The sequence below is a fragment of the Ambystoma mexicanum genome, chromosome 3p, assembly GCF_040938575.1.
Source record: "Ambystoma mexicanum isolate Mex_15411 chromosome 3p, UKY_AmexF1_1, whole genome shotgun sequence".
Classification (NCBI taxonomy): Eukaryota; Metazoa; Chordata; class Amphibia; order Caudata; family Ambystomatidae; genus Ambystoma; species Ambystoma mexicanum.
In genome coordinates, this window is record NC_090925.1 from 392,163,390 (window position 1) to 392,235,478 (window position 72,089).

Consider the following 72,089-nt stretch of genomic DNA (forward strand, 5'->3'; position numbering starts at 1 on the left):
TTTGGACCTGGTACCCCCCAGGTGATTGATGTACCTCACCGCAGATATGTTGTCCATGCGGAGGAGAACACAACAATTCCCCTGATCCTTGAGGAGACTCCGAACAGCAAAAGACCCCGCTAACAACTCTAGGCAATTGATATGGAGCAGTTTCTCTGACTCCGACCATTTCCCTCCTGTGGAGACCTGACCCAATCTGGCTCCCCAACCCGATCTGCTCGCATCTGACTCCAGAACGACATCCGGCGACGGGCCAAATATTGCCTTGCCATTCCAGGCCTCCATGTGCCTGAGCCACCACAGAAGTTCCAACCTGGCCTCTGGCGGCAATTCCACCATTTGGGAGTAAGAGAGACACTTGCGCAAATGACTGGCCTTTAAGCGTTGCAGTGCTCTGTAATGTAGGGGAGCAGGGAAGATAGCCTGAATGGATGCCGACAACATCCCTACAACTCTGGCCAACTGCCTGAGGGAGATCCTCCCTCTCCTGAGGAGTAGACGAATTTCCTTCTTTATCTTGGACAGTCTGCTGTCTGGGAGAAGAAGGATGCAAAGCTTTGAATCTATATTGAAGCCCAGAAATTGGATACATTGCGTAGGCTTCAATATGGATTTTTTCACATTTATCACAAAACCTAGATCCTGTAAGAGGGTCAAGGTAAATTTCAGATGAGAACACAGAGTTTGACAATTCTGGGCCAGGAGCAACATGTCGTCTAGATAAACTATGATCCGAATCCCCCTGGACCTGAGAAGAGCCATCACAGGGCGCATGAGCTTGGTGAAACACCATGGGGCCGAGGACAGGCCAAACGGAAGGGATGCAAACTGCCACACTCGACCCCCCCACTGAAACTGAAGATACTCCTGATGTGGGGGAAAGACGGGAACCACTAGGTAAGCGTCTTAGAGGTCCAATTTGACCATCCAGTCTGCAGGGAGAAGAGTATCCCTGAGTAAATGAATTCCCTCCATCTTGAAGTGGTGATAAACCACAAAAGAGTTGAGAGCTTTCAGGTTGATTACTGGACGAAACCCCTGGTCCGGTTTCGGAACTAGAAAAATGGTACTCTGGAACTGAGAGGCCCTGTAAGAGGCCGGGACTACCGCCCCTTTGGAGATGAGATCCCGTACCTCCCCATCTATAAGGGATTGTTTGACTTCGTCGAACACCAAAGGAAGGGGAATGGACAACTGGCAAGGAGGGGCATAGAACTCTATCTGATAACCCTGAATCGTTTGTAGCACCCAAGGATCCGAAGTGAGAGCCTCCCACTGTGGAAGGAACCTGGCTAGTCTGCCACCTAAACTTTTGAGGGAAAAAACTTTTAGCACCTCGGAAATTACCTGCTGGCCCTCTTGATCTTCCGGCTCCCCTGCCGGCACGTCCTCTCCAACTGGAGTTTTGTTGCGGATAGAACTGATTATGTGCTCCTCGAGCAGAGGAGGTATGGTATGCGCCACAGGGCGCAAACTGTCGGGGGCGGGAGGAGCCCTGGGAAAAACGGCCGGAGGAGCGGGCCCTACCTCGTCCAGCCTTGTTAAAAAGCTTTGGGGCAAAAACCTTTTTTATATTAACCTGCGCTTTGTCCAGCGCTGTAAATGTGTGAACATAAGCTGACAAATCTTTCAGGAAAGAATCCCCAAACAAATTACCCTGAGCTGCAGGGCCACCTTCCCTCTCTGACATGTCTGCCAGTTTGGAATCCAACCTCATTAATAATGATTTCCTCCTCTCCCTACAAATGGAGGCATTAGCATTGCCGAGCAGGCATACTGTACGTTGGATCCAACCCCTTAATGCGTCAACATCTATCGGGGTATTAGAGGACGCCGCCTCTTCTGCCATTTCAAAAATCTGCGTGACTGGACCCAGGATGTCCAACAGTCTGTCTTGACAACTACGCCACGCTTTATCGACCCCCTTCTTGGGGTCCTTCCCTTTCTGGGAAAGAAAAGCCGCCATAGACTGGTCTATTTCTGGCGCTAGAGCTACCTTGTTGGCGAGCAACGGTCTAGGGCATTCCGCCCGTAACTTATTACGATCCTCTTTGGCCATAGGGCGCCGGATCCAGAACTGGAGGAAAGAGGAAACCTCCTCGGAGGGTTGCCACTCAGCAGACCTGGGGTGTTGTATCAGGGCAGGATCAAAGAAAGGAACACCACTACCATCCAGCAGGGGACCCCCTTGAGGGACTACCGAGGTCACCTTCCTTTTTTGCCTCTTAGGGGGCGAATCAGAATCATCTGCACTGTCAGAGGATGAGACATCAATAGGGGGCTCCACCGGCGCGAAAGGCGCGGGGGCCGGCCAGGGGGTGGAAGAGATAGGTCGAGATTCTTCCCACCCGCGCTTTAAATTACCCTTAGGGGAAGCAATAGGAGATATGGCCACTAGGGGACTAATTTGTCCCTGGGTATGTTTAGTTTTAACCTTACATTTTCTGGGTGCCTGGGACTCCACAGATGGGACAGCGTCCTGGGAGGGATGAAAATCCGCAATGCGGGTAATTAATCTGTCAAAGGCTGACGCCAAAGTATTATTCAAATTAGATAAAGCGGAGTCCAAAGAGGACTGAATAGCTTGAGCCACTAAAGGCTGGGAATGACAGGCTTGATCCCCAATGTTTTCAAGTACCTTCTCACTTTTTTTGGCAGTGCGCACTTGAGTGCTGGCATCTGTAGAGGAGGGAAGCACTCCTTTGTCCATGACAGCACCAATTACTTTGGTAAAATAGAGATATATATATATATATACCGTTATTTAAACACAGCCGGGTCAAAGCTGCACTCACACAAGCCGAGCAGGCTGTAAGGACTCAAGTTAATAGTGTGCCACAAACCACAGGTAAGGGCCACCAAGGCAGAACATGGGCAGTGTCTGAATTCCCACAGACAAACACGCGAGCAGCGTGTGAGGGCAAAGAAGCAAAATTTTTAAACCTACAACAACTGTAACACTATTACTGATTTATAAAAGAAAATGGAACATATTACGAAAAAATAAAAATATAAATTTTTTGTGGCGGAGAGCAGGCACGAACTGCTAAACCTGCCTTTCACAAGGCAGCACGCTTACTGCGTGAGCCACAGAGCTCCCTAGGCTACAAAGCAACAGCAATGTGAGTGAACTCCACGCTATAATAAATCACCTCAGGCGAACGCGGGCGAGATAAACAAACGCTCCGCTTGCCTGAGGAAAGTCACAACATATACAATGTATCAAGTAAAAGAAACGCGTTCTCCCAAACGCTGCTCCCTGAAACCAAGTGATATAATTAACACTTCAAAGCACACAGTCTAAGAGAAAACCAGAGGTGTGACTTAGCTTGTGGGTCAGCAGCAAAGAAAGAGGGGGAGTTACTAAAGGAATGGACCTATATTGGGACTGGCTCGCTCCCTATTGGCTACCCCCAGGGCATGACCTGCCCACCATATTGGACTGGGATGTTTCCCATTGCATTGTTATAACGTTGTGTTTTTTGAAAAAATTTCGTTTATAAAGTTTTTTATTCTTTGCTGCTGTGGTGCAGAGTAAAGATTGAAATGCATAATATGAGCCTCCTGTCTTGCCATAGAATTTACCCAGATAGTGGCAGTGTGTGCTGGGATCCGTGCAGGGCAGGCCGTAGAGGTCGCAGAGCTGGGGCAGCAAAACTAACATTTATCAATATGCGAAGGAGCGCCCTAGTTAGAGAGGCTCATGGTGCCCTGGGCGGCCGCCTGGTCGACCCTGCCCTAAAGCCAGCACTGGATCCGTGACACCACCAGTAGGCCCCTGTACCTTTAGAGGTCTGGAAATAATCCGTGTGCAAAAGGTGGCGTATCACTGTCGTGCCGTTGTGCGTTTGTCATATGGCTGTGGGGAACTGGGCAATGGTGCCAGGCTATTCAATTTCCGAAGGTTATTCTACTTAGCATATGGTTACGAATAATGACACCACGCAACGTATCTGGGGGCATTCTTGCTGTTGTCCTGTATTTTAGTAACTACTGAGATTAATTTCATATTACATCCCTACATTACACCATCCATCTTTGCTCTAATTCAATTGGGTTCTCTTAGTTTACTTTTGTCACCGAAAATGCTGGCCACGGTGACAGTTCACACAATGGCAGGGTACAACCTACACAACTTGGGTGTCAGGCTTTCAATGCACCCAGAAGAATGGGATGGACACCCGCCCGGACCCTCGCATCTTCCCACTATGCTCCCCTTCACATTCATCTTTCATACCGTCTATTCCTGACCTGGCCATTCTTGGCCTCCAAGCCTGGCAGTCCCAGTATTACTATCTGGGAGTTTGTCTGGTTGGTGAAACTGAATGAACTCTCTGACAAGAACCGGCCCCTACACTTCAAGGGGTTCACTTGAGCACATCTCAAGTTCTTCACACAAGCACACACTACAATTATTAATAGTTATGCATTTTTCTTCAAATCACGTTCAAATAAGTAGTCCCTGCTACTACACACACCTTTGTATTTACACTTAAATGTTCAGCCCCCCCCGGATGCATAATCCTTGTTGGCTGGATTAACATCACAAGCCTCATCACTTTCCCTTTGACCTGCCTCGCCCCTGGTGGAATCACTGTTTTATCTTTACTCTCTTTCTCCCTACCCCTCGACCCCTATGCACTTTTCTGTACGGTCTGGGGACCCCGCACAGAGGCACACTACGCTGACTCCTAGACAAGCCTTGGAGCTCTGTGACCAAAGCTGGGATGATTTGGAGAGAATGAAAACTTTGTAAGAAAACATAACAACATAATATAGCACAACATAGCATAACATAGCACAACATGGCATAACATGGCATAACATGGCATAACATGGCATAACATGGCATAACATGGCATAACATAGCACAACATGGCACAACACGGCACAACATGGCATAACATAGCATAACATAGCACAACATAGCACAACATGGCATAACATAGCATAACATAGCACAACATAGCATAACATAGCATAACATAGCATAACAAACGACATCCTATATTTAGTTGGTCTTTGAGGGAAAGTAGTTCTCCATCCGCAGTCCAGTCATTTCTTGGGGCTCCTTCCCTGCCACAAATGGGGCCACTAGTGCAATGGCCACACAATCACCCTATTTCCTCCCATGTACATATCTCTGAAACTGACAGCATCCGTCACCTAACCACACTACTGCATTATTTAATAAAATAAAAGAAAGAATCCTAGTTTGCACAATCCTGATATACTCTTAGTGGTCACAATAACCGCATATGTTACGTTGGCATAGTTTTAGCATACACCCATTGCAAAATGTTTGGTGTAACCGTACAGTACTATTATACGATTTCCTTATACTCCTGAAGGTGAGAGGCCCCCAGCCCTGCCGGCAATTACTCAACAGAGTCAATTAAGACACATCCCAGAAGGGAATGAGACCAAGACCAAGTGTGAGTGCGGTTAAAGGTTTCATCTAAGTTAGGGCAAACAGAATCTACTCTGCTCACGCCGAGAGCGCTCTGCCGAAAACATGTTACAATACACTTTTATACAATTTTTGTCATTCAAAAAGGGGGAAGGCCTACGGGGCACAAAATCAATTGGGATTGGTCACTAAGGGTTGGCACCTATAGGTGCTGTATGGTCGGAGACAGTGGTTTGGTCCGCAGGCACGTGATGAGATGACATGATGCTCAGGTCAAACGTTCAGCTGGGCTCACTGTCTTGGCATCCTGAAAGTGACGTGTAGACACCCTATCTGCACCATTTGCCCTTGTGGCCATTCATTCCCATCCATTCAGAACTTTACTTTGTTTGTCCGGTGGTAAGGCATGTATCATTACATTTGAGGAAACATGGGTCTGAGACAAGCTTGTTCATCGTGAATTATTTCCTGTCACTAGAGGAATTGTTTTCCTGCCAACACACATTTAGGATATACTAGACAAGGGGTGGAGGTTAAGGGGGTCCATTCTTCATTAACACGGGGAACTTCAAAGCACATGGCTAACATGACCGAGTTACAGGAAAACACATATCAGGATGAAGGGGCGTTACATTGTTGGGGTTCAGGGTTTAGGTGTCCAAACATCAATAATAAGTCTTCATTGGGGTCAAGGTAATAGGGTGAACTGGGGCCTCCTTTGCAATCTAGTCTTGCACTACACGACAGCTTAATTTCTCTCAAGAGTACGATTGGCATTCAGTCTTCTTCATGTGGCTGGCTGTTTCGCACTTAATTAACACACGTTAAAGATATGGCTTTTATTCTCATATGGATAAGTGTCTTTTCTACGAGAAGGACAATCCATTTATTCATAGGCAAACTTCTAATTCGCATTCATCTGGTTGTATTTAATTTTGTCAGAAGTGAGGTAGCAGTGTGTGAGCACATAAAGACATACATTTCGCTAACTGTTGTCATATAATGAGCCGTGTTACAAGAACTTCAACAATATAGGTCGGCATTGATTATATTTTCAATATAGCAGGTTAACATAAAAGCTTCCAATCATTCATGCATAGTATTTACACCGCCTACTCGTAGGCTTTCTCAGCTTGTCAACAAATTAGTATATGTTTCTATAAGACAAAAAGACATGCTTGCTTTTACTTAGGACAAGAGAAACTAGATTCACTGATTGAAGAACCCTTCTTTCAACTTTTTGACCTTGCATTCGGGTACACAGGGATTATATTTTTATGGCCTGGGTCTGTGGGGTGCAGGCAGGTTTATAGAGGCAGATAGCCCTGGCTCCGGACAGTATCTTGAGTTAGCAAGGGGAGGCGGAAGACAACTGATACAGTGTGGATGTTGTTGCGTTTTCGCAGTCAGTCTTCTCAAGGGAACCGAGCAGTTATGTGGAAGGCAAAAGCAAAAGGGAGGAGGTGGGTGGATAATTTTGCTTGCTATGTGTGCGTGCTTGGAGGAGCGGCTGTGAGCCAGGGAGTGCCACTGCTAGTCCATTACCACTACAAAATGGAGTCTGTGGTTTACAAAATGGGGTCTCGACTGCCCCCAGTATAAATGAGTGGTGTGTTTATGTGGGTCTCGTGGCCCCCAGGGATAGTTCCCAATGAAAGGCTTTGTGGTTCCTGAAGGTGTTCCCGCACAGGTGCCTCGAAGCCGGGGCCCTGGACCCAAAGCAGCCATGACTGGGCCTACCCAGGGAGCACAGGAATAAATGGGAGGGCTGCAATGCCCCCTCCTTCCACTCATTCTCCCCTTACGTTACTTAAGTAACGAATTCTGTAACCTCCTTAATCTCTTACGTTCCTCCTCCTCCGCCACTGCCTCATCCCACACGGGTGTCCCTTTTATTGGCATCCATGCCCTGAATACCGCTCTGAGACTATGTCCCCTCCTAGCATATTCATCCGGCATGAAGCTCAGGTATATGCACCCGCCATCAACGTCCAAATCTACTCATGCCTCCTTGTACCATTCTAGCTCTCTGGGTTCTTTTATGATGGTGTGATATAAACTATCTACTATGTGTCCTGTGCTGTATATGGCAGTCGTTCTATATTAGGGTTCTGGGCGGTTATCAGTTTGTACTTCAGCTTCATGTTTAATTTGTGCCACACCATTTGCACGTCCCATTGTCACCATCATTAGAACGGCGTTTGGTACTGCATTTGCACAGCATCAGAGTCCCAGCTGGCACACACAAAAAAATCAGGAGGAAAAAGACGACAAGTGGTACGAGGAGTTTTACCATCATTCCAAGCCAGGAAGGTACCCAAGAAAAAAGACTGTCGAACCAGGTGCTGGGCTGTGCACCCCCCTCGTCTTTCATACGTTCGCCAAGGTTGTGCACCGCAGCTATCACATGTGAAAGTGAGCCATTCTCAGCGTCTACAGAGGGTATAAATGTGCAGCATGCGCTCCCGATTTTTCGGCAAACACCTCCATCGATCGCCATCAGTAGGTTCTGCATCATCATCAACCGCAGGGCTCGAAGTTCCACCGTGATAACATTGAACCCCTCTTCAGTGTCGTTGGCCAGTTGGATGAGGTCCCACCTGGTGATCTGAAGCCACTTGGCGTTAGCTCTTGTTTGCACGCTGGGAACGAGGGATGCAAAACATGTCTCTGCAGTGCTGAATAGCCGATATCTGTCAGGAATTTGTGCCAGAAGTTCAGAGGATTTGGTGTAAATGTAATTGGATGACTGTTTATTTCTTTTTAATGGATTTTGGGCGTCTTCCTTAGTTATGGTGTCCACTGGAACCGTCTCCTGCGGTATCGGGGAGGGTTCGGCTGCGATTTCCTCGTGCTGGTTCTTTCCACTAACGTGGCTTTCAGGGATCACCATTCGAGCGGAATGCACTGTCGCCATGGAGCATGTTCCTCTCCAGGATTGCGGGAGATGCAGGTACTCCACGTTGCCGCAAACCCAATACGTGTCCATCAGCGCTGCTGTTCCTTTCTTCATATCAGGGATTATGAGTGTTTTGCTGCAGTTCTTGTTTCTCCCCATGTCCCCTTTCCCTTCTCCATGAAAGCATAGTTCGTATGAGATGTTTTTCTGTAACTTGAAGGGATTCTCGATGGTGGTGACCCATGTGAGTTTGCTTATATGTTCAGTCCAAATAGGGGTGCACATTTTCTGTACCCAGGAGAGCTTCTCCTCAGACAGGCCCCGCAACGCTTCAGCCTTGCACAATATTTCTTCTTTCTGCCATTTATTGTCTGCATGCAGTGTCCCTTTTATCACCAGAAAAGGTTCCAAAACACAGATTACCCCTTGCGGCCAGGAGTAACATGTTCGTTCATTCTGCAGTAGTTCATAAGAAACTGTGTGTGCTTGAAATGTGCTCTTAATTCGGCACAGCGTAAGATGTAGGAGACATTGGGCCTCTACAAATGGTATTTCTTGTGGCAATAGTACCTTAGGAGTGCCTGATGCATGGGGTATAAGAGATCAGACATAGCAGCTCTCATTAGTTGTTTGTTGTGCTGTGTGACTCATTTCGGCATACCACTTGTTTGCTTGATGGGGGTGCTGGGGATTATCAACTGTATCCACGCCAACATTATACTGTTCTCCCCAGTCATCTATCAGTGCCCCTCTCTGCTTCCTCCTGGGCCTGACCTCTTCAACCTCCTGCCTCTGCTTGTCATTCCCAAAATCGTATAAATTGTAGTAGGGGCCTAGCGTGGCCCTGCTCTTATTACCTCCTCCTTCTCAGGCAGTTAACTTAGTGGGCAAAGTTGCTGCTAATGTTGATATAGTTGTTGGGTATGGATGGTTCTGCACCCATGTGAGCTCTGAAAGAGTTCTGTCATTCATTGTGTATGCATCAAACTTAGAATTGTTCATTTTTAGGGGTGGAGGTGTGTTCTGTATCGTTGCACTAAGGGTGACACTTGTGTTATTTGTATTGTTATTATGTTGAAGTTCGGGGGTCCAATGGCCCCATATTAGCTTAGCACCATCCCAGATTAAGTGAGTACCTTTTTTAATTGTGTCCATGCCCGCACCCCCCTTGCCAGCATTTATTGAAATGTATACGATCACCCAATACAGGAACAAGCCAAACAGTACTGAGAAGAATATTACTGCACACACAAACAACATGCACTCATATGAATAGCTAGGGTATTCCTCTCTCCTCCATCTACTCCTATCTACTCTACCACTTGCTGTTGCCGGGGGCTGATCCATGCCCATTAACATTCCTAATAAATGAGATATAAGTGTTTGTTAATCACGCATATGTACATTGTTGACAAACACAACCTTTGATCATTTTAACACATTTTTTTTATTTTTTTTAATCTTGTCTTCTTCTACGCTTGATTCATTTTCAAGTCACTTTTACACTATATATAATGTCCATGCTGCATCCTTCCGTTTCCCTCCCCCACACTTTAAGTCTGGGGGAAGAAGACCGAGGGAGGCGAATATACAATCACATCACTTCATTACCTGAGGAGGGAAGATGTTATTTACAAGCAGTCATTTACACTGAGGAATAGACAGTGTTAAGACAAAAAAGGAGAGAGAGAGAGGGATATATATAAACTTCCACATATTATATCTTCAATGATCAATCTTCTTGCACTATACAAATATTTACACACTTCATTTCGGAATTTTCCACTGCGCTTCAGATTATCTAGTCTGCATACCCTCCCGTTTGCTATGGTTGTGTGCTATTTTGATCCTCACCGTCTTGGGCGCTTTGTTCATTTACTCCCCCAGGGGCTATGCGTACATCTGTTAGATGTACCCAGTATCTTAATCCTTGGACCTTAACGGCTGTGGGCGTGCAAAAGATTACTTTGTATGGGCCATGGAACCTTGGCCCGTTCCATCTTCGTACAAAACTTTGTATGTATACCATGTCACCTGTCAGCAGCTGGCAATCTGCGTTCTCTGTGGTGGGGCTACTGTGCCAGTGGAGGTGTCGTTGTGTGAAGGGGGGTGCCATTTGCTTTGCTATTGCACATGCTGCTTTCGTCAAATTTCTGAGATATTCGTGAAACTCCTCACCTAGAACAGTGGCACTTTGGTGTGCAACTGACTGTCTACGCAAAGGGGAGTGGGCTGTGTGCATTCTCCGACCTGTCACTATCTAGTGCGTTGACAAGTGGTGGTCCTTGCTAGGCTAGTTCCTCATTTCAAAGAGCGCCAAGGGTAGAAAATACATCCAATTTTTCTGGAGTGTATGGCATAATTTGGATAACCTGCTCTTAAGTAATCCGTTAATTTTCTCCACAACACTGTTCGATTGCAGATGATAAATCGTGCAGAGCTTATGGGTTATACCCAGCATTGCGGTAATATGTTTAAACATGTCATATACGAAATGCGTTCCGTTGTCGGAACGTATGATGTCACAAATGCCCCAATGGAGAAACACCTCTCTCACTAGGAATTTAGCAGCACATTGTGCATCGGGGTATGCGCAGGGTCCTGCTTCAACCTACCGGGAGAATGGACATACAACAACAATAAAGTATCAGGCCCCATTACATCACTCTTTCATGTCTGCATAGTCTATATGTAATTCTCTGAAAGGCCCTTCTGGTTTTGGCAAGGTTCCCCTGAGGGTTTGCAAAGTCATGCCTGAGTTTTACGTCTGGCAAGTGATGCACTCCACTATCAATTCGGTGACGTGTTCCTGTATCCGGGGGCAAACCAGTCTTCTTGAATGTCCGCGATAATGTGTTTCTTTGCATTGTGAGCTGGGAAATGTAACTGTTTGAATGCTACTTCTAGTAGTTTTGTTGGCATCACCACCTTGCCAGTAATTTGTTTTCTCCATAATAGATCAGTGGGTGAATGACTGCATCCCCTTTTTACCCACATTTCTTTCTCTTGGCTGGACGCATCGTGTTGGAGCCCAATTATCTGGGAGATTGGTAATGAGTTAAATCCCTCTGGCCTTGTTTCTGCTATCACTTTTTGCAATATGTACTCACCTGTAGATTCCCTCGGTAAATATGAGGCTTCTTTTGCGGCAGCATCCGCATCCGCTGCCGCATTCCCTAATGAGATGATATCATCATCTCGGGTGTGGGCTTGGCATTTTAAGACTGCGACGAGTGTGGGTTCCCCAATGGCATCAATCAACTCTTCTAGTAATGCTGCATGTTGTACTGGGGACCCATCTGCGCTCTGAAATCCCTGTCTCCCCCACCGTGCTAGTCCCCCATGTACCGTGGTCGCCATATAGGCAGAGTCTGTATAGATGGTGACCATACATCCTTTTGCTGCATGTAGCGCCTCGATGAGTGCTACGAGTTCTGCTGCTTGGGCTGAAAAGTGTGGTGACAACCTCACTTCAAACTCCCCATCTTCTACCTGCACTACTGCGGCGCCTACGTGCTTCTCTCCTGCTTCACAGTCTATGGAAGCAGACCCATCCACAAAGTAAATTTCTCCCTCTGATAATGCAACTTTATGTGCTTGGGGCATGTCATCATCACTCCCTGTGTACGTGGCGCAATCGAGCTGCCACATGTCTTCAACTGTACATGCTTCTGTGATGAAGGTGGCTGGGATTATGCTTTTACAATGCACGACATGGATGTTGGCACTGGAAATGATCATTTCATATGCTGTAGCCCTTTGAGTGGTCAGTGTACTCTTCGACCTTTCGAGGATGGCAAACAAGGAGTGTTCTACGTATAACATGATGGAGCATCCCATCACGATTGTGGAACTTTTTTCTATTGCGAATGCGGCGGCTGTGAGAGCCTGTTCGCACGCGAAATGTCCTGCATGACTGCATCAAGTGTTCCGCTGTAGAACGCCAAGGGCTTCTGGCCCAAGGATGTCTTTTGTGTCAGTACAGCTGTCATGAGCGTGCCATTGCAATGTGAGAGCAAGTAGAATTCCTGCTCATAATTAGGAGTTGCGAGGACTGGGGCAGTGGATATTAGCTCCTTAAGTGTATTGAAAGCTGTGTGCATTTCCTGTGTCCATTTCAATTTAGTGTTATCTTTCTGAGCCTCTTTCAGTGCTTGCAATAGGGGCCTGGTGTAAGCTGCCTAGTCAAGAATCCAGGCACTGCAATACTTGCCCATGCCGAGGAATCTCTGCATCTCCTTGACAGTATTGGGCTCTTTTACTGCTTTTATTGCTGCTGCTCTGTCTGGTATGATTCTTTTACCATCCTTGGAAATGAGCTGTCCCAAGTATAAAACCTCTGGTAGGCAGTACTTCAATTTTTGTCTGTCTACTTTGTAGCCTTTCTATGCCAAATGTGTCAATAGGGTGATAGAATCTCTACTGCACTAATTTTCACCTCTTCCGCAGACCAATAGATCGTCTACATACTGAATTATGGGGCTTGTCATATGTATATTTCCAGGGTCTTCATGCAATATTCTGTTGAAAATGCTAGGGCTCTCGCAGTACCCTTGGGGCAATCTACAATGTTCATATCCTTTCCCCCCTAGAGTAAATGCTGTCACGTACCAGGAGTCTCGATCAAGTGGGATTGAGAAGAATGCATTCTTAAGGTCCACCACCGTGAAATGCTACACAGAATTGAGGTAGGATTTTGGACAAGAGGGAATTCCTTCTGTACCACATCATTAAGTGGGCGTAAGTCTTGGATCATCCTCCATGCCCCGCCCTTTGCCTTTTTTATTGGGTAAATGCAGGTGTTGCAAGGTGAGTAAGATGGAACTATTATGCCCTGTACCATTAGTGCATAAATTGTGTCTTTTATTCCTTCTTCCGCTTCCCTGGATAGGGGGTTTTGCTTTACTCGTCGTAGGATAGCTCCTTGTTTGAGTTTGATCTTTATGGGTATCACTTCATGTAATAACCCTACATCGTGTGGGCTGGTGGTGCACAGCTGTTGTGGTACTTGGGACATGTCTTCCTCGAAGTATGCTGGAGGGGCTTTGATCATTGCCACGAGAGGTAGCTGCAGCTCTCTCCTCTGGATCATGACGTCACAAGGAATTGCAATCTCCATTATTATTTCCCCGTCGTCTTCTGTATCACTGAAAAGTTCTTCATCAGTTAAATCCCGCAGGGCCTTATTTACGTCGATGCACAGCACTGTCCTCCACTGGCATCCCTGCATGTCAATTGCTATCACTACTATTCTCTGGGTCGGCACTTGTACTGCATGAATGTCCAGGGGCACGATGGACCCTGGCACTATTTCTGAGTCTGCTACAGGACGGAAAATGAATTCTGAGGGAACTCTCCATGTTTTGTTCATGGGATCTGGCACTACACGCGTTAGTACTCTCAGCCCTTGTATGAACATATCTGGATTTAGCAGTACTCCTCGTGTTTGGGGAAAGTCTGCCTGTGTGTGTATTACTAACATGGCGCAGAGTGTGAATATGCCTGGTGTAGAACACACTATTCCTCTCTCAATGAAAGAGACGCACATGTTAAGTTTGCTGAGTAGGTCCTTTCCCAGCAGGTTTACGGGTGAACCCACGTGATACAGAACAGGGGCACGTATGGTTTTTCCTCCGACCGTTATGTCCAACTCTTCAGTGTATGGAACCTCGACCACCGCCCCAGAGAACCACTGCCTCATCAAGGTCTGATTAGAAAGCGGGAACCTGCCTTTGCTGAGGCACGTTTTTTCCGCTCCCGAATCCACCATGAAAATAAATTGTTTATTACCTATCGCTGCCCCGACGAGTGGTTCCTCTGCTGCGTCACGGGTTATCGATAGTATTGGACACGCTAGTGCTCTCTGTGGGCTGTCCTATGCTGAGTGCCACGGGTGTTCATCTACATTGAAAACGTTTCTCATTACCATTGTTGTCCCCCTGCATGGCGCAGTTGGCGCCCCGTTTACTGTGGTGGCGTAAGCATGATTGCGCATGAAGGCAGTATGACTACGGCATTGTGGGTGTGGGGATATGTCTTGTGGGACAATGGGTGCTTGCTCGTGTATCTGGGGTCAGGTTGGTTATCCCATCTATTTCCGCCCATTGGCAGCACGTATGGGCTTCCTGGGTGGGGGTGTCCACCCTGGTGTTTGTTTGGGTATGAGCTGCTCGGCCTACTTCTACATTCTCTCATGAAATGGCCCCATCTCCCACAGTTCCAGCATTGTCCTTGGATCCCCCCTTTTGGCCCTCCGTACCCTGTACTCCCTCCCCTTGGTTCCCTAAATCTGCCTATGTTGCCTCGCCCCCCCTCTTGGTGGCCATTGTGGCCCTTCATACTGATTCTCCCCTGCCCATTGATCTTGGCCATTACCTGTCCGATTTGCCACCATCTGCATTGGGATCCCCATCTGTCCATCCTCTTCCTCCCGCTCCCTTCCTGCTGCGCTGGTAGCCGCTACAGCACTGACCTTCAACAGTTTGCTCTGCACTAATTTTGCCTCGTCTGCCAGCCGCCTCTGTGCTATCTCCTTTTCTTTCTCTTTGATCCTCTTGCAGAGGTGTACTATAATGCTTTGAATTTCAAGCCACCCCTTGGCTTCTATCCCAGCTATTTTGTCAAGGGCCTTCTGCACTTCCTTGGGGAGTCCCCTTTTAATAATGAAATAAAATAGGGATGTTGATTGATCCCAGGCCATACCCGTTTCTGCTCTCCACATATCTTGCACCCGAAGAATGAAGGACATTGCATCTTCCTCATCATTCATTGTACATTGCATCACTGACTGCAAATCAGGAGTGTCTGGGAATGTCTCCCTCAACGCATCCCACATGCTTGCTCGTACTGTGTTAAACGAGGCTCCATTATGCCAGTCACAATCTAATGTTATTCCCGGGAACCCCGCCTTTACCCAAACCCTGTTAGCTTGATCTCCCACCGCAGATACCAGCAGGCTTTTAACATCCCCCACTGCAAAGGGCACTCCCGCCGTATGTTTTTCAAATGCATATATCCACTTGCTTGCGCCTCCAGATAGTGGGGGTAGCTGCTTAAGCAAGTTGGCCTTGTCCATCTGATCCCAAGGTATGTAATTTGGCCTCCAAGCTCCTCCGCATATCAGGGGCAGCTGTAAATTTTCACCCCCCTTTTTGGTACTCACCTTCTTCCCTGCCTTTCCGACCACTGCCATACGTCCTGCCCTATTTCTTAACCTCCGCCTCCATTCTTCCGAGGGAGATGCACCCTCTCTAACCGAAATTCCACCAGTAGCTGATCCCAGCCTTCTCCCCTCTTCCTCTAGCTCGTCTATGTTGCTCCAACATTCTTCCTCCCCATCCGACACTGCCCCACCTTCCTCTGTCTCCTGCTCGCTGTCTGCTGGTTGTACTTCTATTATTCGTTTGGGGGTATCATTTATCCGAAACAGTATCTCACCTTTTTTCCATGCATCCTCTTCGGTTGCCACGCTTGGTTGGGGTGTCTCCATACGTTCCGCTCGGGGGGTGAGTGACCTCCCTTGCTCGCCCATTGCCCTTAGACAAAAAAAGCTCTGCCCGAGCAATCCTCAGCCGTGAGTCTAAATCTTGTGTGAGCTTTTCGATGTCAATCGACGGAGTACTTACCTGCCTGATTGTCCCCTGACTCTCGAATGGAGGTGGCGCTACACCAGATGGCTTAATTGTGGGGGGTACCATGGGTTGTGCTACATATTCAGGGTCGCTATATCCCTCAGCGGGCACAGGCTTTGACAGGAGGGGATAGACGCGTGTGATCTCTACTGGTGTTTCATCCTGCGTGGGTAGTTCTACACTGCCAGTTGTTGTCAGGGGAGATGTGTTGAGTTTGCCGCCCTTTTCCGGCGGTACCTCTTCAAATAGGTGCCACAACGCGCACAGGCAGTGCATGTGTATGTTGCATGATTATATGTTTGTGGGTCTGCTTTGTGTATATGTCTTGTTGAACACGCCAAAGTATTTCAGTACAAGTAACTTGTGATTAATGAATAATAGGCAAAGAAATAAATTGTGAGAGGTGACCAGGTAACACCTCTCAAGAAGAACAGCTAACGCGACATACCATAATTGCGAGCATTGATAAAGAACGTATTTTCACATATTGTAACTGACATACCAAGTGAGAGGTGGGAAGGGACTCAAGGGTACCAGAGCACACAAGAAAGGAAAAGAAGCATTGCCATGGGGGGAGTAACGCCACTGGCACAAGAGTTTAAGGAATACCTAGCACAGCTCACACAGGAGAGCTACTACTACTGTTTCCCAGAGAAAGTAAAGTGAAATTGACTTTACTAGTCTTTTCAAATTCCTAGACCCAGCAAACCTATCTTACTATAGAGTGCTGGAGGGGTTACCTAGTATCCCCTGTGTCAAGAAACTCATGTAGCAGTCAAATGCTACCCTTTCCTCTCGAAATGGCTGGTGGCAATGGTTTTACAACGGAGGACCATGATTTTTCCCGACCGCGAACACTGGTAGCGTTAAATCCCGGGAACCATGTTTTTCAAGATGGCGTCTGAGCCACCTTTGTTTAAATAGGTCCCGGTCTTCTTTTTTTGCCATTTCTTTTTGGAAAGGTCTTTCTAGAGTTTGTCTCTGCACGCCAAACCAGGTTTGGTCCCTTTGTTCCTTCGCCTTTGGTGGGCTTCAGGACTGAAGACCCCCTCTGGCGCCTGAGTGTCTGGGGTGGGCAGGAAGTGAGGGAGGTGCCCGAAACTCCCTGTGCTTAGTCTCCTGGGAGACCCAAATGCACTCTTGCGTGATTGGCTGGCTGACTGTCCGGCAAGGACAGCCACCCTGCTGGGTGAGTGGCAGCTAGACTGGAATGAATGGGAGGAAACTGGATAAAAGGTGAGTCTTTTTGCTTGGAAGGCAAAGTCGACTACTGGAACAAAAGAACCGAAGACGAGCTTGAAGAGGATGGCTGCTGCAACTCCTGGACTGTTGGTTTGCCCAGTGAAGCCCTGCTGCAGGTCCGAATCGCTAACTTCATCTCGACTGAGAAGCCCTGCAAGGACGACTTCTCCCTTTGAGTTGGCAGGACCAATCAATTCAAACCGGATACCATTCTCAGAGCTGGTTGTATTTTCCTCAGAGTGCTGCAGGAAACCGAATAACAAGGGAGAGGGACACCAGTTTGTGTGCTTGACTACAACTACCGGAATTGAAGATTTGCCAGTTGCCAGCTTTGCGACCAGTCTCACTGCAGTGCAGGAGTCCCCCGATGTCTTTCCTCTTGTCCCCGCGACTGAGGCTCGGGAACAGCGAGATCTGCAGGAACTGCCGGGAACAGAAGTCTTCAGCTGCATCTTTTTCTTCATTGTAAGGTACTGTGAAAACCCGACCGAGAGAACTTACCTCTCACTGCGAAAGTGCTTGGCACTTTGGCAACTTGCAGGCCTAGTCAGCTCGTGACCCAACATATGAATCTTTCTTTTACGAACTACTTCTGAGAACTTTGGCAAAGACTTTTCCGTTTAACTACCAGAACTGCTTTATACAATACTTTAGCCCATTGACTTTGGCCTAACCTATTCCATTGAATTGGCTCCTCTGGCAAACTCAAACTATTTGCACTGTCTAAGAGTAACTGTAATATTCTTTTTATTAACATATGCCTTTTTGCTACTACTTCAGAGTACTCTGAATGCCATTTTGCTCCTCCTTCAAAGTAGTTTAAATGCCTCAGACCTGTACCGTGTAAAGTACTGAAGTATATTTTTGTGTTATGTAGATTGCCTCCAGCTAGCAAATGTTTTATAACTGACTCTGAAATGAATTAATAAGTGTTTTACCAGGAAACCTTGAGTGTAAGAGTCTATTTGAATACTTGTGATTGTAGACCTCTGTGTAACATCATTACAGCTCACATTCCCCTCCTGAGATAAGCCTGGCTGCTCAGCAACGCTACCAAAACTGTGTAGTACGGACTTATACCAAAGGTTGGTTTTGCTTACACCTATAGTCCTAGTTGTGTGTAGTGGTCCCAAAGGATACTGCATACAAACTTTTCCCAACACCTGGTATACTCCCTTGCCAAGAACTTTATTCAGTCACAATGGCCTGGTTTACATGCCTGTCAGGACTTTTCTGTACGGGTTTTCAGACTACCTGGTGTACTCCTCTGCCAGGAGTCTTCCTTTCAAACTTCATCTGCCTGGTGTACTTGCCTGCCAGGACTTCTTATGTATTTCACAGTTCTCTGGTTATTTAAAATACAAACTTCTTCCCCACGCTACCATTTCATGCACTTGTATTCAAATGGGGTTTGCTTTTGCACTTTGCCTTGTCTGCATTCAAATATTCTTTTTATTGCGTGTTGAGTTGGTACTTTGCCTTAACCACATTCAAACAAACTTTGCTTTGGTACTTTATCTTGTTTGCATTCAATCAAGCTCTGCTTGTGTACTTTGCCTTGTCTGCATTTAAACAAATTGTATGTGTTTTCTGCATCAACAACAATGTACAGTTCAGTCACTTGCAGGCAAGGCTTTAAGAACTCCTGGGGGTCCCCATCTACTCTGAGAAGACTCACCGGTTCTTCTCTGCGTCTCCAATTCTGCTTGCATCTTTGTGCAGTGCTTCCTCCACCTGCTCTCCAGCTTTGAGCGTGTGCGAACATCCCTCAGCGGCCCGTAAGGGTCTGCGGTCCTAGGCTGGCTTGTCTCCCTGGTTCGTGTGGAAGAATACTGCTTCCCTCCCAGTTTCCTATATCTCAGCATGTTCTCAGTTTGTAAAATACAATTATATTACCAGCTGTAACACTCCAGTATATTTCCTTTTTCTGCAACCATATTATAGTCATAGTTTGATAAACCGGTAAACTACCAGTTTGACAACCCCAGCATACTGCCTGCTAGACTATCCCAGTATATCACTAGTTTGACATTTACATTGCGCCCTGATACCCTAGGGTCTGGCACACATTATAAATATTAACACAAACAAACAAATGTTCATAGTTTGGTAATCACAGCACATTACCAATTTCTCAGACCCAGTGTGCTCCCACTTCCTTCCACCCCTTAACAGGCCCAGTGAATTAATTAATTAATTTAAGAAAATTGAATAGCGCATTTCCCAAGGGAACCAAGTGGCAAGCAACATCTAGGTGCAGATTTTGTCAAAAAATTGAGTGTCATACAAGAAAGCAATTCATGTTACAAATTATTCAAATAGATGTGTTTTAAGCTGTGACACACTGTCTATACTCATAGCTTAACAACCCCAGCATATTCTAAATGTATAGAATCACATTATATCCACAGCCATTGTACTGGTCCATCACATTCATATTTTATTCTTGCACAATTTTTGCATGCCATCATTGTGCTATTTCAGAATGCCATGCTAATTCCCCCAGTGTTCTGTTCCTCAATTACAATACATCTTCGTTTTGCTTTTGTAAGGAAAGGCTATTGTCAACAGTGAAGCCCAGTGATTTGGCTGGATTTGACAGCTGAGGGGTAAACATTCCGAACAGATGTCATCAAGCCATTGTTGCACGAGGTGTTGTTTGGTGGGGGGAGCAATGAGGACAAATTCAGTCTTCGTTCGGTTCATATTAAGGTAAGTGTTTGACATCCATGTTTGGATAGTAGCCAGGCATAGGCGGAGGCGAGCAATGTCCTGGGTGCCACTAAGCTTGGGGTACAGCTGAGTGTCCTCAGATACTGATGTATGGCTATGTTGGGGTAATTTAGAAAATTTCCAAAGGTTCCATGTATAGATTGAGAGAATGGAACAGTGGGAGAGCCCACCGTGACCGACAATCGGTCGGATTTGAATGAGCCCATCTGTATGACCTAGTATCTACCAGATAAGTAGGATGCAAACCCTTTTAGGACAGTTCCAAAGAAGCCCATCGTTTGGCCAGGAGTGAAAGGAGTAGTTGATGATCAACTGTGTGAAAAGCAGTTGAGAGGTCTAGGAAGACTAGGAGATACGAGTCCCCAGTGTCAGTAATTCTGAGTGCATCGACTACCGCTTGAATAGTTGCAGCCACAATGCTGCAATTGGGGCAGGCAGCAGACTGATAATTGTGAAGGAAGTCAAGCTGATTAATTGTGACAAGTAGATGGGCCACAATATGAGCATATTACCAATTTCATAATTTCACTAAAATCCTAGTTTGACAAGACACAGTATACGCCAACATTTTCAGTTTGCACAATTCCAGTGTATCTACCATCATGTTGTCCAGTTTATGAAATCCGACTAACCTGGAACACAGTTCCAGTATGTTCAGAGTTTGCAAAATCCCAGTATATTTCCAGTCTTCACAATTCCTGATTTCGCTCAGATTTGCTTTGGCAGTACACTCCCTACTTGATATTTCCAGTCTGCACAACTTCAGTATATTGTGAGTTTAATTGGTCATCTTTGTGTATTACCAATTGGTAACTTCCCAGGATACTCCCAGTTTGCAGTATGTCAGTATTTTCCCAGTTTTACAGTTCCAGTATATTCCCAGTTTTCTAAATCCCAGAATCTTCCCAGTTTGATATATTGAGTTTGCAGAATCCCAGCCTACTCTTGCTTATGTAATCTCACTATATTTCCAATTTCCATGATACCCATTTATTTCTAGTTTGACAACACCAGTACACACAATTCATGTGCAGTCCCACTATTACAATCCTGTTTGCAGTATCCTGGTACCGTATTACGGTCACAGTTGGCTCGCACACAAAGTGCATTCGCACCCTGAGAAGGACACTGAGCCAATCAGGTGGCTGGAACAATGGGTGAGAAGACACATTCTCCACCCGCTGTTTCCAGCCACCTGAGGTCCTTCCCTGGGTGGCGCCATCTTTTTTTGTTCGAGCCCTTCTCCACCCCTCCCAAAACAAACCAAACTCCTTCACCACCTCCTCCTCCCCCCCACTTAACCACTGGACCAGAGCTTTGGGCTCTGCTCCCAGTGCTCCTCCTGCACCCGGCTACCACAGAAATAGAAAAGGGACTGGGTCCTTTTTCACCATTGTGGCAGCCTTCTTGTTTAAAAAAAAACATATTTTGTACACATTTTCTTAGGAGATTGCCGTTGCTTAAGCAGCCAATTTCCCAAGAAATAAAAGCAACCATTTTCACCCCGGATAAACCCTGGGGTGCGAATGTCTTTCACACCCGTTGTGGGTGGCGGACATGACCTTTAACGACCGACAGCCCTAACCGAGGGCCTCGCTTTTCTCCTGCCTATCTGGGCTCGGTCTGGCAGGCCATTAAAGACCATGGGCCTCATTACAAGTTGTGCGGAATGCGTTTAACAGCGTCGGTAATGGTGCCGGCACCATTAAACGCATTCCACATTATTACGAGGTTCCCTTGCGGGACCAGATGTGGATGCCTCGTTTATCCAGACGTCCATAGCGGGTCCCACAAGGGAACCAGGGAGCTAACAAAGGGCCCTCTTGTAATGGGCCCGTTGTTAGCTCCCTCCTCATTCCCATTGAGCCCTATCGGGGCTCAAATGGGAATGGGGAAGGTCCGGGTTCCCTGAATGGGGAAATACCGGGCACTCCATACTCGGAATGGCCCGGTATTTCCCCATTCAGGGAACCCGGACACGGTTTTGGAGGCAGCCATGGCGCCAATAGCTCCATGGCTACCTGCAAAGTCGTAATGAGGCCCCATGTCTGCCCCTACAGCGAGGGTGAAAGCCATATTAGAACTCAACGCCTCTGATTATGTATAGGCCATCCAGCATTCTATTATGCACAGTGCTCCATTTTGGAAGCACTGTCCTTTACAGAATAATTACCTACTGCTTGCACTCTCCTTGTGTCCTTCTAGGGGACTGTAAGGGATCCAGAGTAAGACTTGGACACAGTGGCATTATGGCGATTGTGAAAGACCTTTATTGATCAAATAAAAGAGAGGGTTGAGGAAATCCTACCTATCCCTAACTCTAGGAGGGGTTTCCCTGCCTCAACAAAACTAAGACTGTGTCAAAATGTTGAAAACAAAAAAGTTCTGTGTCCAAAATCCTAACCTGGTCCTCTACCATTAAACTCATTATAACGTAAAGGGGAACGTTGAACATGGCTAAACTAAATGCTTTAAAAAAGAAGAGAATGTTTTTGGCATTTGTCGATTTAAAACAAGCATTCGACAGTATTAACCGCCAACTCCTCTGGAAGAAATTGAAAAACTGGGGCTGTCCTGAGCAACTTTTGGCTCCACTAATAGCACTATATGCAAATTCCAGCATTCGAGTACGCCTAAACATGGAAGGGGACTTAACAGAGGAAATACAAACCACAAAGGGGGTGAAACAAGGCTGTCCCATTGATGCTCTCTTATTCAAACTGTTTATAGCCGACCTTCCAGCAGCCTTAAGGCAAACAAGGTGTTTCCCCCCAAAACTAAACGGAAACCAGATAAGCCACTTAATATATGCTGATGACGTAGTATTATTAGACAGCACGGAAATTGGACTTCAAAGATTGTTGTCTTCTCTGCAAATATATCTATCGGCAAATCAGATGACTATAAATGTTAAGAAATTGCAAGTCACTGCATTGGGTCCAAAAACAAATGCCTAGACCAAAAAATGTACGTGGAAAATAAACAACGAAGACCTCTGTAAAGCAGATACAATCCGTTACCTGGGAGTTGTGTTCAATATCTCGATAAGAGAGTGGAGCTGGACAAATGAAGTGTCTTCGCTAAGGAGAATTCTAGCTCTACAAGGAGCAAAACTACACGCTACGATATGGGAAGTTCTCATTACAGCCAATAATAACTTTCTACTCCCAAAAAGTGGTCCCAATAGTATGTTTTGGCAGTGAAACAAGCTGGAATATTGATGCAAAATTGTGTGCCCAATTGGTAGGCAAATGTTGCCGCAAACAGCTTAAATGACCACAGTGTGCCTCAATGGTAGGAATTCGTCACGAGCTGGGACTTAATTCCTTACACTCTATAGTTCTGTGGAAGTCAATAAGTTTGCTCCGTAAAATGAGGATAACACCTGGAGCAAAACCTTATTTGATTTTAAACAATAAAAGCTCAGATCCATCAGCGCTTTTGCTAAACAGCTGGGAAGAGAAACTGTTGTTAATTCTAGCAGCGGCAGACATAAACATGTCACTGGTAATGAATACTCCACAATTTGAGAAAGTTAAGTTTAACCAATGGAATTGGATCATTAATACCAATACAAGAGTTTTATTGTCGACAGCCATTGACTTGGGTATGTCTTTGCTAAAAGTAGGAGACTTACCTAAGTATCTTACCAGATTTCCATCACAATACCACAGAAACCAATTCCTAAGACTGCGACTTAATCTTTACCACACTCGCGCGATCCTGATGAAAAGGAAAGATCCAGCGACAAAGAGTGAAATCTGTCGATACTGCTTGACAGAGACTGAATCATTGAAACATTTGATAATTGAATGTCCAAACATTGCCAACCAGCGTTCATTGCACTTAGCGCGTTTTTGCGCCAAAGAATGGAAACATGGCTGAATGGTGGCGCTATGTAATATCGGGAACTAATACCAATTTAACATGCTCAATCATTAATTTTGTTGACATGAATCTGCCATGTTCAGTGAAGCTGAGTGAAATTGCTACGTGAAGCATCAAACTCAAATGAGAGGATAAGGTGAAGAGAAAGGAATAGAGGATTTGAGAATTCAGAACTAATCGACGATGTAGATATTGATGACTGGAAACGACAAACATCGGCAGAGAATTCAAGAGAGAATAATGGAGTCTTACTTTAACTTCCATTAGACATGCCTATTCTCACTCCTACTCTCCTTGTCTCTACGTCCACGTTCTTCTGTTCCTTTCCTTTTCTCTGCCTTTTCTCTTCCTTTCTCTGCTCCATTTTTTTTTCTCTCTCAGGAAATTGGAATGTAATGATGAAAAATTTGTGACAAAAAGTTTTGTTTATTTTTTCAAACTAAAATCAATAAAATAAATAAAGGGGAACATTTATTTTAGCTGATCATCTGCAGCTCCTTTCCAAAGTTCCAAAATAAAGTTCCAAAGTGTCAAAGAAACGAAAGTTCCACCAGTAAAAGTTGGTCTTCCCTTCCTCTGGATTTCTCTTTGTCGTTAATGTTATTTACTTTCACATTACCATACTCCACAATCTCAAGGGACATGACTCGTCCCCTGAGTTTCCTCCGGTTTACACAGTTCATCAACTCAAGATATACAATTTCTCTCTTGACCGCCTTTTGGGCTATACCATTCCACAATTTAAAGGGGTTTGACCCTCCCCTTGAGATTTTCACAGTTCTACAATTCACAGGCTCAGGGAGTATGCCTCTATACCTGAGCTTTCTTAGCTTTTACACAGATCACAGATTTCACAGTTTCACAATTAACAGCTTTCCGGAATATGCGTCTTCCCCTGAATTTCCTTAGCTTTTCCACAGTTTACAGGTATTACAGTTTTACATTTCGAAGGCTTGAGGGGTATGCTTCTTCCCCTGAGTTTCCTTGACTTTTCCACAGTATACAGACTTCACAGCAAAAGGGGAGGAAGACTCCCTTCACCTAGATTCAACACATTTGGGGAACTGCTTACCCCTTCTCCGAGTTCAGAAATCTTGATTGGGTGCAGGTCCCAGACATACAGTATGCCCATTTGCTCTCCTGCTAGGACTTTCTTGTTTGCTCAATTGGGTGCGAGTCCCAGACTTGCTGTATGTCTGGTTTACTCTCCTGCCAGGACTTTCTTATTCTTACTCCTGGTTTATTCTCCTGAAAGGAAAAAAGAAAACAGGCTACCCCTCCCTCTTTCGCAATGAGTTACAGTATCCACAATCAGGAGTCGATCAATATCAGCTCAAAAACAATAATATCTAATAGAAACAGAGTTTAATAATGCTTTTTCAAATTTTTTAATAAAATTCAATTCATACATAATTAATTGGTGAAAGAAACAATAAAAGTAACTCCAAGGGGTTAGTACACCGGAATACATGTGCGAAAACAATTTTAAACACAAGAACAAAATACTACAAACGTAAAATATCACACGTTACACTGTCTGTTCAGTTTGATGTATACTAGCGATTCATATGTCACAGTGAAAAGAGATGGCTAACTAGCTAGAATAATTATCACCCCTCTAGAACAGAAGTCTGGAATGCAACTAAATGATACGTTGTGGCCTAGGGATTAGTCCCTGCAGCTTACTCTCCTGCCAGGACTTTCTTGATTGGTTCAGTATTTAGGTGCGGATCCCAGACTTGCACTTCTCATCAGTATCCACCTTCTCTTTTATATAGTTCCATGATCTTTTAATTATACTTCTCATATATTGGGCCAGCGACCTCTTTTCATTTGTCTTAGTCTCGTTGCCCAATTCTCCCAGTGTCCCAGCTCCCCTGTTTGGGCTTACCAGGTTTATCAACAGTACATGGCATTTGCCATGTAGCGCCCCGGCATCCCAACCTAGCTCTCTGGGCCCACCAGTCTCTGTTGGATGCTTCGGCGTTCTTCACATCTCACCATTCTAACTGCTGCTTCCTTGCCGGCTGGGAGGGCATCCCGTCTGCTCTCCGGCTCCCGCTTTGCCTCCTTCTTCACCAGACAGCTCCTGCTATCCGTAGCACAAGCGTAGTGTACCGTCTGCTTCCAGACTTCCTCTGGGTGGCACCTCCAGCAGATTCTCCGCACTGCAGCCTGCTCTCTTTAGGTGCCCCGGCAGACATTGGGAGAAGTGGGTCTCCCTTTCTCTTCAGGAGTGCTGCATTTAAATGTCCCGGCATCTGTTAAGTGTTTTCCAACAACTAGAGTAAACCGTTTGCTTTCCGGTTCTAGTGATCTTCATTTCTCCAGTCCTCTTTCTCGTCTCAGTGTTATCAAGCAGAGGGGAATATAAATACAGTTGGTGATTGGTCATGACTGGAGGTTCTACAACCACACTACAGCATGCCATACAAGAATGGGGAGGTAAGTGGGTGCTGTCAGAGGCTAAAGAAACAGAGAAATGCCTGCCTTGACTTAGCGAGTTTACTCCGCCTCCCCGAGGGTTGTCTTCCCTCATGTGGTCCTCCCACATATAGCCATCCCACGGTCACAGTCAGGTAGCTTCTGCCTTTGCCTGGCCACATGAGGGGAGATTTCACCCCGGTGAAGTAGTGACGACCTCGCTAGATTTGTTGCAGGGACGTTCTAGAGGTGGTACTCTGGCAGGCCAGTGGCATTCAACTTCCCACCATGCTTCCTTCTGTTACTGGGTGGGCCCAATAAGAGGAGCAGAGCCGAGGGAGGATGAGGTGTGGGACCATTCTTTAAAACAGCAACACACTAATAATGTAATGAATTTTTTTTTATAACGCGCCTACTACCGCCTACTACCGTACCTGAATTTGGTTTCTAAGCGTGGATCCGGCATTTTAACCTCTATTGCTCCTCGTGGTCTTGCTTCCAAGACCAGCACGTTGCCCCTGTGCCATCCTCCGTTCACTCGATGCAGGGTGCAGGGATTAAACTTCAAATTATGGGTGAGGGACTCCTTCTAGAGGCTGTATGGGCATGGCAAATGTTATTTGGTGGGCCACTTTCCTGTTTTATCTCAAGAAATATTAATGGGAATTAGTGTCAAATGAACAGCAGATGGTGTCATTTGAAGGACATTGGGCCAGTGTCGGTTCCCAAAAACATGATGGGATTGAAAGACAAAAAGAGCATGTTTATTAATACCTGCCAGAAAGGCAATGCTTTGGCTGTGATTTTGTGTGTGGTTGGCTTGGTCCAATGGCAATGAATGTATTGCACCATAATCGCACAGAGGTCTGAGTGGCGCTATTATTGAAGTTTCCTTTGGGTTGCATTGGGTAATGAGGGGGGAGGCAACAGGCTAGCGACTGCAAATTGTGGGCCCTGAATTTGTACCCTGGAATGGCACAACATCACAAGAGTTAGTCTAACAGCAAATAATATAGCATACCAGGCAGGCAGGATGTGGAATGACTATTTTGCATGCTTATAAACAAAGTGAAACTAATATGCATTTGTTATTGGGTGGCCTGTTGGACTAGTATGGAAACATGAACCACCTCGAAATTATTCTACCACAAACCCGAACCAACAACACGTCTCGACGCACAGCTTCAGCCTCGAAACAACGAAGTTGAACACAATGAAACGAACATCACGCCAAGACGTGACTACATTAAGTTCCAGACTATCATTCAAGTCTATGTAAAAAGGACGAGTATACTCGTCCTTGGCAGTTCCTAAAACAACACACTGCAGATACACCAACCCAACCATCACACTCTCCGTAAACACCACTCTCTCAGACACCACAGACAACCGCACACAAGATGTTCATTACCAATTTAGAGCACACATTAACCACTGCTCCAGGCAACTCACAAACTAGTCCAAAATGTATTTATACATTACACAAAGCCCTACCTTTCCTTATCCGTGTATATTAACATTGCAACAAAACACTTGCCCTGTTCCTTCTACTCCTGCGTTACTCCCCTACAACATCTCCGGCTCCTACAGATCCAAAAGTGCCAGGCAACCATGAACATGGCAGAAGATGTGCTCTGTAAGACCAAGAAGCATAGCATAAGAGAGCCTAGAAAAGAATAGGGCTCATTTTCCCATGGGGCAAAGTTGTGGCCTGCCCAGGCTTCTCCAGTCACTGGCAGCAGCGGTGGAGGACAGTCTGCTATACTGGAACTGCTGGAGCCCCAGTGGCTGCTAACAATACGCATCTTCCTGTCAAAGCAAGTGACAGGGAACAGAGACAGAGCCAGTGATACACACATGTAGTTCTAGGCTAAATCCCCCGTTCTGTAGTGAAGGGCTTTTTCAGTAGCATGAACTGAATCAATTCTGGGGGCTCCCACTTTTTGCAGATGAGATCAATCTATTTGCCCAGTATCACGCATTTTGGTTAAGCAGTGAAGCTGGAATTTTAAACTATTCTGCAAATTAGAAACTTCACCAAATACCTTCCGAGCTCGAGTTCCTACAAATATGTAAACATGTTGGCCAGTGCTCCAGATAAGATTTTGAAGTGGGAGTATTTAACTCCCCAATTTGTTTTAAGTTGGGAGTAAAATTATTTTTTTAGGGATTAATGAGTAAACTCTATTCCCAATGGGAATGTATTTAATAAGCAAATAAAAAAAATGGTATCTGTACACTTCATTATCCATGCACATTAAAATATACATCTCCCGCTCCCCCTATTCAAATCAGGCAGTAACAATATAGTGTCCTCCTGTGGCACTACATTCACTACTGCTCCACACATATTAATGGAGCTGTGTGGATGAGAACATCAGGGCAGGATCCTGCGTCTGTTTCCTATTTTTGGTGGGAGTATTTTCACTCCCAATTCTTTTTGTGTGGAGCAGTTGCTTAATTTTAGGGTGTCAAAGTGGCCGATACACCCCTTATCTGCAGGGCTGGAGTTGACTTTCAAGAACTACAATACTGTCTTGAAGAATGTACTTTCAAAGTAGACAAATCACATAATAAAACAACCTGATACAACTAAGCCAGCTGACAATAGCTAAATCTTATAGAAACATGCCAAACCAAAAGAGTATCTTTGTAGATTTATTTTCACATCCTGAATGGAAGACTGCAATTCTAAGAATGAAAAGTAATGCACGCCTGTAAACCCCCTTCTACTTTACAGCACATACCAGAACTTCAAGACACACAATAAAATACATTGGCCCTCATTACGACCCTGGCGGAAAGCGACTGACCGGAGCGCCACAGCGTAAATAGCGTTTCCGCCATTGTACGAAGGAGCAAAGTGCGGCCCATTCCGACCCATCGGGCACGAGCACCACGCCACGGCGGAAGTGCAAAGTCCGCGATGGCGGAAATGACCCCAAAACGGCCCACACCGCCGCCGTACGGCGCCCTAGGTGCAATACCGCCACCCCTCTTAGCGGTCACCGCAGTGTGCGCCTACCGGAAAGTACGGTGCCCGGAAATATATGGAAACGGAAGTTAAAACATGGGCCCGGAACGGGAAACATCCCGGCGTACACCTATAAAAACACTAAAACCACACAACCACTAAAATCACTACCCTGAAACACACCCCAACCCGTCAACCACCCTAGCGAAACCAAGAAAAATGGGAAAAGTAGCGAAGAAAGCGTGCGACCGCAAGCGGCAGGTCCACTTCTCCCGTGAGGAACTCACCGTGCTAACAGAGACCCTCCAGGAGAATGCTGCCGTCGTCTTCTCCACGCAAATGACCAGGACGGCACTTGCAAACAAGAAGGCCATATGGGCTCTGGTGGCACAGCGGGTAAGTGCGGTGGGGACCGCACCCCGCACCCCACAGCAATGCCGCAAGCGATGGGACGACCTGCGGATACGCGTCCGCAGCATACTCTCTGCCAACCGCAACATTGCCACAGCCACCGGGGGAGGTCCTGAATCACCCATCAAGTTGACCCCCTGGGAAGAAATCTGTGCCTCCACCATCGGAATGGAGAGCATAGAGGGAGTCGGAGGGATGGAGAAAGGAGTGCAGACATCCGAAGATTCAGGTAGGTGGGCCAGATAAAACAATGCCAAATCCACACAGTCCATCCATGTGAAGTACCATGCGTCCACATAGTGCAACAGAAACACATGTCCAGGAGAACGTCCACACACATCGGCCTGAAAGCGCACGTCAAAACCCACAATAAATACATAAATAATTAAAAACCCCTAATACACGCACTACACGTGCAGCAGGCACACCCTAACTGCAGGCTGCCAAACAACTGCACCCTCACTCCACACACAAATCAAAGCACCTCCAAGACCCCGACCCAAATCACCCTCAGGTACCACCCCAATGCATGTGATACAATGCCATTCCAATTCCCACTGACCCATCAATAACCCTCGCCCTCCTTTACTCCACCACAGGGTCCGATCCAAACGACGAGCTACAGGACACCCCTACCAGCACACCTGCAAAGAGGGCCAAGACCAACGGCCAGAGACCCTCCACCTCAGCTGCACGCATCAAGACACGGCAGCAGCACAAATCAGGTGGCAGCACAGAGGAGGGAACATCAACAGGCACCCCAGCAGCCAGCATGCCCACAACACCACCACCACAGGTCCCCCCAATGGATGCCACAGAAGGCACTGCCTCTGGTGGCAGCAGCACCATAGGTGACACCCCATTGATGGCAGCATGCTCGGACACAGAAAACGGGGATGCCGAAGTCAGATCCATCCATGACCTGTCCCAATCCCCCTGTCTGTCCCATCCCGTACAACATGAGGATACCACGCAGGGGCACCCACAAGACGACGACTGGCCATCCCCCACAAGCCCTGTGGCAAGGCAACATGAGGACAACAGCCCCTCTGTGACACCCCCGCAAATGGCCATGGCCCAGCAGAGGCAACAGTCCCTCGACCAGTTGATCGAACAACAGCAGCAACTGGCCACACTCCTCAAGGACCATGCCGATGAATGTGGGGGCACTAAGGCAGACATAGAAACATCAACTGAGACACTTAGGGCAGAAATGGAGAGAGGTACAGAGACGCTAAGGGCACAAATTGAGAGAAGCACCGAGAGCCTGAGGGGGGAACTGCATGCAACGTCCAAAGACGTATGTGCCGAACTTGCCGCAGTGCGCCGTGTGCTCACTGAGCTCTCGCAAACCCTTAGGGACATGCATGGACGTGAGCAGGCAGACACATCATCCGTTGCAAGTTCCGTCCAGGGCAGCCCCCAACGTAGATCTGGAAGGAACCTGCGCTCCACAGGCAGGGGTGCCCCTGATACCCGCAGAGGGGGCATGCAATAGCGACAGCCCACTGACAATGAGCATCTTTGGACACTGGTGTTCGGGGGGGAGGTAGGAGGGTGGAGGGGGTGTGTTGGGCTCACTTGGGTGGCGGGTCGATAGGGTGTTCAACATGATATCACATATGCCATAAAAAGTGCACGATCAACCAATGAGAAGTGTGGACATTGATCTTTGTGTACTAGGCCATCATAGGCGTACAGTCCATATTGTGCATGTCCCAGACACACGCAGTGCCACGAGTCCCGTGTCCATGTATCAGCCACCAGGCGTGAGTGCTAGAAGCATACATCAATGAGATGCTGACGAATGTCACGGGCCTCCGGTGCCTCGCAGACTCCATGAGGTGCTGCCACATCCCCACCCTCATCATGACCATCATCAGGTGCTTGCAGTTCAGCGTCAGGGGGCATGGGCACATTTCTACGTACGCACATGTTGTGGAGCATGACACATGCCATCACCATCTTTGCAACCTTCTCATGGCGGTACAGGAGTGCCCCGCCAGACCTGCTGAGGCAGCGGAAACGGGTCTTCAGTAGGCCGAATGCCTGTTCAATGACTACACGGGTACGTGAGTGGGCATGGTTGTAGTCCTCCTCACGCTGGTCCCGTGGGTTCCGGACTGGTGTGAGGAGCCATCTCTTCAGTGGATATCCAGCATCACCTGTATGTGGACGAGAAACGTATGATGTGGAATGCCATTGATATGTACGCACACCCCCCCCCCCCCTTCCTGGCAGGTCATTGCCAATTCACATACCCCACATCATCATGCATGTAATGAGACTCACCGAGTAGCCAGGATCTGTTCCCTGCGTGTCGCTCCATGTAGCGTGGTATTGTAGAGTTCCTCAAGACCATAGAATCATGGGTTGATCCAGGGAATCGGGCACAACAATGTGTAATGATCCTGTTGGAGTCACACACCATCTGTACATTCAGGGAATGAAATTGTTTTCGGTTGCGGTACTGGGCCTCCATGGCATGTGGGACGACCAATTCAACATGGGTGCAGTCGATGGCACCAATGCAACCCGGTATGCCGGCAAGTGCATGGAATCCCACTTTTGTGTTGGTTATTTCCTGCTCCGAGCGTGGTAGAGAGATGTAGTCGTCTGCGTGCTTCAGGAGGGCATCGAGCACTTGCAATAGTGTCCGTGAGAACAGTGGCTGAGAAATGCCATGCAACTGTCCGACTGTGTGCTGGTAGGTGCCTGTGGCCAGGAAGTGGAGTACAGACACCACCTTCAGTAGGGGTGGGATGGCGGTTGGGCTATCTATCATGCTGACAAGGTCAGCCTGTGTCATGTCCACAATGGCGGCTATGGTGTCCCGGTCCAGATGGTAGAGGGTGTGGATCTGCTCATCAGTGAGGTTGAACGGATGTGCTCGGAGGCGTGGAATTGCGGGCTGCCTGCGTGGTGGTAGTGGCTGTGCTGGTGGGCCTTGCTGGCCCTGCCTTAGCCTCCTCCTCCTCCTGCGTCTCCTCCGTGCGGCTGGTTGTAGTTGGTGTTCGTCTACTTCTTGGAGTCGGAGCACTTGCAGTGCTATCAGGTCCCCCAGGGCCAACATCGCGAGTCCTGCCGGTAGCATTTCGGTGTGGTTGTGGGAGGAGACTGGCTGTGCAATTTATGTGTTTTCAGGCTGTATGGCCTCCACCTGTGGTGATTGATTCCACCTGTGCAAACTGCTCTCCCCTTTGGCCGAGCACGTCCCGCGCACAACGCTGCAATTCGGGGAATTGTATCTTGCTATTGCAATCATGTATTTGTACCCGATGGCCGTGTAAGATTGGTTGATATGTTCATTCTGCTGTGGTCCCATTGTTTCCCATACTATCTGTGCAGTCGCGAACAGACTTGTGAGGGGTCAGTGGGACGTAGTACTCGAGTAACGGTGGGCCCTCATGCATCACTGTACCGAGTTGCAACGACGGGCGGGGCGTCCCATTCGTGGGTGAAGGCAGTTGCCATTTTCACACACAGCCGCACTCGATGGAATAATTAGTGATTTCAAACGGCCACAGATGCCTTTTCGACGTGATGTTGCAAATGAGGAATTCGAAGGGCGGCGCTTTCGGTTTCCAGCTAGCGGCGAGGAGATGCCCACAGGTCTGACTGCAAATGTAACGTTCTATTGTTCTATGTCCTTGAGACAGGGCCCATGGCGAGGGAGCAATGATTGATATGAATAGTTTGGGATGCGCAATAGCTACGTGGGCGATGAGGCCGTCCGTTCCCAAATACATGTTACTTCACAACACTGGAATTACGGGCTGGGGCACTGTGGATTTAGCAGGCTGCATAACGCACAGACTCAATGGATGTTTCTAATGTTATGTGAGTAATTATTCAGGCATTTTGGTCCCAGGATGAGGGAATGATGGATGGATGCATGGGCAGGTGATTTGATACAGAGTTTGCCATGTACAGGGCTTCTTGGGATCTATCCGCCTCCCCTACGCTATGTGATGCAGGGCTGCCATAGTGGGACCATCGTCCATCTGGCCTTGTTGAGCCCTCCCTGTCTCGAGGCGCCCTCAGACACTCGTTTGTGATGGTGTTTGCACCTCGATATAGATGGTTATGAGTCGCAAGTGGTTTTGGGGTGGTGATGTTCCTTTGGAGTGGGCTAGCATGCATATGGCTGTGGATTTCGTGTGATCATTGAAGTGAGTTGTTGGTATGTAGTTCTGATGGCCATTCTGTTCTTTTTCTTTTCTTTTGGTTGACAGGTATCTCCTCCCCTTTTGCCACTGCCATCTGTATGCCACTCCTGCAGATGGATTTTACTCCCGACACCTGCTGCTTCGTGTTAATCAGTGGAGCAGCATTACGATCTTATGGGACGATCGCCAATGGGCCACATGCCCTTACGCAGTACTGGTGGCTCGGAGCAACATTTCGGCCTTTCAGCTGGACTAGTGCCTCCCCATTGGGACGGCCCTGCGGTTCTGTGCGCTTCCATGTTGCCTTTTCGTACGTGAATGTGGCTCTGTGTACCATGGGGGAACAGGGCGACACACAGGTAGTGGCTGGTCATTTCTTGCGGAAGCAGCCCACAATGGTGATTAGTGTTTTGGAGTTCATGGCCTGATGGCTGTATGGGCTTGGTGATTTTGATGTGCATAAAATTTCTATTCTGATTTGGCCCGTGTAGCGTTTTTCTTTGCAAGTGATGTGGCATATGCCTATTTGGGGGGCGATGTATTGTGAGGAGATCTGCATTGGGTTCCAGCTTCGGGGTTTAGTTGCGTGGTACTGTGCTGTGCGCGTTTGCCTACGAAGCCCAGTGAGGTCAGGGATGGGGGCTGCCAATATGCCAGTTTGAATGTTGTCATGCTCAGGGGCGGGGGATTGGGTTTTGTGTAACAGATGCCGGTCAGCCAGGTGGACTGGTGGAATGATGTGGTTTTCGGAATATTGCTGGTCACAGGTGCCTGTGTTTGCGTGCGTTTCTTGGTGGGGGACTGTGGTCATGTCCATTGGGATGGCTTCTGTATTCGTGCCATCTGTGCCCTGCAGCTCCCATTGGCCCCTCTTGTGTTTCTTTTGTTCGTTGGCATGCATGGGTGACTTGTACATTTCAATGGTTGCATTGTGGCTTCATTGCACCTACGGGGAGTTGTACTTTGTGGGCAGGGAGCGGTGTACAGGCTCTCAGTGGGGCCGTTTACGGTTGATTCGCGATGCCGTACTTCTCGCCATGGCGGAATGGTACATTACGCCGTGCCTGATGGCGTTAGGTACATGTCCGCTAGGGTCGGAATTGGCGTACCGTTGCACCATGGTGGTGTTTGCGGTTTGGCATGGCGCGCGCGCGCGTGCTTGGTGCAGTTAGCGTTGGCGTTCACTACGGTGTCGCTAATGGCTTCGTACTTTGCGGTGACGGGTCATAGTCGCACCGAGCGCTATTCGATGGCGGTATTGCATTTCCGCCATCGTTTTTCGATTTCCGCCAGGGTCGTAATGAGGGCCATTGTGTGATAAGTTAAAATGCTTAGAGCCATGTAGTGTTTGTCGGGAAAACACTTCCAGGTTATTGATATGCACAATCTTTAAAACATCTGAATATCCACATAAACGCAACACATTTATTTGCATATCAACCTTTCAAACATCATGGATATAAAATAAGCTCTAACGATGGCAACATCTTTTGTGGCTCATTTTAATTGTCTTGGGAAAAGAAACTAGAGCTCTGTGTGGGCTTTCGTTTTTAAATTTCCCATCACATTTCAAAACACTTAAATACATTAAGAAAGTAAGTTCCTGGCCCTTGTTAATTTTCTGGCCACAGCCATGTGTGTGTCAGGCCCTGTTGATCGTTGCAACCTGTCCTCCACAAGAAAGCTCTGATTGCCAGCGAGTCCCGCAAGCGACGGACCAGCATATTGGGAGGACTAAAGCTCAATTAGCCCAATGGTGCTGCTCATGTGCTTCAAAATAGGGTACATTTTTTAAAACTCTGTACAAACATATCAGTGTGGCGTGAATACGATTTTGTGCGTGAGCCCATAGGTGTGTGTGCATGGATGTATACCTGAAGTGTCCGAGTGAGCAGGTGGGGGGAGAGGGAGATGACTGCTGTCATGGAGGGGTCAGTGCATGCCAGGGGAGGTGTGAATGATGCCATTGCCGGATGCCTGCAATGTGAGTCTGGCATTATTGGGCAAAGGCAATACAATTGTGTGCTTACCATGTAAGAACCGACACATATTGCATGGCCAGCACAAACAAGTCCTGTTACAGTGGTAATATAGGCATTATTGGGCCATGCCAACACAAGTGTGTTCTCGCAATGACAGTACTAGCACAAGCGCTTTCCTGAAATGGTAACACTGGCACAAACAGCCAGCATGTGCATGTCTTTTTACAGTATGGCAATATTGTGAAAAGTCAACATGAGTGTGTAGTTACAATGGCAATGCAAGCATATATTGTGAATGTGTTGGAAAATGTCTCTGCGTGCTATAGGTGACCTGGCTAATCGGTTTTTCATGGGTTAACTTGAAGACATGATTTTAAATTGTATGCCCTCTCAGCTGGTTTTTTACAGAAATATTACTGTCAAACACACCATTTTTAGGCATTTAACCCATCATTTTAAAACATCTATTCTTAGGTGGAACCTAAAAATTCACCAGCCACCGCTGATGACTTCTATGCAATTCCTGTATACTACAAATTGGCAAAGTCCCAGTGTATGTCCAGTCTGGACAGTCGTACTGTGCAACCAGTTTAACAATACAGCCTACACACAGTTTTTAAAATCCCTGATCCCTCCCACCTTTACAGCCTCAGTACATTCCCAGTTTCCACCATGACAGTATATTCCAAAATGCACAATGCCAGTATTTTCTATGTTGTTCAATATCACATACAGAATTCCAGTATACCGATTTCTGTGCTACGGAATTCTAGTCTCGCCCAAATTGGAAACATTCCAGTATATATTTTCAATCTGCACCATCCCAGTGTACTCCTAGTTGGACAATGCACGAGTAATCTCAGGTTGCTAAATCTCGGTATACTTCCCGCGTGGCAGCTAATATGCCACACTGAATGCATCCCAAATCCTCCCTGAGCATTATGGAGAGAGAGCAGATACCACAATAGGCCATGGAATGTGAAAGCAGGCAGTGTGATGAGGCTTACAACCCAGCACACTGAGCCATGGCTTTCCACCTACACAGGAGAGAGAGTGCCCGTAACAACACAAGGCGCAAACAGCTACACTGTCTGAACCTGATAACAAAAATAATGCAATGTGATTAGTTTCTGCTTAATTTCGCGCATTCTTTTTTTAGTTTTAGTTCTTTTTTTTGTTTTTTGAATGATCAGGCTGGGAGAAGGTGTAATGCCCATTGCGTGTTGTGCAATCGCGGGCAGCTACCTGTCGTTTTGCTTTTAGCAATGCCCTGTTGTTAATGGGCAACAGTTTGACTTTATGGCTGCAGCCACCCCATCCCATTCTGACCCTTTGATGAAGACACCTGCTCACTTTCAGGTCTGCCATGCGCAAGACAAAATGCAATGGGAAAAGGCAACTTAACACAGGTCTCTCCATTTCATTTCTTTTGTTAGCAAGCAGAGCCTTCCTTCGGCTGAGTGTTAAGTAAATTGACACATTGATGGGACATTTCCAAATGAAATACCCCTACACCCCCCAGTTACCTACTGCTAAGAAAATTAAATTGAGTAATGCAATAAAGCGCCTATTAAAGATTTACATCCATGATGTCTACTATCGTGACATGCAAAAAAGGGTTTGCTCTTATGTGGATAGTGAGTTGTCCTTAGCATCATGCATAACAGCAAGCTCGAAGTTTGTGACAAACAATCTTTATGCCAAGGTGACCTTACTACATCATTTCTTTCAGTGTCTGTCTGACAGTGCAAAACATACACTGTTGTAATCCAGGAGTTTTTTTACACTTGTTTTCTATTCATGGTGTGCAATTGAAGGCAAATAATATGCCTTTGGCTTAACATGGTTCTATTAGGATTTAACCCGAAATCTCAATGCCCCAATGGTAATCCATTTTACTGAGATGGGCCATACGGCTGACCAGGTGGAATGGTTTTGCATAGAAAAAGTTAGCACAAAACCAAATCCAACTATTAAAAAACTTAGATTACAAAGAACAAATGTGGATATTTAATCTAAAAACATTAGCATTGGGCCTTAATACCCTGGAACCATGGAATTCGAGTAACTAACCATTACTCACCATAATATCTGATATCTTTGGACCGTGAGTTTCTCAGTGCGAACCTTTATATATTAATCTTTATAGCACTTCACAAACAGCTTTTTGTGGAGGTTAGTCTTATAGGTGGTAAGTGTTACCAACTGCCTTTCCGGTCCATTTTTTTCCACCATTTTCTTCCACCATTTTTCCTGATGGGACTTCCCATAGTTATCCCTGGTTAGTTTATTTTGCCCATTGGCATCAGCCTCAACTTCATCTAATTGATTTCTCATTCATGGGTAAATGAGATATTGCTTTCGAGTGTAGATAAGAGACATCAGTTGTTGTTTCCATTACATCTGCAGTACTTATTATAATGTGCATAAATTAAATTCTTGCCCATACATAACTGACATTGTCTCTCTCTAAGTGCACTGCCGCAGCGCGTGTCATTTCCATGTTTTTTAGCATATCTTCGGTGCTTCAATTACAGGTTTTTTCCCTCGCGATCCTGTGGATATGTCCTGTAGCACACTTCTTGTGTTCCAATTACGTGCATCTTTCTCCTGAGATCGTGCGGCTATTTAGAATGTAGGCCAGTCTAGTTTGTAGTCACGTGACCGGTTACGTGATCACATGATGGTTTTTACGCGTATATCAACATCTTGGAAATGGTGATACTTTGTTGCACGCTACTTCCAATTGGACCCAGCTGGTGTACGGGTGATTAGCTGCCGTGAGAGTATGAGAGTTCCTTTGCTTAGGTAAACACTCTGCCGTGCGTTTGTTTTTCGAATCGCTCTTTGCAATTACTTCATATAGAAGGGAGCCCCATATATTTGGGTCTTCTACAGGCTCCACCCTAGCAAAGTGATTCTGTTTGTGGTCAGAAATATTGGGCACTTTACTTTTGAAATTTCTTAAATAGTAAGCTTTTCGATTAGCCGCATTTGATTAGCCGCATTTTTGTAAATAATTAGATACTGCACATATTAGCTGGCTTTGGTTTATGAACTTATTCTATCAATTTGCAGTAGTTTCCTATGGGTGTAGCCCATGATATAATTGTAAGAACAAATGGGTCCTTTTTCACATACTTAAATGTCTGTGTTGTGTTTAGGCCCACACAATATCAGGCGCAGCTCTCCCTGGATCCGGGGAGTCATCTTCACATTTACAGCCGCTGGTTGAACGAGTGTTCGGACATTCCCGGTAAGACCTGTTAGCACACCATTTTAAATTTATGATCTACATTGTGGGAGCCAATTAGGTGATGCGTACATGCCTTTTTGCCTTTTTACATCCTAAAGGGAGGAATTTTGGCGTTTATGCATTCCGTTGTTTGCAGGAACCTCTGCTGGGACGCTGTTATTTAGTTCATACAAGTGGACCCAGCTTATAATCAAAGGAAGAAACGTACAGCCTTCCATTGTGTGAATGAAGGTTAGTTAATATTCTTTGCGGTCACGGTCTTACACCCGTGGACGCATTTTTTTGGTCCATTGTTAGCCATTGCTAGGTCCTTTCTCAGCTGGATCTTAAGTATGTGACTTTTGTGTTCTGTCCACGAGCCTTCCATTGGCTGTAACAGTGAAGGTTCTATACAATGGCTTTGTCATTTGCGTGTATATCTGAAGTACTGACTTTGCCTATGGCCTGGTTCCACATTGTACCTGCCCCCCAGAGACACCAATACACGAGGGTAGCACTGCTTTCTGCCAGACACCTCAGGTCAATCCCGGAGACACCCTGGGTTGGAAGCAGGTTCCTGTATATGATTACCCATTTTTTTATTTTTCATTATATACATAATTTTTACTAGTGTTGTTTAGTGGTTTGCAAACTAGAACCCATATGTTGTTATATGTTCTCTTTCCAAGCAAAGGGGGTTCATACATTGATGTTTCCCATTTTTGTTTCTTCTTTCCTTTCCTATGTTAGAATATACTTTTGTTCCTCCTGATGAAGACGTCACTACACTAAAGTATATACGTCGAAACCGGTTGAGTTTGGACTAAGATGAGGTCGTGGTCAGAAAACTCTGGGACCCATCTTAATTGCCTAGGCCACTGATGTTACCTATTGTGGCCCGTCAAACTGATTTCATATTCTTTCTATAAACTTTTCAGATTAATCAATTGTGATGAATTTTCTTATAGATTTTATATTGTACATTTATTGGTGTTTGGTATGAGTGGTTTGTCTAATGGATGGATGAGGTTGAATGCTTGGATGATTGAATAAGATGATTTTTACTATATAGATATGTTCTTTTTAAATAAAAGTTGTTTCCTGCTATGTAAATTGTTTTTACAAGTGCAGATTTAATCATGATTTGTTTCGTACATTAAAGGATAGTTCCGGGACTTTTTTTTTATTGTTCCTATGGTTCGGCCATGTGTTTTTAAGCATAAATCGGTAGATCGTAGAAAACTTTCCTATGGACCTTACCCTACTTTTCGTCCATTAACGCACTCGAAAACATCCGCCATTTTATGATAATCCTCTCACTTGCCGCATCGCCCTGGCTCACCTGCTTTTGCGGCACTAAATCAAATCCCCCGCCCCTGAGCCTGACATCAGCAGACGCGTACCGCCCATTTCCCGTTTCGTGTCAACAATCGCTGCGCCTCAGCTAATGAAGTGTCGCCATGGAAATGGCAGGACGCCTCTTTCCTCAATAAGTATAAACAGACCGTTTCACAACACACAGCAGCAGATTTTCGAATCCATTCCTCTCTCTGTGTTACTTTGAGTATTCTGTGACTCGTTTCTGTGCTCTGGTCAGCTACCTTCGTTGATTGTAGCCCGTGTGAACAGATACCAGTACCACCGCTATAAATTATTTTACTTTCTTTACCACATAATGGCTACAATAATGCCGTATATGTACGAGCCCGAGTACACCGAGGAAGAACTACTGGAAAGGCAAGCACGCGAAAACGATGGGGATTCGGACGGCAGTTGGGAGGACCAGTCAACGGATGAAGAGCCTGGACCATGTCGCATGGACGGCGTCTCCACCTGGTGCACGTGCAATCGGTGCGAGCTAATGCCAACTGAGGAGGAGAACTGCTGCTGCCGAGAAAACTCGGGATGCCTGGCCTACATTTCGGAAGGCGAGCAAAGTCTGCAGGAAGGCGAGCAAAGTCCGCAATGCATCACCGAGCTGCCAGAGTTCAGGGAAGCCTGCCTCTCACGGACCGTGTTGAGGATGATGATGGTGCTTATGCACGAACTTCGCGGCACTGTTCGTCCGCGTAATCCGAGTAACGAGTAAGTATACTCTGGTTGTGATGTCAGTGATGCCACTACTATGTCATGGTCTTCTCCCACATATAAAATTACATCTACATATCATTCGAATGCATGTAAATTGGTTCCATATTGTGCATTTTCTAGATAGAATTTTATTTTATCGTAAACCAACACCCTGTCTACTGCACACGAACATCGCTTGCCTCAAGACGAAATATTTTGGATCGAGAGCAAATAAAAATGCAAATCGCTGAATATTCTCAAAACATTTGATGTCAAATAAATGTACTTTGCCAAATGTACAATCTTGCCGTTTGCTTTTAAACCACTGTTTCATATTCCGAATTGTGGCGCTGTATTGTGAGATGATCTAAGACCCTGTGTACAGCAAAGGAACATCGTGTGCCTCGAAACGAACTTTTTGGAACGTGAGCAAATAAAAATGCACATCGCTGAATATTCTCAAAACATTTGATGTCAAATAAATGTACTTTGCCAAATGTACAATCTTGCCGTTTGCTTTTAAACCACTGTTTCATATTCCGAATTGTGGCGCTGTATTGTGAGATGATCTAAGACCCTGTGTACAGCAAAGGAACATCGTGTGCCTCGAAACGAACTTTTTGGAACGTGAGCAAATAAAAATGCTAATCGCTGAATATTCTCAAAACATTTGATGTCAAATAAATGTACTTTACCAAATTTACAATCTTGCGGTTTAATTTAAAAGCACAGTTTCATATTCCCAATTGTGGCGCGCTGTGTTGTTTGAGCTCATCTGTGTTGATTTCCTGGTTCTGTGTGGAGTCGCGTAGAAGACGCCTGGGCGCGTTTGCCTACGCAGCTCAGTCACGTCACGGATAGAGGCAGGGAATATGAATGTTTTGATCAAGTCTGTTTCAGGGGTGGGGGATTTGATTTAGTGCCGCAAAAGCAGGTGAGCCAGGGCGATGCGGCAAGTGAGAGGATTATCATAAAATGGCGGATGTTTTCGAGTGCGTTAATGGACGAAAAGTCGGGTAAGGTCCATAGGAAAGTTTTCTACGATCTACCGATTTATGCTTAAAAACACATGGCCGAACCATAGGAACAATAAAAAAAAAGTCCCGGAACTATCCTTTAAATTAGTAACAGGTTTAATAAAATCCTTGATACTACATTTCTTGAATTGTTTCCTTTGGATGTTTTTCCGTTATCCAATTTCAAAGTAATACTCCCATCCAAAGTGTGGGGTCTCCTGTGTCTTTCAGATAACACATCTATTAGGATTTATACATGTTCAGATTACTTTACTATGTGATTGGTGCATTTTGCAAGTAATCCCTATAAGGCAGTATTATTGCAATCCTTGAAATCCAAAACCCAAATATTGCTACCAAGTACATTGAAATGTGCCAGCACGTGTTTCATGCAACACGGACGCCCTTCTTCGGGTCCCTTACCAAGAGAAGATTCAAAGGACGATCAAAAGCAGTATTGTTTACATGATTGCAGTGTCTCTTTTATGGCTTTATATTTCCGGAATTGGGGAGGAACTGAAGTTTGATTTATTGATGGCATCCTCAGCACAACAAATGAAGTACACTAATGCACAGCATGACATAGCAGATGCCAGCCCTCATGATATAGATGGTATGTGGGATGCCCTTTTCTCAACACATAGAGGGGTTTGAGAGGGTATAGGTAGTTTACTGTGCAGCCTTTTAATGCCGAATTCTATTTGATTGAATTGGTTCCTTCGAATTTCACTGAATATATATATGTGGGGGGTGGGTTAGGTTAATAATAAATGTGGGGGGGTGTGAGGTGAAGTGGACGGGAGTTTCCCCCCACATATAATTATATGGGGTGAAATGGAAATATTTTTAAAAAAAGAATTCGATGAAATCGGATTTGCCAAAAACCATTTGATAAAATCACGTAGATACATGGTGAGTATGGCTAGATCGATAAGGGAGGTCAGCTTTTAGGCTTTCCACGATATCTGGGTGACAATGTTGGTGTGTGGTTGTTTATTGCGCACTAGCTTCTCTCTGACGATTTTGTGCGTCAGTTCCCTCTAAACTCAAAAATGATAACCTGGACCTTCCTCATTATGTTCCCATTCTGCCTGGTCCCCCATGACACCCCTTGTACAGGGTCACACTTTCGCTTACACCCCAACGGCCTCAGCAGACTAGCCTGCCCCAGACATTATCCCATACCCTGCCCCACCCCCTTCCTACCTAACATCAACCCCTTCCAGCCTACCTCCTCCATTGACTCTCATCGCATAGCAGACACCCCCAGCCCCCAAGAAGCATCACAAACTACTCCCATCGGCCAACCCACTATCACGAACCTTACTATCAGCAGATCCTATCCCTGCTCAGGATTATCGAGATTCACCCGACTCAGATCCAGAACACACACACCCGCATCCTTCCCCAATCTAGGCAACAAACAAAACATAACCTTTACCAAATCTGCCCCTCACTGCACACGCCCTACACCCCCGACAGACCAGATATCACACGGCCTGATCGCACCCTCCCCCCGCACCCACATCAAAAAATCATGCATCACCACCGAAATCATTAAAGGTGCACTCATCAATGCGAGATCTGTAGTCGCCCATGCCTTAGACATTGCAGACATTATCACCGCTAATGATCTCGACTTCATAGCTATTACAGAGACCTGGCTCCACCCAGCATCTGGCCCCTCTCTATCACTTGCTATACCCAATGACTATACCATCTATCGTGCAGACAGACAAACAGCTAAAGGTGGTGGAGTAGCCGTTATTGCAAAAAGTTCCATCAACATTAGACACATACAAAACCAATCACTGACATCAGCGGAATTACTCACCCTCAAACTATCCACAACGCACACAAGCACTATCACCATCCACCTCATCTACAGACCGCCAGGCCCCATACTATCCTTTAATGACGACATAGCCCTTCTACTCTCTAACAATATCAAACCTAACTCTCGACTACTCATCCTAGGAGACTTTAATCTAGGTCTCAATGATGAGAAAGATGACAAAGCTCACACTATCGCCAACACTATTTCAGAATTAGGACTCACCCACCATATCGCACAACCCACACATAACAAAGGACGCATCCTTGACTGGATAGCTGACCTCAATTGCAACACTACCATCCTCTCCAACACTCCATGCGCCTGGACCGATCACCACCTTATTACCTTCACCATCAACAAAGGCACTCAAACACCAGGGCCCTCCTCCAATGCCCCACCCACACTCACAAGAAACAACAAAAATATCACACTAGAGAAACTCCTCCCGTTACTCCAACCCATCATCGACTTCTCACCCACCATGACCAACCCTACTGAATTAGTAGATCTATACAACACAACTATCCTTAAGGCCATAAATATCATAGCACCACTCAAGCTTCGGAAAGCCAAACCAAGAGCACACCTCAATTCCTGGTTCACCCCCAAACTAAAAACACTCCGCAAAGCCAAAAGACAAGCTGAATTAGCATGGAAACAGTCACCATCCACCATTAACAAGACATCCTACGCATTAGCATCGAACATCTATAAAACAGCCATCATCCAGTCTAAAAAAAACATGTACAATGAAAGAATCAGCAACGCCAAATCTAATACCAAAGAGCTCTTCAATATCCTGAGAGAACTCGAATCACCCTCCCCCATTCCAGACACCTGCAACAAAGACATCCACTGGTGCACGAACATCCAGGAAGCACTCCTAGGCAAAATTGCCACGCTACAAGCCAAAATCTTGACAAAGAAAGAAAGCCTCACCCTCTCCGATAACATCACCCCCTCTACACACACCCACACCACCCCCCAAAATGATGACAATAACCTCTTTGAGTTTTCCACCATAACCATTAAAGAGGTTGAAGAAATAATCTACTCCCTTAAACCGTCCAAATGCCAAGGCGACACTTGCCCAGCCCCTATCATTAAAGATGCTGCCAAACAACTTGCTCCCTTCATCACCACCCTCATCAACGCATCTTTCACCTCCAACATAGTGCCCAACAACCTCAAGGACTCCTGGGTTCTTCCTTTACTCAAGAAGCCCACCCTTGACCCTAATGTCCCCACCAACTACAGACCCATAACGACTGTACCCTTCCTACTAAAAATCCTCGACAGAGCTGCCTATCTCCAGATACAGAACCACCTCGAGAAAAATAACTTACTAGGACTCAGACAATCAGGATTCCGCCCCAAACATGGCACTGAGACCGCCCTGATTGACCTTAAGACACAGATGGACAACATTAAAGACAATGGTAAACTAGCCCTCCTTCTCCTCCTTGACTTATCGGCCGCCTTCGACCTGGTCAACCACGACATCCTCTGCAAACATCTATCCTCAGCAGCCAAATTCTCAGATAACGCCAACGCATGGATCCATTCCTTCCTTAACAACAGATCCATGAGAGTCTTCGCACCCACAGCCTCTGCCATCCCAGCCCCAGTCACTTGCGGTGTCCCCCAGGGCTCCTGCGTCTCCCCCACTCTATACAATGTATTCACGAAACCCCTCTTTGACATACTGGACCGCTTGGGTGTCATCTACACCAACTACGCAGATGACACCCAAATACTGATCCCTTTAACAGGCGACTACTCCACCGACCTCACTGCTCTCAACAACATTTATTCCATTATACAAGAATGGATGGCCAAGCATGGCCTATGCCTTAATGACGACAAGACCGAGCTTCTCCTCCTAGGTTCCCAACCCAGACTTAATAAACTCGACAAACTCTATCAAGCATTCACCATAGACGGCAATAACATCACCGTCTCTAACAGCGTCAAAACCCTAGGAATCTACCTCGACTCCTCCCTCACACTGACAAGACAGATCAACTCCATCTCTTCAGCCACTGCTTACACTTGTAAACTTATCAATGCCAGCAGACCTTACCTCTCACCATCCAACTGCATCACCTTAGCCAGAGCGCTAGTCCTTTCCAAAGTTGACTACTGCAATGCGCTATACTTGGGAACCAGTCAGAAAAACATCAACAAACTACAAGTCACACAAAACAACGCCTTGCGAGCAGCCCTGAACATACCCAAACAAGAACACATCTCGGACGCCAGACGCACCTGCCATTGGCTATCCATACCACAAAGAATTGAATATAAAACCATCTCACTCACACACAAATGCCTAGCTAACCAAGCACCCAGATACCTATCCGACAACCTCAAGCACCACACCCCAGCGCGCCCTACCAGATCAGCTCAAACACACTGCTTAAATATCCCAAGATTTAAGCTCCAAAAAGCAGGTGGCTCCAGCTTCCCCGTGCTTGCCTCCAAACTTTGGAATTCACTTCCACTCGAGCTGAGATCAGAACCGTCCTTTCACAGATTTAGACACAACACCAAAACTTGGCTTCTATCCAAAGAAACTGCCTAGCCCTACCGCACTAGCATGCACCAAGACTGTAAATTTGTAAATATGTAATCGATTTGTACATTTCTGCTGCATTATTCTTGTTGTATTCATTATTCTTGTTGTATTCATCGCAAGCGCCTGGATGCCCTAGGGCCAGGCGGCGCTATACAAATAATAAACTAAACTAAACTAAATCAGTGTGGTAGAGACAGTAATCTCTTGGCTAAAGGCGGTCAGGCTATGCAGCTTTCCCAAAAACATGGGTGTCAGTGTTAGTGTGAGATTGCTCATTCATGTGGTAGGTTTCAGTGGTCTCTTGGCTTGGAGTGGGCAGGGCATATGGCCATCAAGGACACCTGGGTATCCATGTGAGTGTGACATTGTGCATCCATGTGGTAGGTGAGAGTGGTCCCTTGTCTTGGGGTGACCAGGCTATGTGAACCTCCAGGACACCTCAGTGTCAGCGTCAATGCGTGACTGTAAATCCATGCAGTAGGTGAGAGTGGTTGCTTGATTAAGGGTGCTTGATTAAGCCGTTGGTGCCTTGTGTGACACTTGGGTACCAATGTTACTAGTCTGTTCTTGACAGTAGATCCACAGCAAAGCCTCAGGTGAAGCAGGGGGGGTCCATAACAAGGTCTCCGATGGGGCATATTTGACCCCACAGTGAATATAACAAGGCATTTAAACATGCCCAGGGGTTCAGGAGATCCAAGTTCCCTGCTACTTCCTTCTCATTGACTATAACTCACCCAACCCTCCTCCTCCCACTGGCTCTCTGCAGACAGCCCATAGTATCACTTGTAAATGGGAAATGCATTTAGGGCAACGATGCAAGTTCTGAGGCACACATTTCTCTCTCTCTCTCTCTCTCTCTCTCTCTCTCTCCCTCTCTCTCTCTCTCTCTCTCTCTTTCTCTTTCTCTCTCTCTCTTTCTCAGAAGACCTTCAAAAGGACCTAATATATCTATTCATAATTCCAACCACTATCCTTTAGGGAATGGATTCAATATCAACGTGTTAGTCACACGTTTTATATCCTAATTTATACAAAGTGCACACAATCCTACAATTTTTTCAATTTGAGTTTCAATTGCTGGTCACCAGCATCTTTCTCTTACCTTACACTTGGTTATTGTGATGCCAGGATGACCCTCATGTGCTAAACGAATGATCTGTGCTCTCAACAGCTATGTGAGGTCGTGAGCCATCCATTTTCAAAAGATAACTCTTCCTTAACCATGAAATACTGATTATACCTTTCCTCCAAGTTAATTTATTTTGCCCATCCTTCTCTAACCCATTGTTCCACTTTGTTGAACAATTCATCTTTTCTACTGTATTCCTCCCATCGTCTACATTTAGAGCTTCCATTATGCCACATACTTGTTCCTCAATTTCTTTCATGCCTTCTTGTGTCATTTATGTGCCATTCATGAATTAGGTAAAGGCACCCTTGATAAGAAATCAGCCACACAATTTATTTTACCTGGCAGGTATTCAATTTTTGCAATTGTATTACATTAGTCTTAGTCCCAATCTAGCAATTCTAGGTGTCGCCTCTGACTTACTTTGTACTGTCAAAGTGTCTACTAATGGTTTATGATCCAGTCTCATAATACATTGTGTTCTGCCCCTCAGCAACAGGCCAACAATTATCTTTATACTACCAAATACTGTGCTTCAGTATCTGTCAATGCTCTGGATGTGTCAGGTTCCATAGTAAATAGGTGGTAATTAAAGAATTATTATCCTTATGTTCTTTGTTTATTTCATTGTTAGGTTTAAAAACTAAATGTAGTCCTTTCACTGTTAAAATGGTTGGGCCTTAACTTCCATATTCAGAGTACTGCAGATACCCCAAGCCAAGATGGAGGGCAGAGGCAGGAGTTCTGATTGGGTGGCAGGTTGACAATGGTGTGAATCCCAACATTCTAAACTGCCTTTCATTAGTTTAGTTTCCTGAGCTGGTCATGTTTCTGTTTATCTCCTATGTTTTGGGCCTTGGAAAACTCATAAGAAAATATCTTCAAGACTAAAAGAAAAAGAAACAACTCATTCAAGTTACATCTACTCTAAAGAAATTAATTTTCCCTGTGGAAGAAAACGCTGTGAGGTCTTCTAAAGCAAAAAATAAGCTAAGTACTTTTTATGTAATTAATCTAATTGAACTGCCAAAGTTAGCCTTATCTTCTGTTATTTTCTCCTCTAAAGTGCAAGGATTAAAGCTTCGTCTTTTTTTTAACATTGACATTGGAAAACCAGGGGAGCTCCAGTCAAAAGTTGATTGCGTGCGCGCGCACAAGAAACTGTTTATTAAACACTGCACTTACCTTGTCAGAGTCTTCGTGTTCGGGTTCCTGTTTGAAATCGGCAGCTTCTGCGTCACGTTTAATTTTCTTCTGAGGAAAAGGAAGTCCCCGCGGTGATTGATTGTTCCTGGCTTCAGCTGAGAAGAAAAGCAGAGACATTACTGTCGCATTCTGGATGACGAAAAAAGGTGAACTCATTCTTGTTTAAAGAAAACAAGGTAAGCCTGCATGTTTAATTCATTAAAAGACGTCGTGTTGTGAAGCCAGTGTTTTTACATGGCAAACTCATTCATCAGAGATTAAGTCATGAAAACATGATATTTAAAGGCTATTAAAGTTAATGACTGCACAGGCAACCCTGTTTTTTAAAAGCAGCACAAAGAAGGATATTTATTTTTGAGCCAAGGTATTTTTAACAAAGAGGAAAATATATAAGACTTGTGTACCATATTATATGAGGAATCTTCCAAATGCATCTCATTACATGCAAAGACGTTTTTTGAGGAATAACTTTACTTTAAAACTGCACTCAATATTAAATGGTATTTCCTTTGGTTCTTGAACTATTTCCATAAAGAGAGGAAAATGAAATGGAGTGAACTGATTAAGGAAATAGTATCATTTTAAGGAAAACAAAAGATTATTTCTGTGTTTTCAACTATTTTTTGAAGTGTGCTTCATTCAAAAGACTCATCTTCTTGAGACATTCTGGAGTTTGTGTTCACAGTTTTATTGACATTGTTTGGAAACACATTTTCTTTTCTTCAAGTTCATTTATTTCCACAAGGAACCTCCATCAGTTTAGTCACTTGTAATGACATTCAGTTCATTGGTTTTCAGCAGCACAGTTATGAAACATGACCACCAAAGTTTGCTTTTAGGGTAAAAGAGTTGGAGTTATTTCAAAACTAAAAAAAATATATAGAAATAATTATCATCCTCTGGGCTCTTTGCAGAGGGTATTCAGGTAGGATTGTTGATATTCATAAAATAATAGTTGTTTAGTTTTGTAATATTATTTAATGCTTAACAATTTTCATTCATGCAGAGACCGGATGAAGATAGAAGATCCAGTGTCTGATTTGTTATTTTATCCACTTTTCCCCCTTCCCCCCAGGGGTGTCTAGTACTCAGCTGTTCAGTTTAGTTGTGAGCTAGACATCTTAGTGGGATCGTGGGACTCAGCAGCTCCTGCGTTGGATGTGGATATTACCAGCCTGACAGAATGAAAGGCCCAAGTAGTTAACTTCGCCTGAGCTGCTGAGACCACTTCCCAGAATAATTATGGAAGCCTTGGGGGATATGATTAAGGAGTTGAGGGAAGAATTAAGGGTTTCTATAAATGAGAATGTCCTTTTAAATAAAAAGATTGAGGAGTTAAATATTAAGGTTACACATATTCAGGAAATGTCAGAAGAAAGGTTGGTAGGTAGGAGAGAAGAACAGATTTTGGAACCTCCAGTTCTGGAAAGGGAAGGTTCTAGACAGAGAGGAGATTCTGGTTTAGGAGCAATTGGAGGTTTAAAGTCTTTAATTTTACCGGTGCCTCTGGCACCACCTGAACGTTTTTCTGGTGAGGCTAAAAGATTTCAAACATTTTTCACTCAATGTGAATTACATTTTTTAAGTAGGCCGGAAGTGTTTTCTTCTGATATGTCAAAGATAACATTTATGATATCTTATCTTTCAGGGGAGGCTGCTGGTTGGGCAGGAGTGTTGGTTAAACAAAAGGATTTAGCTTTGTATGATTTTAAGTTATTTAAGGAGGAGTTCAGTAAGTTATTTGATAAACGTCAGGAATCCTTACAAGTTGATGGTGAGCTCCTTGAGTTAAAACAGGGGAATCGAGAGTTAGTCAGTTATATTACCCAATTTAAGACTCTAGTTGTTGAAAGTAACTGGCCAGAAGAGAAGAGAGCATCCCTTTTTACAGAGGTTTAAGGGATGAATTGAAAGACGCCTTGTCTGGGGTGGTAAATAGACCAACTTCTTGTGACGCCTTGATGGATTTAGTTGTACAGTTAGATTTTCGCCTCTATGAAAGAAGATTGGAGCGTAGGAGGGGAGACAATAAACAAGAGAATAAATCTAATCCTAGATTTGATAGACCTAGGCAGGAGTTTGTAAATAGAGATTTTAGGTCAAAAAATTCAGAAAGTTCAGGAAGAATTAGAGGACCTCTTTCTAAGGAGGAAAGAGATAGGCGAAGAAATAATAATCTCTGTCTTTATTGCGGAAGGAGTGGACATTTTCTTGGGAACTGCCCTTACACTCCAAAGAAAGTACAAAATCCTGACGGCAAGAATCATCAAGTAGCCAATACTCTTCAGGCGGCAGTTCCTCACATAACAATTAATGTATCCTTGATTTTTGAAAAGAAATTGGTGGGTAGTGGTCCTGTGATTATTGATTCAGGAGCAACTGGGAATTTTATGGATTGGGGAGTAGCAAAGAGTTTAGGTATTTTTTTAGTGAAGAAGGTTTTATCTGAGCAGGTTAGTTCAGTGGATGGATCAGAATTAACTTCAGGACCAATCACACATGAAACTTCTCCCTTACTAATGATTATGGCAGGGAACCATGGAGAGGAGTTGATTTTTGAGATTATCGATGCTCCACAATTGAAGATTATTTTAGGCATGCCCTGGCTTACACATCATAATCCTTTGATTGATTGGGGCAGAAGGGCGATTGAATTAAATTCCAATTTTTGTAAGGAACATTGTTTTGAAGGTAAATCCCTTGAAGATACTCAGATTGATGATGTTAAGGGTGCAAGGTTCTTAGGAGAGGTTGGAGCTCTTTTTCACTCTCATACTATTGGAACTGTTATGGGAGAGTTACCTGATTGCTACAAAGAATTCAGTGATGTCTTTGATGAGGTAGTGGCAGGTGGTCTTCCTCCTCATAGACCATTTGATTGTAAGATAGAACTTGAACCAGGAGCCACTTTACCTTGTAGCAGGGTTTATGCACTTACTGAAAAGGAAAACGATTACCTTAAGGAGTATTTAACTGAAAATTTAGCAAAGGGTTTCATTAGACATTCCAAGTCCCCGGTGGCATCTCCTTTATTTTTTGTGCCTAAAAAAGAGGGAACATTGAGGACTTGTATTGATTATAGAGCTCTAAATAAGGTAACCATCAAAAACAGATATCCACTTCCTTTAATTTCAGTTATGTTAGATCAGATACAAGGAGCTGAAATATTTTCTAAATTGGATTTGAGATGTGCTTATCATCTTGTTAGAGTAAAAGAGGGAGATGAATGGAAGACAGCTTTCAAGACTAAGTATGGATTATTTGAATATTTAGTGATACCTTTCGGATTATGTAATGCCCCAGCTTCATTTCAGTTTTTTATTAATGAAGTTCTACGTGAGTTTCTGGACATTTTTGTTGTAGTCTACATCGATGATATTTTGATTTATTCACAAGATTCGAAACAACATCAAAGTCATGTAAAATTGGTCCTACAAAAATTGAGAGAAAACCATTTATTTGCAAAATTGGAAAAAAGCCAATTTCATACTTCTTCAGTTGAATTCCTTGGTTTTGTGATTACTCCTGGTGGGTTGGAGATGGATTTAAAGAAGAGTAAGGCTGGCAAAGACTGGCCATCTCCGACTAAGGTTAAGGAGGTGCAGAGTTTTTTGGGTTTTGCCAATTTTTATAGGAGATTTATCGAAGGATTCTCTCAAATCATTACTCCTATTACTAAACTTCTTAAGAAAGGAGTAAAATTCATTTGGAGTGAAGAAGCTGAAGAGGCTTTTCAGGTTTTGAAAGATTGTTTCATTACAGGACCTGTGCTTTTACATCCTAATCCTTCTAAGCCTTTTTTTGTTGAGGCAGACGCCTCCAATCTGGCTATGGGAGCGGTTTTATCTCAAAGGCATGAAACACTGGACAATTGCATCCAGTTGCTTATTTTTCCAAAAAGTTTTCTTCAGCTGAAATCAATTATACCATCATGGATCGTGAGCTTTTAGCGATCAAGGCAGCCTTTGAGGAATGGCGCCATTATTTAAATGGAGCTAGACACACTGTGACAGTTTTGACTGATCACCGAAATCTTTTATTTTTAAAATCAGCTAAAACTTTAACACCCAGACAATTAAGATGGTCATTATTCTTTTCAGATTATGATTTTGTAATTACATTTAAACCTGGAAGTCAAAATGGAAAGGCAGATGCTTTGTCTCGTCAGTTTCCTGGTAGTGAACAATTGAAGGAGATTGATCAACAACCTGTGATTTCCTCTGAACATTTTATTGTGGCGGGAGTTTTTGATGAAGGAAGTTTTTCTAAAGAAATTCAAGACTGTATGACTTCTGAACAAATGGATGAATGGGTGAGACAGGACCCAGTGAGAAAAATTAAAAATGGTTTACCATATTTCGACACTAGATTATATCTTCCTTCAGAGAAGCTCCGTGAAAAATTTTTGATTGATTGTCATGAATCAAAACTCTCGGGTCATCCAGGGTTTAGAAAAACTTTAGAGTTGGTCAGGAGGGAATTTTGGTGGGATACAATGAGAAGTGACATTTTAAACTTTGTTAAGACTTGTGAGACTTGTATTAGAGCCAAGTCACATGTGGGTAAACCAATGGGTTTATTAGAACCTCTTCCAATTCCGCCGCCTCCGTGGCATACTATTTCTATGGATTTTATAGTTGATCTCCCTAAGGATCAAGGTTGTTCTACAATTTTGGTTGTTGTTGATTTACTTACTAAGGAAAGTCATTTTATTCCAATTAAAGGGGAAGTTACTGCAGAAAGTTTGGCACAGCATTTTTCCCAAGGCATTGTTCGGCTGCATGGTTTACCTAGTCAGGTGATTTCCGATAGAGGTTCTTAGTTTATTTCAAAATTTTGGAGGGCCTTTTGTAGAAGTCTTGGTGTGGAAGTTAAATTAACATCTGGATATCATCCCGAGACTAATGGTCAAGTGGAACGTGTTAATCAAGAGTTGGAAAAGTACTTAAGATGTTACTTGCAAGCAGGAGACAGTTGGGTAGATCTAATTTGGATAGCAGAATTTGCATATAATAATTCTATGAAGGATTCTACTTCTATGTCACCTTTTTTCTGTAGTCGTGGTTTCCATCCTCGTTTCCTTAGAGAACAGATAGAGAAAGACATTGGTAGTCCAGCAGTTGAGATTAGATTACAGTCTATGAAGGAAAATTTGGTACGAGCAGCTAAGGCACTTCAATTGAGTAAGGCTAGTTATAAGAGATTTGCTGATGTTAAACGCAAGCCTGGGCCAGAATTTTGTGTTGGGAATAAAGTCTGGTTGTCTACCAAGAATTTGAAAATCAAGGGTCGAACTAAATTTAGTCCAAGATTTATAGGTCCTTTTGAGATTGAGACTGTGATAAATCCAGTTGCAGTTAGATTGAAACTTCCCGAAAATTTAAAAGTACATCCAACATTTCACATTAGTCAGTTAAAACCATTTGTTGATGGAACTAGATTCGGAGTTCCTCCTAGTCCAGTTTTAGTGGAGAATCAATCTGAAGAATTTGAGGTCAGAGCAATTTTGGACTCTAGAAGAAGTCATGGAAAACTTCAGTATTTAATAGACTGGAAAGGTTTTGGGCCTGAGGAACGCTCTTGGGAATTTGCTAGTGATGTCCATGCTCCAATTTTTGTCGCCAAATTTCATAGGAAGTATCCTTTCAAGCCTGGTCCGGGAGGGAGGGCTGGGAGAGGGGGTACTGTCAGGTTCCATAGTAAATAGGTGGTAATTAAAGAATTATTATCCTTATGTTCTTTGTTTATTTCATTGTTAGGTTTAAAAACTAAATATACTCCTTTCACTGTTAAAATGGTTGGGCCTTAACTTCCATATTCAGAGTACTGCAGATACCCCAAGCCAAGATGGAGGGCAAAGGCAGGAGTTCTGATTGGGTGGCAGGTTGACAATGGTGTGACTCCCAACATTCTAAACTGCCTTTCATTAGTTTAGTTTCCTGAGCTGGTCATGTTTCTGTTTATCTCCTATGTTTTGGGCCTTGGAAAACTCATAAGAAAATATCTTCAAGACTAAAAGAAAAAGAAACAACTCATTCAAGTTACATCTACTCTAAAGAAATTAATTTTCCCTGTGGAAGAAAACGCTGTGAGGTCTTCTAAAGCAAAAAATAAGCTAAGTACTTTTTATGTAATTAATCTAATTGAACTGCCAAAGTTAGCCTTATCTTCTGTTATTTTCTCCTCTAAAGTGCAAGGATTAAAGCTTTGTCTTTTTTTTAACATTGACATTGGAAAACCAGGGGAGCTCTAGTCAAAAGTTGATTGCGTGCGCGCGCACAAGAAACTGTTTATTAGACACTGCACTTACCTTGTCAGAGTCTTCGTGTTCGGGTTCCTGTTTGAAATCGGCAGCTTCTGTGTCACGTTTCATTTTCTTCTGAGGAAAAGGAAGTCCCTGCGGTGATTGATTGTTCCTGGCTTCAGCTGAGAAGAAAAGCAGAGACATTACTGTCGCATTCTGGATGACGAAAAAAGGTGAACTCATTCTTGTTTAAAGAAAACAAGGTAAGCCTGCATGTTTAATTCATTAAAAGACGTCGTGTTGTGAAGCCAGTGTTTTTACATGGCAAACTCATTCATCAGAGATTAAGTCATGAAAACATGATATTTAAAGGCTATTAAAGTTAATGACTGCACAGGCAACCTTGTTTTTTAAAAGCAGCACAAAGAAGGATATTTATTTTTGAGCCAAGGTATTTTTAACAAAGAGGAAAATATATAAGACTTGTGTACCATATTATATGAGGAATCTTCCAAATTCATCTCATTACATGCAAAGACGTTTTTTGAGGAATAACTTTACTTTAAAACTGCACTCAATATTAAATGGTATTTCCTTTGGTTGTTGAACTATTTCCATAAAGAGAGGAAAATGAAATGGAATGAACTGATTAAGGAAATAGTATCATTTTAAGGAAAACAAAAGATTATTTCTGTGTTTTCAACTATTTTTTCAAGTGTGCTTCATTCAAAAGACTCATCTTCTTGAGACATTCTGGAGTTTGTGTTCACAGTTTTATTGACATTGTTTGGAAACACATTTTCTTTTTTTCAAGTTCATTTATTTCCACAAGGAACCTCCATCAGTTTAGTCACTTGTAATGACATTCAGTTCATTGGTTTTCAGCAGCACAGTTATGAAACATGACCACCAAAGTTTGCTTTTAGGGTAAAAGAGTTGGAGTTATTTCAAAACTAAAAAAAATATATAGAAATAATTATCATCCTCTGGGCTCTTTGCAGAGGGTATTCAGGTAGGATTGTTGATATTCATAAAATAATAGTTGTTTAGTTGTGTAATATTATTTAATGCTTAACAATTTTCATTCATGCAGAGACCGGATGAAGATAGAAGATCCAGTGTCTGATTTGTTATTTTATCCACTTTTCCCCCTTCCCCCCAGGGGTGTCTAGTACTCAGCTGTTCAGTTTAGTTGTGAGCTAGACATCTAAGTGGGATCGTGGGACTCAGCAGCTCCTGCGTTGGATGTGGATATTACCAGCCTGACAGGATGTAAACATTATAATCTTCTCATGGTCTCCATCTTTCTGGGATAATACTGCGCCTAAACCGTTGCAACTTGCGTCTACAATCACTACAGATTTCCACCCAGGTACAAACCCTCCTAACAAAGGAGCTTATATTATGCCCCAACTACATTTTTGTTTAAACTCTTAGATCCATACATATTCTGACTTTACCATTTGCCTTTGTGGCTAGTACTTCAATTATTCCTTCCCTCTTTAGTCTTTCTAATTATTTTTTTACTTCTTCTCTTAAACAGAAGGGAATGTGTCTAACCACTACAACCGGTATGTGTGTTTTCATGCATTTCAATTTCGAATTACTGTGGAATGATTTTGCTCATCAAATGTTGATTTATTTATCAAACAGAGTGATTTATTGGGCATATCTAAGTTGTTCTACGGCCCTGATGAAGGTTCCATTAACCGAAATGCATTGGCAAATGTACAAAAAATTCTAGCCTGTATTTTATGCCTGTCCTCATTGAATATGAAGTAAAATATTCAGTAAAAAAGAATAACCAAGAGATGTGAAATAAACATTTATTTTAAGATTTTAAGAAAATGATCCAGAACATTTAATTTGAACATTTAATTTGAACTTCGTCGCATGCTCAGAATTAATAGAGCTAAAGTGTACAGCCGTTTCTTTAGGGCTAACTGAGAGCACCAGTCTTAATAGGGTGGACCCACTCTATTTTTCTTTGTTTACAGGTTTCACATCTGCCTTAAGCTCTATCTTGTGGCAATACCATTTGTGCTTCCCTATACCCTCCTTAACACATGTGGAAAAAACTCCTTTTCCATTCCTTCTGGAAAGTCCTTAACTTCCCCTTCCATCTCCACAACTACAGAAATTGGTTCATCACATCATGGGTTGAGTTTTACCCTACATTTAGCTTGGCCCTCTCGACCTAAATAATTCACTCTTCTTTTTGCTACATACACTTTCACCTCTGCAATCCTTTCTTTGAATTCCCTTAAGGCTATTCTGTAACCAATCCTTTTAATAACTGATCCCTCAAACTCTCGCAGGTCTCTAATGTCAGATTTCGTCACGTCTGGTTTGCCTTCCTGCATAACTCATTTAATTTATCCTTCATTCTTATAGTATTTGAGGATCTTGAGTCCGCCATTAGTTCGAAGATATTCCATCTATTTTAAATATGCTTTTCGGAAGCTTCTTTCAATTGCCTCTTTCTACATGCACCACTTCCAATTCTTTCTCCTCTTCTTCTTCTTCCAGTTGCACCCATTTTATTCTGTTATAATTAATTTGACTTCCTTGATTTTTGTTCCTGCATACGATCCCAAAATGTCCTTTCAACCTGCAATTCAAGCATTTTTCATTCAGGGTTGGACAAGTTTTTGTTTGCACAATGTCCCTTCTTGCCACATCTGTAACACTTCCTTTCTTTGAAAACATGCTCTTCGTTCATTTGGATCATTTTTTGCAAACTTCTCCATTCTTCCCTTGATTAATACAAATTTTCCTTTATTTCCTTTTGTTTTGTAGCAGACTTTTTTCATTTCTTTTTGTTTAATCCCAACAACCTGAGCTGTTTTCATTACATCCTTCTCATTCCCCTTGATAGCTTTGAAACATATTTTAGTGTGTTTCATTTTTTCACTATGGCTAGTGTTTCTTTGAGGGAGGGTTCACCACACATCCAGAAAGTTTCCTGTGTAATATTACTATTTGTGTGAGTGATCATTTGATCTCTTATGAGTTTATCCATTGTCATTCCTCTCACAAAATTAAATGTTGCTGCTAGTTTCTTTAGAGCACTTACATATTCATCCACACTCTCTTCTATTTCTTGTTTTCTAGAGTAAAAATCATATCTGCAACTACAATGTTGGTCTTTGGACGTCAGGACTACGGGGTGGAGGAGGTGGAAGAGGTGTCAAGGACTCCAGAAAGCTTAGAAAACTGGATACAGGCAAAGAAACTACCTTTCCCAGCAGCCTTTGGGACATCTGGTAGTTCTTGTCGTGCCGCGTGTGGTCAGCAGACACTAATTAACAACAGCTTATCAAGGGCCAACGGCGCACGGCAGGTGTGGCTTATTCTGATTTGTGCGACAAAGTCATGCCGGAGGATTAAGGGGAGCCGTTGGCGTCTGTATTTGTCATTTCCTAAGCAGGCAATTCGAGCGGACAGCAGCGAAAAGAGGACATGCGCGGTTTCCATGCCGGTACTTCTTTTTTCATGAGCGGGCACTTGGAACTTGCGGCGGCGGAAGAAGGACCCGCGCGGCTGCTATGGGCTACACAAGATTACGTCCGGAAAGGCTTGCGAGCTTCCCAGACGAAAGATAAGTGCAGGATGGGTTTATGAATGCGCATGATTACATGGGCTCATGCTGGTGCTATGTCCATTGTATTCTCTATTGAAAAGGGCAGAAACTTGTAATGCGCATTGCTTATGGGTTCAGAACTCATTGATTACCAGCAATAGTGTCCGGAGAGAAAACGTGGTGCTTGCCATATTGATTTCAGAGTATTGGTGCTTCAATGCCTGTGGCACTAGCACTGGAAGGAAGCACAGGCTGCACTTAAGTATCAGTGCTGTTAACTAGATTACTCCGAGTGTGTTCAGAAACACAGCACAGTGGTTGTGTTTGGTCCAGGTCTATGGCACTATATGTTTTATGTTTGTACGTGTTGCTAATGCTTGCCCATAGGGCCATATGTTATGTTCTTCATGTTGGGAAAACCTCCCATGAGTCTGTTTCATTTTGCTTGCATATGTGTGGTTCATGTAACTGTATGACAACCTGTGCCTGTATCAAGGGGCATTAGGGGGTACAAGTGTTCAAGGAAGGTACATCAGGGGCCTGTATTAAGGGGCACTACTGGTGGCCTGAGTTTGTGTTATGGTCTATGGTATTCCACAAGATATTAGAAAGTGTAGGATTTCTTCCCTGTTACTTCCCCAGTCCTATCCAACCTAGGCATTTCCTAACCCTCTATCCGGTGTTCCTGACACCCCCCCTCCCGTCCACAACCTCTCCCTAACCCTCTTCCCCCCACTGGCTGCCACGTGATATCCTGTGTTTGTATATCAGGTACCTGTTCCAACCGCGGGTGGAGGGTCGACTTCATTCGGCTTCTGTGGTTCGGGGGAGAGTGTCGACACACCTTCCCCCATTATTGTGTACTTGAACTTTGACATTGGATAATAATATAAATCTAATTGTCTCAACACCAGCTCATACTCATTTCTCCCTTCTCCTTCCCCAGATGCCAATAGTGGTAATTCCCTGAATACATGGTGTCCTTCAGGGCCTAGAGAATGTAACAGTAATATTTCCTATTTTGCTGGTGTTACATGTTCATTTTCAATTCTACCAATATAGTTCCACCAGTTTTCCTTCCATTCCATCCATTGTATAGAAGGATCACCTGGTACTACCAAAAATGGTTGAGGTGGATGTATGGTTATACCTTGCATTTTGTTTCATTTACTTGTGATTTTGAATTATGTAACGTTGCTATGTCCAACAACATGAGTTACTGCTGAGACCTATGCACTATTTATGTAATTCTTTTAATTTTGTGTTTCTGCATCTGCAATGTAGTCTGAGAATATTTACTTTTCCATCAATATTTTTCTATGCAAATTCCGATCCGGTGCAAAACAAAATGGCGGCACACAACGTTAATTCGTAAAGTCCTTTTTTCTATTTCTGGAACCTAACGTTGTTACGTGTAGTCTTGTCTATGCATCCTTTCCTCGAACGGCTCACGCTCACTCGCTCACTGTCGTCCTTGTTCCCGATCTCTGTCGTTAGCCTTCTCCTCCAAATCACTGTTCATGTCACCCTCTCCTTCCTCTCATTGCACCCCCGCTCATGCCTCCAACATTGTCTCCCGCTCCTAATCCCCCTCGTTTCCTTTCCATTAGCCCAGAATTCTGTCTCTCATTTTCCCTGAGTATGGACCCTCATCCTTTCCCCATTATCCATACAACTCCCTAATACGACACAGCCCATCCCTGTGGTTGTCTGTCCTCTTTCTTCTTTTCTGCAAAATAACATACTAAACATTGTAAAGGAACTAAAGGCAACTCTGTGGGCTGGAGAGACCAGACAGATGGAGCATGCTCTGTCCCTCCCATTAAATGTCAGAGGCTAGTTTGCAATGCTTTTAAAGTATATTGTTGATGTTGTGTTTTTTCCAGAGTGCAATGATTCCCTCCTTAAAAATGACACCTGTATTTATAAAAACGCTTAATATCTGGCATCCATAAGGGCGGAAGCACACTTGGGGCCCGAGTCTCAAAAATGTTTCTCTTCCCTCGTCCACTTGTGCCAAAGTTCATTCCACAGAATTCACTGAGGGCATGTGAATGTTCTCTTTTCGCCACCTTTGTACAACTGCACAAATAGGGAAGCATTTCTGTGTGTTTTAAACTGCATCCCGAACTTACAAAAGGGAGGCGCTTTAACATGTACTGAAAACACAAACCGCCGGAAGACGAAGGGGCTGATAGGAGCAGTTCGAGTGGGTGCTCGGGGAATGGCGGGTTATTTCCGAACGTTTCGTGCATTTTTAAAGTGGTTCAGCAGCATCATGAATCGCTTCTGCGTCACTTGACGTGTTATTGCCTTCCAGCATCCAACTGGGTGCTGGCAACCTGTTTTACATTCCATACTAATGCATGCATGGGAGCTGACCAGTGCTTCCTCATGCGACAGCGCAACACCCAGGAATTGCACAGGACCCCTTTTTTGGATAAGGTGAAATAATGTTGCACTTTGAAGAGAGGAGCCTGGAGTCAGTTGCATGAACGATCAGGTTGTAGGAGTCTTCCCTTTGAGATACAACCAGTTTGCAGCAGCAGGGTGAAGTTAAAGTAAACGCATAAGCCATCCTTTGATACAGCTCTGTGAGGTCAGCTGACATATAGCTCTGACGTGCCCACGGTTCATGCATCATCCCGTACATGACATCATTCACGCTCTGCCACTCAAGCATGCAGCCATTCAGAATACATCATTCACCTGCAAATGTCCAAAAATGGGGTACCCTAAAAAAACGTGTAGCCTCTGATCCCACTACACTGAAGACCTCAGTAATAGTACTGGCCTCCCCGGCACCTGTTGGGTGCCAATAGAGATTGGGGGGAGGCACAGGTTTAAATGCCCCCTTGTACAAGGCCTGAGAACGAGAAACAAGGCATGTTAAAGAAGCATCTGGCAGGGAGCCCAAAGCCTCAAAGGCCACTCACCGCCACCTGCACCCTTTGATCCAAGGATCCAAAGGGCTCAGTGCTTAATTTGCAAAAGAATAAGTTCCAGGGCTCAAATATTTTCTAGCATACCCATGATATATCAGGACGGGCAGCTTGCCTCGCTACGTGGCATGACCCACAGCTGCTCCCCTGCGTGTAAACATGCATGGGATTAAATCTGCAACTCCCACTGACTCATTCGGGTTGACGGATGTACTGACTATGGCAGATGTGTGGTTTACAATTCAAATCAACTTAACATAAAATAAGGTACTTGTGGTACTTGTGTCTTCATATGAGAATTTTTTAAGTGTCTTTAAGCACAATCATTCTTAACATTTTGTCTGATTTTATAGATGCTTCTTAGGTGACTGACAGTTAGAATAATAACGTTGCCAAAACACCAAATATGAATTGAACTGATTCAGAAACAATAAGTTCCGGCGGCTCAGAAAAAAGTGCAGCGCTAAGCCCTGGCAAACACTCACTCCAATTAAACACTGATAGGGCTCGAAGGGTGACGTCTTTATCCAGAGAGGGCAACGGCAGGAGTCCAACCCACCCCCACAGTTCTAGCACCTCACTATAGTCACAAAATCCCTGCGGCAGCCCCCAATGAACCTTTGCTGTACCCTGTTTATTTCTGTCCTTGTTTATATTTCACTCTGTTGTGGGGCCTCACGTTCTTGCAGGATGGTAGCCCCTGGGCCCCCATAGAGTATCAACTACACGTGTGTTCCGTCTGTGCTCCACCTGCACTCTGGTGCACATGCGTGGAAAACTCCATATATTCACTACTACAGAGTTGTGTCACTCCGTCTTGGGCATTACGTTACCCATGTCACCACATCCCTCCTTCTTCATAACAATAAAAATATCATCACACAACCAAACATGATATTACGGCACGTACTTAACATGAGTCTAAACCTCAAAACATCACACTTGTAACAGTCTGTGCCTTATTCCAGCTCAATGATAACAACACATTTTTCATCAAGCATCAAGCAGATAGTCCTTCAGGTATGACGGACGGTATCCGGATTCCCTCTCTGGATATCTCCTACCTACACATTCTCGGGCCTCGTCCTCCCCACCTGAGCCCGGATCTGACACACCTGCAGTGCTCCATGCATATTCAAGAAGCAGATAGGTATCACTCTGCACTGGGCTTCGATCGACAGGGTGATGGCCACCGAACCTCTTGGAGAAGCTGGAGTTGTGGGTCATTATCTTGTTCCCACCGGATGCAGTCACCATGGACCCTTTAACTCCTACCACATCCAGCAGCAGTGGGTCTTAGGGCAGCCAGATCTTTCCTTCCAGGTGCTGGTTCCTGACTAGCACCTCATCCCCCAGCGATATGTCCGGCAGCTGCAATTTCCTCTGGATGTTCTCATTCCACCTCTGGCGGCCATCGGCCACTTGCTCCTCATCGAGCACCCCCGGCTCTCGGTCTGTGCCGTCTGGTAAGAGACCATGCAGGCACCTTTGGAACATGACCTCTGTGGGGCAACACCAGTGGACCTGTGTGAAGTGGCCCTATATTCCCTCAGAAACTGATATAGGGCTCAATTCAGAGATTGTCCCTGCCCATGAGCTATCCGGCCATAGCAGAGAGGTCTTCCAGTGTTTGACTTCACACTCTCTCAAGAAGTCGGCAAAACTCTCCCCTTGGAAGGGCGGGCCATTGTCTGTGCACACCTCCTCCAGGAACCCATGAGATGCGAACATTTTCTCCACCACTTGTGCGATGTTCTCAAACGATGTTGACTCAATAAACTGCACTTTCGGGTATCTGCTCCATTCATCAATCACCACGAGGAAGTGTCTCTCTCTAATGAGCCAAAATCCATGTGCACAACTTCCCAGGGCTTGTTCCCCCTTAGCATTGACTCGATCCGGGGTTCCCTCTGCACGGGTGCGGAAGCCTGGCACCACACGCAGTTCCTCACAAACTTGTAGTTGCAGATTCAGGAACCACACCTTCAACCTTAGTCTGTACTTGGTTTTGGCTGACCCATGATGCCTGTGATGTTCTAGAGCTATGACCTTGTCCACCAGCGCTGACGGTACCACCATTTTCTGGCCCCTCAGCAGCAGCCCCGACACAGTGAAGGAAAACACATTCCTCACCTTTCATATCTGTTCTAAAGTGACCTCCGTCTCTTGCGTCCGCTTGTCCAACCCCATCAAGGCCCACATCCAGTCTCCTTTGTTGAGAGATTCCCGGAGCAAGCAGAAACATTCGTCGTCAGCTGAGTGGTCTGCCATCTCCTGCACTGACATGGAGTTTGGTACATTGGACTCCACCACCATTTTGACATACTCCTCGACATCCATGTCTGCGTCCCCCGCTTTGGAGTTCCTGGACAGATAGTCTGCGGCATTGTTTGCCCCTGGTCAATATACCAAAGAAACATGATACACCAGGAGAGCTAGCATGGACTGCTAGATGCGTGCTGGGGACTTTGATGATGATCCAGCCAAGATGGGTAATAGCGGCTTATGATCAGTCACCACCGTCACTGGCCTTCCCAGTATCTAGAGCCAGAATTGTGTGCACATTGCTCAGTGTCAGTCAGTGCCTGCTTGCAAATGCTACTGGCAATACATATCCTTTTATGTTCTGCTGTGTCTGTACCACTCCCAGTCCAAACAGGCTTGCATTGACTACGATCTCTGATGCCATGGCTGGGTTGAAGAATGCCATGGTGTGCTCAGCCATCAGGCCTGCCTTGATCTCTTCGAATGAATTCTGTTCGAGAGGGCCTTACTGCCATGTGCATTCCTTCTTGGTCAGGTTTCGCAGTGGTTCTGAGAGTGTCACTAGGTTCCGGATGACGCGCCCATAGTATGTTACCATACCGAGGAAGCTTCTCACCTCAGTGACTGATTCTGGTCGTATCGCTTCCTTGATATCCTTAATCTTCTTGGGGTCCGGTGACAATTGCCCTTGCTGGCAAACAAAGCCAAAGAACTCAATCTCCTTGAAAAACTCAAATTTTCCCTTGTGGATAGTCAGTCCCAGTGGCCGGATCCTCTCTAGCGTTTTCTCTTGTCTCTCCATGTGCTCAGATTCAGTGAACATCAAAATGTCATCATTGATGTTAATCACTCTGGCCAGGTCGGCCAGCACCCCCCCACACAATGTTTTGGAATGCTTCCGCAGTTGATGATACACCAAAGCTAAGCCTCTTGTATCTATACAAGACTTTGTGAGTAATAAATGTTGTGATATATCACGACTCGGGGTGCAGGATCACCCGATGATAGCTGGTTCTCAAGTCCAACTTACTTGTAACTCTGCAATGATGTCGTCCAGGGTGGGTGTGATGTGATGGTCTCGCTTGATGGCCTTGTTGGGAAGACGCATGTCCACGCAAATCCAGACTGAATCCAGTTGTTTTGGCTTCCATGCCACCATGATTGGTGATACCCACAGGGTTGGCCCTGCCACCGTCTCACTGATGCCCATTTCCACAAGATGTTCTATTTCCTTATCCACTTGGTCCCTGAGATTGAATGGGAACCTCCTGTGTTTGAGCACCACAGGGCAGATGGATTCATCAATGTGCAGCTTGACGGCATCCACTTCTAATTTACCCACACAGACGAACACTTCCTCAAATTTTCACAGCAACTCGTGGATATCCTCCACATACACTCCAAATGCGAAGGTGACAATCTTCAGGACCTCAGCTGCGGCACAACTTTACAGAGTGTCCTTGCTGACGTTGGTTACAGAAAATGTCACTTTGATGGTGTTGGGCCTATGCCCCAATCTCGACAAAAAGGCCCCTTTTAGAGGGAGCGGTTGCTTGCTACCAAAAGTGAAGATCCTGACTTTTGCCTGTGCTAGGTGCAGTGGACCTGGTAGCCCCTCATAGTGTTCCACAGCCATTACGCTCACAGAGGCGCCAGTGTCTAGCAAAACTGGGATCTTGCACCCATCCACCGATACTGCACATCTCGGCTGTCTCTTCCTCTTACTTCTCAAGTCACTGTGGCTGGAAAGGAAAAATACCTCTTCCTCCTCATCCCCCGGGTCTCGGTCATGCGCCTGCTGACCCTCATCCTGGTCCACTTGGGCAAGCCTCGGGAATCATCTCTGATCAAACGTGTTCCTTTTGGCGGGGCCTTGTGGTGTGACAATCGGCCCCAGGACTTTGCACATGCGTGCAGTGGTCCACTGACCCACATCTCCCAAACACGCGTCCTTTTGCAGGGCACTCATTTGCATGTGGGAGATTGTACCCACACAGGTTGCATTGAGCCAGTGTTTCTGGCCCCCTGTCCCTCCGTGGGCCCATGCCTCACCGACCACCCCTGGCGCCTTGCTGACGTCCTATGGTGCACACATCCTCCAGCTTCACCAACGTCATGGCCTCATCCATTTTGGAAGCTCTTGTGTCCACCAGCTCATAGTATCGTCCCATTTCAAGGATCCTCACCAGGGTGAGTCTCGGCTCCCTCAAGATTTGTCTCCTCAATTTCCCTTAAGCACATCCTTGAATCAGCTGGTTGTGCACCATCTCTTCCCCACTAGTCCAAGCGCACGTGGTTGCTAGGTGTCTCAGTCGGCCATAGAATGAGTCTAGCGACTCATCATCCCTCTGCTTGGCCGCACACATCACAAACCTCTAGTAATCCAAATTCACCAACGGGATGAAATGGTCCTTTTGAATGTTTTTATAGTAGCCATCTGCCGGCCTCAAGGTCTCAAACAGCTTCAGCACAACAGGCCGAGCCGCGTACAGAAGTGTTGACTTCTTTGCCTGGTCGTCCAACTCCCCAACCGTCGAGAAGTACATCTCCAGGTGCTTCAGCCACAAGTTCCATCTGGGGCGTAGGGCCGCTGGTGCCCCCAAAGCATCACATTCTGGCATGGGAGCCAGTGTTCCTTGTTGGCGATGCACCTGTGCCACCGCCGGGTCAGCTGCGGCTGCTATGAGGTCCTCTGCCATGCTGGTGCAGCACTGCGCACTGTAATTTCATGCTGTGCGCACAGGCACCCCATTTTGATCAAGGGCAGCAACACAGCGCGACTGCCAGACAAGATGTGCACAGGGACAGTGTCAATAAAATTGAGGATGAAGAAAAACTCTCAAAACTACTCAAGTTAAGGAGCAGCGTAGCAGGTGCAGCTCAGAGGAACCGCTTCTGACGATGGCTTTGGGCCTCATTACGACCCAGGCGGTAAGTTACCGCCTGGGTCGTACCTTTACCACCATGGCGTAAACTACGTTTACGCCATGGTGGTTGGCGGACTTACCGCCCCATTCCGAGGTTGGCGGGGACGTAAGTCCCCATTAACCCATTTACCCTTCCCCATTCCCATTTTTGCCCCATAGGGCATAATGGGAGTGGGGAAGGTGTTAATTACGCCACCGTAAATTACGGTGGCGTAATTAACAACAAGGTCCCTTAGCGCCATGGATTTTAACACCTGCTAAAAGCAGGTGTTAAAACCTCCATGGCGCTAAGGGACCTCGGAATCAGGCGGTAAGGGTCGGCGCTGTTTACGCCGCCGTAAACCCCTTACCGCCTGGGTCCTAATGAGGCCCTTTGACTCATGGATCAAAAGTGAGGCTGTAGTCCATTTTCATTTTAAGATGTCTTACTATGGTTGACGGGCTTGGGCCGTAAGAAAGTGCATTCATTAGGAACATATGTTCTCCTATGTCACATGTTAGTAATCTGTCTGCAAAATAACTTCTGTATGAACATTCTGAAGCTAGTAATGCAAACTATTGTCTCATTTTCTCATCCAACTGCATCATTCATACCCTTGTTCCATAAAACATGTGCTGAAACTGTGCTCTTACATCATGCTGTGTAAGTCCCGGCCGTGTTAGCACATGTCATTGTGCATTCCTGAACAGTGTATATATATTTAATTTTAGGACCCAGACTGGTGTATGTTGTGAGCCAAAAAGCAAGGACTGGTTGATTATTTCACACCTGGCATGGGACAACTCCCAAATGACTTGTACTACATTTAAGACTATGACACAACCCAGAAGATCCTGTGTGATAACATCACAAGCTAATAGTAATGTTTTGATCCAGACATGCGGCTTGTTTTTATGCACAATGAGCATAACGTTTGCCGTACCACACAAACGCTAATCACATTTTTGGAAAATCAACCCAGCCAATGTGGAACCTCATTGGCTGTGACCAGCTCTGAACACAGCAGAGTTGTCATCAGATGGAAGGTTGGATCCTGGGGCAATAAGAAAGGGCCTATTCCCTCATGCCACAGACTATCTACTCCACTGCTGGAAAGGAAGTCTCTCTCTTGGGTGGTTTTCATCAGAAGGATCTGGCCAGTGCCACACAATACAGATAATCTGTTGTTGCATGTTTCGAGCCATCTCTCCAAATATAGAGAGAGCCCCAGGGCCAGAGTCTCCCACATTGGTGGAGTGCTGCTCCTGGGATACATGGAAAATCTTCATTTAGCTAATGAAAACCTGCTCTCTACAATCTCTTTTCACACATAGACTGCAATTGGTCCGGTCTGTTGTCACTCCACTGTTGCCTAGCCAAGGGCCATCCCCTGTTGCACAACCACTAAACCCTACACTGTTCCTGATGGTGAAGCGTACCCCAATGTAGTTCCGTCAGGCGCTCGAATGAAAACACTGGTGTGATGTAATTTTCTGAGGCCACGATGACAGAAAAGGTCACGCCGTGCCACCCCAAAAACGGCTCACCCTTGCTTTCATTTGTTTTAAAGACAGAAAAACAGACTGTAGCTGATCTCAGATCAACACGAGGGTCACAGAGGACATTATTTATCAATCGGGAGTCTACAAGGCAAACATAACAAAACATAACTAAATTAATGTACGCAGTTGTAAATAATAATATATACAAAGAATAAAGCAGCACAGAGCATTCATGGTCCTTACACAACTAGCATTGTGCTATGTAGTATGAATGCTGTCCTGTCCTGCTGGCCACAACACATTGGCAAAGCCAACAGTTTTGGCTTACGTGTAGGCACGGGATAGGCAGTTGCTGGTGCAGCCATAATGGCATCGCATGGCCATAAGTGGGCAACACTTCAGAAATGGAGCAAGTACCTGGGTGTAGGATAGCAGTGACTGGCAAATGCCAATCTAATACCAATGTTGAAGCCAAAACGGTTGCATTTTGCCAATGCTTATTTTTAACAGGACTTTAGTGAAAGGAACAGATGCAAGAACATACATACTCCTTATGAAACATAACTAGCTAAAGGCAACCTTGGTTAAGCCATGTTTATTACCAGTGGCACATTTACAGCTGCACTTAAGCGATTCACGCCCAGACGACTGCTAAGAAATAATATTAACAGGCCCCATACATAACAATGTTTGATGTTAGTAGAGCTACCTCAAAGATGTCCCAGTAGGATGTGCTTTCGGGTATTGGGTGGGAATGGGCGTAGGGATTAGCATGGCCATGTGCAGTCAATGGGTGGATAAATTACCAAACAGCACCCAAGCTTTGTGCCCCTACTCACATCCTATCTCCCGCCTATCTGTACTCCAATGCAATATTTTATGCTTAAAGGTGGTGCTTAAGAGCCACCTAACACCTAAAACTAAATCAGGATCAAAACGTCATCAAAACCGAACAACAAAATAGCCAAATAGGAGGAGCGCAGTGCAGTACTTATCTGAGGCTGAGCAGCAAAAAAGAAGTGGTTTGACTGCAGGAGGCTCATGTTGCTGGACTACCTTTGTGACGTCACTCTTTATGTTGTCGGGATGATGCATTCTTCAACTTTGTCATGGTTACTTCTGCTGAAGCTGAGCTCCATTACAGAGGCTAGGTGTGATGCTAGCCTCTATGCCATGCTGTAAAGCCCATTATCGATATAAGGTAACATATCATGTGAGATCTTGTGGCATAATGCCATCTTGCTATAATTTGAGTCATCTAAAAACCCACAACGTAGTACATTACCAGAGATGGAACCCTCAAAAGATCTGTGTCATGTCATCCGTAACACAGAGAATGAGCCCTCTATGAACCTGCAACATAACATCCTGTTCACTCTGTAAAGACCCTCAATATGCAATGTGAGTCTTTGAGGCAAGTCCACTATATACCAGTAAGGTGTGTTATGTTTCGTTAACTTATATTTGTATAATGCCTCCTGCCACATGTCATGGGGTCATCCATTCCTAGAGGGGGGGGGGGCAACCTTTAAAGACCCACAACACATTAATTCACTGAGGGGGTTCTGTGTACTGACAGCAGTTGCTGGGTACTTGCACCTACACCCAGCACTCTGCGTATACCTCAGGTATGTATACATTTACTGTGGTGTACATATGTTATGTTGTGGTGATTTACCTTACACCACTGCCATTTTAATGGTCTCTGGGAGCTCTGGCAGATCTGAAAAAAGGGAGAGGCGGATTAGGTTGTGGAGAGAAAGGGAAAATGCACGATAGATTTGCTGTTGTGTTGATGTGTGCAGAGTGGGAGTATCCTAAGCTCTGCATGTTGGCCTGTGTCAGAAGCATAGAGGCATACATGTCCAAAGAGGAGCGTTGTGTGCCATGGCGTGAGGATGCATTGACTGTGACTGCGATATGTAAGATGATTGTAGAGGTTTAGCGTTCGGTTGTTTGATATCTGTTTGGGTTAGGGTTCTTCAGTTGCTGTGCATGAGTGGCTTAGTTGGTATGCATGTAATGTGTCTGTGCGGCTGAGAATGTTACTGCAGTGGGCTTAGTAGAGGGCCCGGCGGGCCACTTGGCTCCTCCATCCGTAGTGTCTATGGGGAAGTGTGTCGGGACACTGTGACCTTAGGGCAACACACCTGTGAGGGGGGGGTCCACAGTCACCATGATGCGGGCTGATATCTCTGGCGGAGGAGAGTGCGTAACGACGGGCCCTGGATAAGAGGGCAGGAACACGGGGAGGAGTGGAAGACAGAGGAAGCATGGAGCAGTGGGTATCAAGAAGAAAGTGGGTGAGGATAATTCCCAGGGAGAGTTTGGAGTAGGCATCCCAGAGAGGGCTGACAGGGTCCCTAGGAACAGCTCAGCAAGCGACAAAGCCACAGAGTAATATCTAGGAGCCAGCCGCTGAAATTAAATTGGCCATTGAGGAGCAAAATCACAGTTTGTGAGTGATTGCACCGGGCCCCATGGGGACAGAGGGGCACAATTATAGTCGAGCACCCAAGGGCAAAACCATAGTGGGGCAAATTTACAGTGGGACACATGCGAGAAAAATGACACTGGGACGCTTGGGAGTAAAGGGACACCTGGGGATCAGTCTAGTACAAGGGAGAAAATAATACAGTAAACAGATTAGTGCGAGCGCAAATAATTAAGACACATATTACCTAGCAATTCATGATAAGGCCATGACAAGACATGAAAGGCACCAGAAGTCACAGCAGAGCATCAAGGGAAAAAAATAACCAGGCCGCTTCCCTGCACTTCTCCCTCTGTCTTCTTCAAACAGTTCCCGCTTCACTTTCTACCTGTGCCACTGCCCGCCCGCCCCCTCCGCCCCCTCTCCTCTGACAGACACACCCGCTCTCTCACTCTTTCAAACTCTCTGTCACACGGATACAAGGATCGGGGAATAGACAGATGAGGGGGAGGGGGCTGCTGACTGGCCACTCTTGTCATTACCCAAGTGAAGTGTTATGGGTGGTTGAAGGAAGGCATGACCCTTTCGGTTCAGAGAAAGGGCTGCCTGAGATATGAAAACCACAGGCACTCACTGCCTCTTGGTCAGGTGCTGCACTTCGAGGACCTGCGTGGACATTTACGCATCACGGCAGTGCCCATCACGCAAGGAATGGTGTTCGGCTGGCGTTTAGAGCAAGGGCCAGAATCCCTGTTTGCATATCTCATAAGTCCACCCCAGTGTCTTGAAAGGGTCTTCAAACCCTCTCCCCATGCGCACATACACACACCCAACAACAACAAAAAGATCCCTGCACCCACCCGTCCCCTCACCTGATGCCAAGACAGGTAAACAACGTAGGTTTCAGAATGATGCCAAAACCCTTCCGGGGATCTTCACAGGGAGGTCAATGAGATGAACAGATGGCAAGATGAAGGTTGGTGTGTAGATTCCTCAAAGTGCCCCACGCCAGGTGCACAGTCCTTTGGCCGAGGCTGTAGGCAGGTTGTGAGAAACAGGAGCGCAGTGAAAAAAGGAGGTCAGCAAACCCACCCCACAACACTGCAAACACATATTTACATGATCTCCGGCCCCTTAGTAGGTACTGATATCTGGACGATCTCATTGGAAGGCTCTGGGCAAGAGCTAAAGAACTATAGGCACTAGGGCGGACAGTTCTATCATAAACAAGAACAGGATTTACTAGCCCTGAGTCATGGAATGCGAAGGCTTCCCACATCAGCTTTCAGATTATGGCTGACGCTATGGCAGGGGAGTCTTCCATGTGTCCCATATAGCCGGCATTGTCCCATACATAAGGTGCGGAGAACATCCC

At 45.2% G+C, this 72,089-nt stretch overlaps 1 protein-coding gene and 1 long non-coding RNA gene across 4 annotated transcripts in view; both read right to left on the reverse strand.

Moving 5' to 3' along the window:
• LOC138580484 (uncharacterized) overlaps positions 1 to 1,522 on the reverse strand; it is a 3,514-nt gene extending 1,992 nt beyond the window's left edge. Inside the window, exon 1 of the long non-coding RNA XR_011304273.1 lies at positions 1,348 to 1,522. This is a non-coding gene — a long non-coding RNA (uncharacterized lncRNA). The remainder of the gene's footprint in view (positions 1 to 1,347) is intronic.
• Positions 1,523 to 5,266: 3,744 nt separating this feature from the next.
• On the reverse strand, positions 5,267 to 55,526 carry LOC138580486 (syncytin-A-like). 3 transcript variants are annotated; one of them, XM_069651062.1, is made up of 3 exons: positions 55,148 to 55,526; positions 48,817 to 48,932; positions 5,267 to 9,670 (listed from the first exon to the last, which is right to left on the reverse strand). In XM_069651062.1, the coding sequence occupies exon 3, from the start codon at positions 8,592 to 8,594 to the stop codon at positions 7,557 to 7,559; it is 1,038 nt and encodes a 345-aa protein (XP_069507163.1). In that variant the 5' UTR covers positions 8,595 to 9,670; positions 48,817 to 48,932; positions 55,148 to 55,526; the 3' UTR covers positions 5,267 to 7,556. The 3 variants fall into 2 exon arrangements, with proteins under 3 accessions (XP_069507163.1, XP_069507165.1, XP_069507164.1); XM_069651063.1 differs by lacking the exon at positions 55,148 to 55,526 and having other exon boundaries at positions 48,817 to 49,105.
• Positions 55,527 to 72,089: the final 16,563 nt, after the last annotated feature.

What these genes read in the sequence shown, in the direction of transcription:
- LOC138580486 (XM_069651062.1), bottom strand. Translation starts at nt 8,594, where the DNA reads ATGTGCACCCCTATTTGGACTGAACATATAAGCAAACTCACATGGGTC.